This window comes from Dendrobates tinctorius, unplaced genomic scaffold, assembly GCF_039654945.1.
Source record: "Dendrobates tinctorius isolate UK_male_01 unplaced genomic scaffold, ASM3965494v1 ptg000237l, whole genome shotgun sequence".
In the NCBI taxonomy this organism is placed as follows: domain Eukaryota; kingdom Metazoa; phylum Chordata; class Amphibia; order Anura; family Dendrobatidae; genus Dendrobates; species Dendrobates tinctorius.
In genome coordinates this window covers 508,474-565,360 of record NW_027361904.1, presented here as the reverse complement: position 1 = coordinate 565,360, position 56,887 = coordinate 508,474, and the positions used below count along the sequence as shown (strand labels likewise).

The following is a 56,887-nucleotide window of genomic DNA, read 5'->3' as shown; positions in this document are numbered from 1 at the left end:
ATAGCTGTACTCCCAGAAACACCTTCCGCCTCAGCATGGGCAGCAGAACTTTACATTAATAAAATACCAGTTATTACAAACAGGCTCAGACTGGTCCATAGGGTAACAGGGGAATCCTCCGGTGGGCCCCAGTGCAGATCTCGGCCCCCCAACCCCACTCTATAGGCAGCACTTTGCATAATTCAATTGATTCACTTATAAAAGCAGCATCTCATCATTAATTAAACAAAACTACCCAGTTTATTATTATATAGACATATAGGTAAATTTGTGAACGAGGGCAGTGTAATATTTGTATGCAGGTGAAAAGTGGGCCCCCCAAAGTGAATGTTAGTGGTGGGGCCTTGGCACCCCAGTCCGACACTGATTACAAATGTTAGGCTACAAAACCATTGTGAGGGGATGACGCGCTTGGCTGCTTCTTCAGGTATACACAGAACACTTTTGTGGAGAAACACCTGCTGGTTTATTGGAGTCAGTATACATGAAGGCAGGGTTCACAAAACTAAACAGACCCTTTCTGGCTTAAGGGAGAAGAAAAACAAAGGGTAACAGAGTCCTTTCCTCTGCAGGTCTCAATGCCCTCTGCTCCTCCTTGGAGCTACGTGGGAGGGCTTCCTCTCCCGAGACACCACAGCCACTGTCTCACATGTTCAGGTATTTAACCAGGACCCCTGTGACATCACCACAGGTCCTGCCAGGGAAGATGGAGCGGGTGGGAGAAGGTCCACTTTATGAAGGTCCAAATACAGTCATCCCTTTTATGCAACTTAACCCTCACAGCACGTAGTGTGCTGGAGAAAAATGCTCTGGTGTCATATCACTGACGCCGTTAACCGCAGTGACACATATCTCCCCTCGTACACTGTGCCAGTGGCCCTGTCACACCATATATTCATCGGCTCAGCTCCTCTGGTGTAATGACATGGTTTCTACAGACAAGACGGCATTTTCAATGTGAGAAGATCACTTGAAGAATAGATTTAGGGTAGATTGGCATTGAGAAAGACTAGGTGCTTCATTTTTTCTGAGCTGATCCGGTTTCTTCTTTCTGTTATTATCTGTCCTGTTTTTGAGAAGACTCTTTCAGAAGGTACAGATGTTGCTACGATGCACAATCTTTCTGCCATCACCTTGGCAAGTCTGGGGTATATCGAAGTCTTGGCCTCCCACCAGGTCAGTGGGTCTGCAGATCGTTGTATAATTGGCTCTTCACCATAGCCTCTTACTTCAATTCTGGCATCTGCAGAGGGATTCCTTCCTGCAGTTTCTCCTGTTGCTCTCTCATCAAAGAGCCTCCATACAGAAGACGTTGCTTTGGCTTCCCTCCCTTGGTCTCCTGGTCGGATAATGTTGTAACATCTGGCTGCTGATGTTATTCTTTTGAGTGCTTCATCAACAGCTTGAGCGTCGTCAAAGGCCAACTTTTTATATCTTGGGTCCAATATGGTGGTTTCAGAAAGCAGCGTGTTGTACTCCATCCTATGGAACTTTATGTTCATGGATGCACAGAGTGCAGTCACCAACTCTGCTGCCTTTAATGTGGTTACAGCTCCTTCTGTCTGATGGTGTGTAGTCATTGTCTGCAGACCCCTGCACAAAACTAGCATTTTAGAAGAGGTTGCATAGCTGAAAGAGAGAAAACGGTGAAAATTTTATTAGAAGCAACTCTACACAAAAAGCTGCTGTATTTACCAACACAGGTTGTTGAGAAGAGCCTTAAGATCAAATACTTAACCTCAAGACGTAAGAGATTGAAAGGAACTACCCATAAAGTGTATTATTTCACCTTACATGAGCGCTTTCAGATCAAAGTGTGACACTAAAGATGGCTGCCATTTCCTGTTTCACCACACACCATGTGCTGGTATCCAAGATGACGCCCACCCTGATGACCACATGGATCCGCCCATGATGACGCCCACTCTGATGATCTCATGTACCAACCCAGCCTGATGACCTCATGGACCCGCCCACGGACTAGCTCACTGCCCAACCCACTAACCAATGGAATACATCCGATCACTCCCATTTTAGAGCTATCCAAGCCCCCTTACAGGGGATATATAAACCTATATTTGGATTAATATACGGAGCTTCGAGCTGACGATCTGGCCAATTACTTCAAAGAAAAAATTGACCAGATCCGACAGGAAATTATCTCCCAATCACCTCATACCATGCACTGTCCTCCCTCCCCCACTGCATCTAGCTCACTCTCTGATTTTGAACCAGTCACAGAAGAAGTAAGCAGGCTCCTTGCATCTTCTCGCCCAACCACTTGCACCAGTGACTCATTTCCGTTACATCTCCTCCAGTCCCTTTCCCCTGCTGTCACCCCTCACCTAACTAAAATATTTAACCTCTCTCTCTCTCTTCTGGTATCTTTCCCTCCTCATTTAAGCATGCCATCATACATCCACTACTTAAAAAACCATCCCTCGACTAAAACTGTGCCGCTAACTATAGACCTGTCTCTAATCTTCCCTTCATCTCTAAACTCCTGGAACGCCTGGTCCACACCCATCTTATCCGCTATCTCTTTTGATTCAATTTCTTCATTTTCTCCATATATCTTTTTTATTTTCCACTTTTTTATTTTTACCCTTTTTTTTTTTCAATTTTTTTTTCTATTTCACTTCCCTAAACATAATCCTTTATTTTTTCTAAAAATTTTTCTTCCTTATTTTCCGGCATTCTTTTAGTTTATAAACACCTTTATTCCCAACAGGTAAAATTACAGGTCCTTATTTATCTCACCTAAAAAACATTTCTAGAATTCGACCTTTTCTTACTTTTGACTCCGCAAAAACTCTTACTGTTTCTCTTATTCATTTTCGTCTTGACTATTGTAACTCTCTTCTAATCGGTCTCCCTCTTACCAAACTCTCCCCCCTCCAATCTGTCTTGAATGCTGCAGCCAGGATCATATTCCTCGCCAATCGTTACACCGATGCCTCTACCTTGTGCCAGTCATTACACTGGCTACCCATCCACTCCAGAGTCCAGAACAAACTTATTACCCTCACCCACAAAGCCCTTGATGGCTCAGCACCACCCTACATCTCCTCCCTTGTTTCAGTATACCATCCTACCCGTGCCCTCCGTTCTGCTGATGACCTGAGGTGAGCATCCTCAATAATCAGAACCTACCACTCCCCTCTCCAAGACTATACACGTGCTGCGCCAATTCTTTGGAATGCACTTCCCAGGTCAATACGATTAGTCCCCAATCCCCACAATTTTAAGCGTGCCCTGAAAACTCATTTATTCAGACTGGCCTATCGCCTCAACACATTAACCTAATCTATCCCTGTGTGGCACAGTCAAAAGTTTTACCATAACCAGGTTCCCTGCATCATGTTCCCACATGCTTTATGCCTCCATTAGCCCTCTGTGTCTGTACTGTTACACACTTAACATTATGGCTGGTCCATACAATGAGGGCAACTGTTACCACCCACCTTTTGTGTCTCCCCTTTTTTCCTTATAGATTGTAAGCTTGCGAGCAGGGCCCTCATTCCTCTTGGTATCTGTTATGATCTATGTGATTATTGTTATGCTGTAATGTCTATTGTCTGTACAAATCCCCTCTGAAATGTAAAGTGCTGCGGAATATGTCGGTGCTATAGAAATAAAATTTATTATTATATTATTATTAATAACGCTCCCTTGGAGCTGTGCCATAGATTGCTCAAAGAGAGGTTACATCCTACTGTGTCTGCACACTGATCAATATCCATTGGGCCAGGAGCAGGCAACTAGTGAACATTTCTTATTGTTCAACCTAACAAGGTCACAAAATTAATGCAGCATCCCCAGGATAATACCGGAGGCAGCACAATTGCAAAATACTGATGAGAACCATTCACACAGACTACTCATGGAGGGGGCTGGCTAGTAATATAAATGATAGCGCTGTTTACAGACATCTGTGGTGCACAAAGTCTGGCTAACAGCTTTGTCACGACTCACGACCATGCTTAGTGCACAAACCTTCTCCATATACGTTTATAATACTACAGTACCAACACCTCCATGAATTGTTGTTGTGCAACTGGTTGTTTCATCAGTATTTTGCAGCTGTTCGACCCCAGCCTTTATCATGGGGGGTGATGTGACCTGGGGTTGACAAATACAACAGTCTATATTCTTTGTTTTGTAGAATGTATTAAGGCCTACAAATAAGAAGTCAAAAGATCAAACAATTGTTTTGTAAAGTTGTTAACTGTTACACATTTGTTTGTCACTCCAGCCCGTGTATAATGGGAGTGCAGTGGGAAGGAGAAGGTGTTGCCAGTCTAACACATAAAATGGTTTCTAAAAGCCATCTAGTTGGAATGAAATTAGTGTCTATTGCACCAATATTATTAAGAAGTGTGTCTTCGTGTTGGTGAAACATTTGCTACGAGACTTGTGAATCCTCACAGCAGGCAGTGTGCGTGCTCTCGGGATTCTCTGGCGGCGGCATATGACCACAAGTGTGCGATTTACATACATGCGGTCACATACTGACTAGACGTGTGCTGCCTCACTCAATACAAGAGAATTGAGCAAGGCCGGACACGTCTAATTGGAATGTGGCTGGAAGTATTCAAATTGCACACTTGGGGTCACATGTCCACCCACTCCCAGCACTAGAGAATTGACAGCATGCACAATGCACGTTGTGAGTATTCACAAGTCTGCAGTCTCAGAATGACAGCAGATATAAGAACCAAGCCTGGACAACCCCTTTAACCTATAATTTGCAATGAATATACAGGGTGGGCCATTTATACGGATACACCTAAATAAAATGTGAATGGTTGGTGATATCAACTTCCTGTTTGTGGCACATTAGAATATGGGAGGGGGAAAACTTTTCAAGATTTTATTTAGGCGTATTCATATACAGTGTGTCCGTAAAGTCATGGTGCACTTTTGACCAGTCACAGGAAAGCAACAAAAGACAATAGAAATGTGAAATCTGCTCCAAATAAAAGGAAAACCCTCCCAGTTTTCAGAATTGGTGAGAAAAGTGCTACGTGAATATCGGCGTCTTTACAACCAAGCGCCACCACATAGGAATAACATTACTCGGTGGGTTAAGCAGTTGAAGGAATCCGGCAGTTTGGAGAAACCCCGTTCTGGTAGGCCATCAGTCAGTGACGAGTCTGTAGAGGCTATACGGGATAGCGACCTAAGGAGCCCTAAAAAATTTGTGCGTGCGTGTGCTCGACAATTACACCTAAGGCTACAGTTCTCATAAGGTGTTAAAGAAACGTCTCTGTTTTACGGGGTACAAATTGCGGCTGTTGCCCGCTATCAAACCGGCGGATAGACCCAAACGATGCACGTTTGTTGCAGATATGCTTCATGAGATCGACAATGATGCAAGATTTTTGCAGAAGATTGTGTTTAGCGATGAGGCGACCTTCCATATCTGTGGACATGTTCATCGCCATAACGTCCGAATATGGGCTGCTGAACACCCTCATGCCTACGTTGAGTACGAACGTAACACCCCTATAGTGAACGTGTTGTAAGGTAGCGCTGTCATTCAAGGTTGGAGACACTCGCTTGGCAGCCAAATAATCACGTCCGGCACAGGTTTTCCATAAAACACTAACAATCCAGGCGGTTTATTCTGGCATCATAAACCCACAGCAGTAACATAAAGTTCATATAAACAGCATAGCGTCCATGACAGAGCTTCACTCTGTTTATCCTGTAGTCATACAGGTTGTGCAATGTCCAGCACACAGGCTCTCGAGCCTCACATTTATATCCCCTGTCAGGGTTACCTCATGGCTGCTTCAGCTCACTGCAGGCGTTCATTCCCTCCCCTGGGGACTGTCAGATGCTTGCAGCCATTAGTCACAGCATTCACGTGCTATCAGGCAGGAAGCCCCATCTCCCAGCGGGACCTTCCACAATGGACCAACCGGGTCCAAGCATTCACTCATGTGACCTACCCTGGCCACCTTATATGGTCTGTAGCCACGCCCACCGGATCACATGGCTATGACCTCATCACAGGTTCTACAAGCACACTCACATAATCTTTACTATAGGCGTTTTTAAACACACCCCTGGGTGGATTTGTAGGTAGCTTCTCCCTAACATATTGGCACGAAAGATCAGCTCTGCTGATCAGCACATAATCAAGCCTTCATCTCAAGGCCACCTACCTTGAGATACATTACGATCATTCAGCATCCTATGTTATGATGAGTCACCGAAGGAGGAAAAAACAAAATACCAGCTAAGTCCAGAAAAACCAGAGAGGTTGGCAGCTATCGGATTGCAGAACCCTGAACCTATCCACAACAACTAGCAGTAGCCGTGGGGGGTTCCTACGGTGTCCTAGACCCCTCGATCACAGCCGGAGAGCTACATAGCCTAAAGACAGAAAGGGGAAAAACTAAACTGCCCCAGAGCAGACCCCAAAGCAATAGGCAGCCCCCAACATATAATGACGGTGAAGCAAGATGAAAACACTAACACAGATAGAAAGATAGGTTGAGCAAATGATGGGGCCCAAGCTAACTACATAGGACAGGATATGAAAGCTGCTGTCTGCCATCCGCAAAAACCCTATCAAAATGAGCCAACCGACTGATAGGAAAAACAGGCCCTGAAGTCGCTAGGCTTCAAAAGACTATATCAGCACTCAGGTATATTCTGAAGACAGAGCAAAAGATCAACAGATCAGAGACAAAAATGGAATTCAGCTCACCCCCGGCCAGGGATGGCAGAACTCCCAGAAAACAAGGCAAAACAAAAACAAAACTGAAGAGTACAAAGCAGAGCAGAAAAACTTAACTTTGAGACGCAGAAATCAGACTGGTCTCCAAGAATCCAGCAGGAAAATCACCAGCCAGGAAGAAGGGCGTCGGCAGCCTTATATCCAGTCCTCAATTCCAGCCACCCAGTCATCATCTAGCTGCCCAGGTGTTTGGTAATCAGTCTCACTACCTTCCTTCACTAGAGGAGGGAGTTCATCAGACCTCAATGGTGAAGGGAAAAATGAACTCACAACAGTACCTTCCCCTTGAGGAGGGCTCACCGAACCCTCATCCATGCCACCAGGGCGATCCGGGTGAGCCCGATGAAAGGCACGCACCAATCTTTCAGCATGAATATCAGAGGCAGAGACCCAGGAATTATCCTCCTGACCATAACCCTTCCACTTAACCAAATACTGGAGTCTCCGTCTAGCTAGACGGGAATCCAGTATCTTTTCTACCTCATATTCCATGTTACCTTCAACCAATATAGGGTCAGGAGGTGCCACCACAGGAACTACTGGTTCAACAAACCTCTTCAACAAGGACTTATGAAACACATTATGAATTTTAAATGTGACAGGAAGAGCCAACCGAAAAGAGACGGGATTAATAATCTCCAAAATCTTGTAAGTTCCAATAAATCTAGGCTTAAACTTAGGAGAAGCCACCTTCATAGCGATATTTTTTGATGACAACCAAACCATATCGCCCACCTTAAACTGGGGACCAACGGTCCTACGCCAGTTGGAAAACCGCTGGGCCTTTTCCTGGGAGACAACTTATCCACTACTTGGTCCCAGATCTGGTGCATTCTCTCCATCACAGTGTCAACACCTGGGCAGGCAGAAGGCTCCACCTGCCCTGAAGAAAATCGAGGGTGAAAACCAAAGTTACAAAAAAAAGGTGACATCAAAGTGGCAGAACTAGCTCTATTATTTAAAGCAAATTCGGCCAAGGGCAAAAATGAAACCCAATCATCCTGATCAGCAGAAATAAAACATCTCAAATACGACTCCAAGGTCTGGTTTGTTCTCTCCGTCTGCCCATTGGTCTGAGGGTGAAACGCAGAGGAGAAGGACAACTGAATTCCCAGCTTGGAACAGAAAGTCCTCCAAAATCTAGACACAAACTGAACTCCTCTGTCAGATACAATGTTCTCAGGAATCCCGTGCAAGCGAACCACCTGTTGCAAAAACAAGGGCACCAACTCAGAGGAAGATGGCAACTTAGGGAGTGGTACAACATGGACCATCTTAGAGAATCTATCACAAATCACCCAAATAACAGTCATTCTCTGAGAGACAGGCATATCAGGGATAAAATCCATTGAAATATGGGTCCATGGCCTCCTGGGCACCGGCAAAGGCATCAACTAGCCACTAGAGCGAGAACAAGGTTTAGACCGGGAGCAAGTCCCACAGGACTGCACAAAATTCCTGACATCACGAGACAAGGCGGGCCACCAAAAAGACCCGACTCACCAGATCTCTAGTACCAAAAATACCTGGATGACCAGCCAATGCAGAGCAATGAACTTCAGACATCACTCTCTTCCTCCACTGGTCAGGAACATACAACTTTCCACTGGGACAACGCTCAGGTTTGTCCTCCTGAAACTCTTCCAGAGCACGTCTCAAATCGGGCGAGATGGCAGAAAGAACTACCCCCTCGCCTAAGATGGTAGCAGGCTTAGTCACAACAGGAGAATCAGCAAGGAAACTCCTAGAGAGGGCGTCTGCCTTGACATTCTTAGTGCCTGGAAGAAAAGAGACCACAAAATCAAAACGTGTGAAAAACAAGGCCCACCTGGCCTGTCTAGGATTCAAGCGCTTGGCCGACTCCAGGTTAATCAAATTCTTGTGGTCAGTAAGGACCACGACTTGGTGTTTGGCTCCCTCCAACCAATGTCTCCACTCCTCAAATGCCCATTTCATGGCCAACAGTTCCCGATTCCCCACATCATAGTTACGTTCGGATGGGGAGAACTTTCGGGAAAAGAAAGCACGAGGATTCATTTTAGATGTCACAGGATCTTTTTGGGACAACACCGCTCCTGCACCAATCTCAGAAGCGTCCACCTCCACCTGAAACGGGAGTGACACATCAGGTTGCCGCAAAACCGGAGCAGAAGTGAATCTTCGCTTCAGCTCCTGAAAGGAAGAAACAGCCTCCGGAGACCAATTCAGCACATCAGCACCCTTCCTAGTCAAATCCGTCAATGGCTTGGCAATACCAGAAAAATTAGCTATAAATTTCCGATAAAAATTAGCAAAACCCAAAAACTTTTGGAGGGCCTTCAAAGAAGTGGGCTGAACCCAATCATAAATGGCCTGTACCTTGGCCGGGTCCATTTCAATAGTTGACGGAGACAAAATAAATCCCAAAAATGAAACCCTCTGTACCCCAAAAAGGCATTTCGATCCCTTGACATACAGGGTATTCTCCCTCAAAATCCGGAACACAGTCCGAACATGTTCCACATGAGAGTCCCAATTCTTGGAGAAGATCAAAATATCATCCAGATAGATAATCAAAAATTTATCCACCAAGTCTCAGAATATATCGTTCATTAAGCACTGGAAGACAGAAGGGGCATTAGTGAGCCCAAAAGGCATCACCAGGTACTCAAAATGTCCCTCCGGAGTATTAAACGCCGTCTTCCATTCATCCCCATGCTTAATGCGAATAAGATTATACGCCCCCCTGAGGTCAAGCTTGGTAAACCAGCAAGCACCTTTAACTCTGGAGAATAGATCGGAAATCAGGGGTAACGGATACTGATATTTAATAGTAATTTTGTTGAGGGCACGATAGTCAATACAAGGCCTTAATGAACCATCCTTTTTAGCCACAAAAAAAAACCAGCACCTAAGGGTGAAGAGGATGGTCTAATATGACCCTTCTCCAATGCCTCCTTAATATAGGATCGCATAGCCTCGTGCTCGGGTACAGATAAATTGAAAAGCCGACCCTTGGGGAATTTACACCCCGCGTTCAGCTCAATTGCACAGTCATAACTCCTATGAGGAGGCAAAGACGCAGACTCATTCTCACTAAATACATCATGAAAGTCAGCCAAATAGTCAGGAACATCATGCGACTGGGGAGAGGTGGAGAAAACAGGAGCATCACTAAGGGCACACCGACAACCTCAACTCACCACAGACAAAGATTTCCAATCCAGAACTGGATTTTGGATTTGCAACCAGGGAAACCCCAGAACAATGGTATCATGCAAATTATGCAACACCAAAAATCTGCAATTTTCTTGATGGTCTGGGGAGACCCGCATTACCACCTGGGTCCAAAACTGAGGTTTATTCTTCGCCAAAGGAGTAGCATCAATACCCCTCAAAGGGATAGGCGTCCGCAGAGGTGTCATAGGAAATCCACAACGTTTAGCAAAATCCAAGTCCATCAGGTTCAGAGCTGCTCCTGAATCCACAAAAGCCTTGGCGGAAAATGTGGACAGGGAGCAGATCAGAGTAATTGCCATAAGAAACTTAGGTTGAACACCACCCACAGAAAATGTGTGTACACAACGTTTCTCTCGTTTAGGGCAGACAGAAATAATATGCGAGGCATCTCCACAAAAAAAACACAGCTTATTACGCCTTCTGAACTGACGTTGCACCCTAGACAAAACTCTATCACATTGCATAGGTTCAGACATTTGTTCAACAGGTGGCAACATCTCTCGTGTAGTTTTGCGTTCACGTAAACGCCGATCCACCTGAATGGCTAATGACATAGAATCGTCAAGACCAGAGGGAACAGGAAATCCCACCATAGTATCTTTTACAGTTTCTGACAAACCCTTCCGAAAGAGGGCTGCCAAGGCACCATCATTCCAGGTAGTAAGGACCGCCCACTTTTGGAATTTTTGACAGTACAACTCTGCCAAATCCCGACCCTGGCTTAATGCCAACAGGGTCTTTTCAGCCTGATCAATAGCATTAGGTTCATCATACAACAACCCCAAGGCTTGAAAAAATGCGTTCACATTACTCAGAATAGGATCATCAGGTTACAAAGAAAACGCCCAATCCTGGTGATCGCCGCGCAGCAAAGAGATGACAATTTTAACCTGCTGCACGGAGTTCCCCGGCGAGTTAGGCTTCAAGGCAAAAAATAATTTACAATTATTCTTGAAATTCAAGAATTTAGACCAATCCCCAAAAAACACATCTGGAGTAGGAATCTTTGGTTCAGCAGCATGTGAATGAGCAAGATAGGCGGAAATTCCCCGCACTTCAGCAGCGAGCTGCTCCACACGATCAGACAATTGCTTCATCTCCATTGAGAGAAAAATTCCCCCTACAGCCTCAGAGATATAGAGGAAAAAATATGCACACAAAAAAAAAATTCAGACACTTTTTCCTCTTTTTTTTTTTTTTTTTTTTTTACAAATCTCTCCTGCTATGGAGTACCCTAGGATCTGCGGTATGGCTGGTGATTCTGTTATGATGAGTCACCACTGGAGGAAAAAACAAAATACCAGCTAAGTCCAGAAAAACCAGAGAGGTTGGCAGCTATCGGATTGCAGACCCCTGAACCTATCCACAACAACTAGCAGTAGCCGTGGGGGGTTCCTACGGTGCCCTAGACCCCTCGATCACAGCAGGGGAGCTACATAGCCTAAAGACAGAAAGGGGAAAAACTAAACTGCCCCAGAGCAGACCCCAAAGCAATAGGCAGCCCCCAACATATAATGACGGTGAAGCAAGATGAAAACACTAACACAGATAGAAAGATAGGTTGATGTTATGATTGAGTCACCGTAGGAGGCAAAAACAGAAATGCTAGCTAAGTCCAGAAAACCAGAGAAGTTGGCAGCTATCGGATTGCAGACCCCTGAACCTATCAACACAACTAGCAGTAGCCGTGGGGGGTTCCTACGATGCCCTAGACCCCTCGATCACAGCCGGAGAATTAAATAGGCCTAAAGAAAGAAAGGGGAAATCTAAACTGCCCCAGAGCAGACCCCAAAGCAATAGGCAGCCCCCAACATATAATGACGGTGAAGCAAGATGAAAATACTAACACAGACAGAAAGATAGACTGAGCAAAGACGGGGCCCAAGCTAACTAGATAGAAAAGGACAGGAAGGCTGCTGTCTGCAATCCGTGAAATACCCTATGAAAATAAGAGCCAACAGACTGACAGAGAAAAAGGCCCTGAAGACGCTAGGCTTCAAAAAAGCTATGTCAGTACTCAGGAATATTCTGAAGACAGAGCTACAGGCAAAAGGAGATTCAGCTCACCCCAGCAGGGAATCGCAGAATACAAAAAAGCAAGGAAAACAAAAAACAAAACAAAAATGCTAACAGGCAAAACAGAAAACTTAGCTTTAGAGGAGCAGGAATCAGACTGGTGTCCTAGAAGTCCACAGAGAAATCACCCGCAGGGCAGAAGGGCGTCGGCAGCCTTATATCCAGTCTGTGACTCCACTCAGCCAGTCATCCTCAATAGGCTCAGGTGCCTGATAATCAGGCTCATTACCTTCCTTTACCAGAATAGGGAGTTCACCAGACCTCAGTGACGAAGGGGAAAATGAACTCACAACAGGTTGAGCAAATGATGGGGCCCAAGCTAACTACATAGGACAGGATAGGAAAGCTGCTGTCTGCCATCTGCAAAAACCCTATCAAAATGAGCCAACCGACTGATAGGAAAAACAGGCCCTGAAGTCGCTAGGCTTCAAAAGACTATATCAGCACTCAGGTATATTCTGAAGACAGAGCAAAAGATCAACAGATCAGAGACAAAAATGGAATTTAGCTCACCCCCGGCCGGGGATGGCAGAACTCCCAAAAAACAAGGCAAAATAAAAACAAAATTGAAGAGTACAAAGCAGAGCAGAAAAACTTAGCTTTGAGATGCAGGAATCAGACTGGTCTCCAAGAATCCAGCAGGAAAATCACCAGCCAGGAAGAAGGGCGTCGGCAGCCTTATATCCAGTCCTCAATTCCACCCACCCAGTTATCATCTAGCTGCCCAGGTGTTTGGTAATCAGTCTCACTACCTTCCTTCATCAGAGGGAGTTCCTCAGACCTCAATGATGAAGGGAAAAATGAACTCACAACAATCCTACTCCTATCAGGACACTGGAAATGCTTATACGCCTGTCCTGGGACACCCACACAGTGCCCCCTAGTGGACACAGTGGTCACTACACCACAGTGTGGTGTGGCCTGATGCATGATAAGGTGATAGGACCTTTTTTTGTGGAGCGGTCTGTGACGGCAAACACGTATCTTGACATGTTGGAATTGTATGCAGTGCCACAATTTCCAGAAGTTGTCATTTTTCAACTGGACGGCGCTCCTCCACACTACGCCACCATTGTTCGTGAGTTTCTGGATAGAACATTGCCCCGGCGGTGGATAGGCAGGGGTTCTGTCAAGCCATGGCCACCACGATCCCCGGATCTGTCACCTTTAGACTTTTACTTTTGGGGTTATGTGAAGCAACATGTGTACATTGAATGTTTCAACGACATTAATCACTTAAAACTGAGAATCCCAGACATTATTCACTCTGTTACACCAGAAGTCCTTACCCGTGTGTGGCAAGAACTTCACTATCGTTTGGATGTGTGTAGGGCAACAAATGGAGCCCACATCGAACTGCACTGAAAAGGTATGAGACTGGGAGAGTTTTTTTTTTATCTGGAGCAGATTTCACATTTCTATTGTCTTTTGTTGCTTTCCAGTGACTGGTCAAACGTGCACCATGACTTTACGGACACAATGTAAATGGCCCACCCTGTGAAATTAAATAACGGTCTATTGTACCTTTCTGCGCTGATCTCCACAATGACCTGTTCAAATGGCTCCAACACAGTGCATGTCTCCCGCACTACTTCCCATTCTTCTTGGTTCAGAGTGTCAACAGGTGCACAGACAATGGCCAGGGTTAAAATGACTGCATTTTTCGACTCCAGGACTCGTTTAAGCATGTGGTATGTTGAATTCCATTGCGTCACACAATCTTGTTTCAGCCTCAGCTCGGGCATACCCATCTGTCGTTGTGTAGATTTCAGTTTCTCTGTGGCTATTGTATTTTTATGGAAAAATTCCACTATGGACTTCACTTTGTCCAGAGTGGGCTTAATAACCTTGAGGGCATCTCTCACAATCAGGTTGATAGTGTGTGCAAGACATGAGTGGTGGGTCCAATTTAGAAGTTTAATAGCGTTCGTTATATTGGCTGCGTCGTCACTAACACAGCAAATCACTTTGCCTTCTATGTGCCACTCTTTTACAACTCTTAGTAGTTCTACTGCCAAGTTCTCTGACGTGTGTCTTTCACTGAACTCAAAACAGTCCAGAAGGCAGGACACCTTTTTATAGTTTTCTATGAAATGGCATGTAACAGAAATAAATGCAGTGGTGGTGCTGGACGTCCAGCAGTCGACTGTCAGGCAAACTGCTGTAACTCTTGTAATCCTGTCTTGCAATTTGGCACGTTCTCTGTCATATAGTCTTGGAAGGACTGTCTGGATGATTGTTTTCTTGCTTGGAATATTATACATGGGATTCAGATAATAGGTGTATTTTCTAAATCCCTTGTCCTCCACAATTGAAAATGGTTGGAAATCTCTGGCAATCATTGCAACCAATTCCTCATCAACTGTAGCTTGCATTAAAGGCGTCATGGATTCATGTACCATTAACTGCATTATAGAGCTTTGTGTTGTTGCTACAGGTTGGGGATTAGTTAATTCATGGGGAGTGGCCGATGCTGCAGCTTCCGATGCTGCAGCTTCCGATGCAGCAGCTTCTGATGCAGCAGCTTCCAATGCTGTAGCTTCCGATGGTGCAGCTACCGATGCTATAGCCTCCAATACCTCCATACCTGAGGTAGAGGCACAGACTTCAGGTTCGGCAGCCGGCAAGATAACATGACCACTAGCTTGCCTTTTTTCATCAATCTTCACTGTAGGATGCACAGATCTCATATGTCTGTGAAGATTATTCGTAGACCCTCCTCGGTATGCCAGTTTTTTGTTACATATTTTACATTCTGCTTTTATGGTGCTGAGGATATGAAAATGAATCCAAATACTGCTTCTTTTTCGACTCTCTTTCATTTCTTTATCTTATCGGTAGACTAATTTTCTCTTCTCTCTATTCCAGCAGCCTTTCGTGTGTTCTACTGCAAGAATAAGAATTCCATAGTTATAGCACAGCATTTTATTTTGCTTGTGATTTAAAGAAGTTGAAACAGCTAACATAGAAAAAATTTTAAAAAAATTAAAAAACATGGATTTTTGTGATAAACTCACCGTAAAATCCTTTTCTCCGAGACGCTCATTGGGGGACACAGGTACTGTGGGTGTATGCTACTGCCTCCTAGAGGCTGACACTAAGTGAAAGAAAAAAAAGTTAGCTCCTTCTCCTCAGTATACACCCTCGCCTTGGTTGCAGGCGAAACCAGTTCGGTGCAAAAGCAGTAGGAGATCACAAAAAGACAATATCAACCTTAATGCAGGTGACAACATGTCTAGAAAAAAACCCACCTAGTATTATAAATACATATTAATAAACAAAGTAAACAAAGAGCCAAACCGGCTTTCAGGGTGGGTGCTGTGTCCCCCAATGAGCGTTTCGGAGAAAAGGATTTTACGGTGAGTTTATCACAAAAATCCATGTTTCTCCTTGGCCTCATTGGGGGACACAGGTACTGTGGGACGTCCTAAAGCAGTCCCTGGGTGGCGAGACGACTCACCGATCCAAGCTACATGCACCTCCTGTCTTAGAGGTGCTCCACCGCTGCTTGGAGAATCCTTCTACCCAGACTCTCATCTACCAAAGCCTGGGTATGGATATTGTAGTGCTTCGCGAATGTGTGCAGGCTGGACCAGGTTGCAGCTTTTCAAACCTGTTCCGCCGATGCCTGGTGCCGAAGAGCCCAAGAGGCGCCCACTGCCCGAGTAGAGTGCACTGTGATCCCTGCTGGAACTGGTGTGCCATTGATGCAATAAGACTCCTGAATAGTCAAACGAATCCACCTGGCTATGGTCGATTTTGAGGCAGCGAATCCCTTCCTGCGCCCCTCGGGAAGCACGAACAGCGTGTCTGTCTGACGGAAGGGTGCCGTCCGTGACACGTACCTCCTGAGAGCTCTCACCAGGTCCAACGTATGAAGAGCCTTTTCCACACGGTATACCGATGCTGGACAAAAAGAGGGCAAGACAATATCCTCATTGATGTGGAACGAGGAAACGACCTTTGGTAAAAAAGGAGGAGCTGGTCTGAGAACCACCTTATCCTTGTGGAAGCTGAGAAACGGGGCTCGGCAGGATAGAGCTGCCAGCTCTGAGACCTGCCTGTCGATGTTATTGCCACAAGAAACACTACCTTCCAGGAAAGGTAGGATAAGGAGACATCCTGTAACGGCTCAAATGGAGCTTCCTGCAGAACACTTAGGACCAGGTTAAGGTCCCAGGCGTCCAGGGGCGCCCTATAGGGAGGTACCAAGTGGGAGACTCCCTGAATGAAAGTCTTTACCTGCAGATTGGTTGCAATCCTGCACTGGAACAGGACAGATAAGGCCGATATCAGTCTCCTAAGAGAACTGGGGGTCAAGCCTGAGTCTAGGCCAGACTGGAGAAAAGCCAAGATATTGGGAATAGAAAATCTCAGTAGAGAACAACCATGGTCCCGACACCATGTGAAGAAAACCTTCCAGGTGTGGTGATAAATACGTGCCGAGGCAGGCTTCCGGGTGCTAACCATTGTAGCCACTACCTTGCGGCCGAACCCAGCCTGAATTAGAATCCAAGATTCAACAGCCAAGCCGTCAAACACAGGGCCCCTGAGTTTGGGTGGTAGATCGGGCCCTGGGAAAGTAGATCTGGGCACTCTGGCTGGCGCCAAGGAACGTCGGCGAGTAGCTGTACCAGGTCTGCGTACCATGCTCAACGAGGTCAATCTGGGGCCAGCAGAATTACTGGAACCTCTTCTGCCTTGATCTTCTTGATGACCCTCGGGAGTAGTGGCAGTGGGGGAAATAAGTATGGGAGGCGAAACTGGTTCCATGACAGAACCAGCGAATCCACGGCAATTGCCTGCGGGTCCCGAGACAGAGCGACAAACGCAGGCACCTTAGCGTTCACTCTGGAGGCCATCACGTTCACATCCGGCGTCCCCCATCGTTGGCAAATATGCTGGAAAATCTCGGGGTGTAGTGACCATTCCCCGGATGCGACACCCTGCCGGCTGAGGAAGTCTGCCGCCCAGTTCTCTACGCCCGGGATGTGGACTGCCGATATCGCTGATTTCTCTCGGCCCAATGAAGCACATGCCTTACCTCGCGCATGGCTGCCCTGCTGCGGGCGCCCCCTTATTGATTTATGTAAGCCACAGCCGTGGCGTTGTCTGACTGAATCGGAACGGGCCGGCCTGCTAGAAGGTGATGAAACTGTCGCAGAGCTAGCCGGATTGCCCGTATTTCCAACAAGTTGATCGGGAGGCGTGCCTCCTGCGGCGACCAACGTCCCTGGATCGTGTGGTGGCGAAAAACCGCTCCCCAGCCGAGGACGCTGGCATCGGTTGTGACCACCAGCCAATGGTCTGGGGGAAAGGGCTTGCCCTGGAGAAGCGAGGTACTGGTTGTCCACCACCCTAGTGGCTGTCTGACCCGCGCGGACAACTGGCACCGGCGAATGGGTTTCTGTCACAGACTGACAGGAGGGCGTGCTGCAAGGGACGAAGATGGAGCTGGGCAAACGGAATTGCCTCCATTGCCGCCACCATTTTTCCTAGGATCCTCGTGCAGAACCGAATGGTATGCGGGACTGGTTGACGAAGTTTCCAGACTCTCTGTCGGAGAGCTAGGGCCTTGTCCCGAGGGAGAATTACCAACCCTGGGAAGTGTAGAAGATCATTCCTAAGAAAGAAATCCTCTGGGCTGGAACAGGGGATGACTTTTTCAGATTGACCAACCATCCTAAGTGGAAAAGAGTATCTATCGTGATGCTGACACTCTCCTCGCATGCCCGAAATGAAGGGCCCTTGATCAATAGGTCGTCTAAATAAGGAAAGACGACTATGCCCCGGGAGTGAAGGGTGGCCATAACGACCGCCATGACCTTTGTGAATACCCAGGGAGCGGTGGCCAGCCCGAAGGGCAGTGCTGCGAACAGGAAATGCAGGCCATTGATTGTGAAGCACAGAAACCTTTGGTGCCGGGGAAAAAATGGGGATGTGCAAGTAGGCGTCTTGGATTCTCCCCACCCCATGGCCAATATGACTGAACGGAGAGACTCCATCCGGAAATGCCTGATCCTGATAAACTTGTTCGGGAGCTTTAGGTCCAGAATGGGCCTGATGGCCCCATTTTTTTTGGGCACCGTGAACAGGTTGGAGTAGAACCCCTGAAATTTTTAATTCTCCGGTACAGGAACAATGACTCCATTGTGCTGGAGTAATTTGAAGGCCTTGAGTAAAGCCCTTGCTCGGGCAATCACTTTGGGAGGACAGGAAAGAAAAAAACGTCTTGGGGGTATTTGATGAATTCTATCTTGTACCCCGAGGACACCAGTTCTCTTACCCATGTGTTGTGAGTGACAGAGAGCAGGCGGCCACCTACCCTGCCGGTGTTGCATTGAGATTGCCTCGGGTCATTTGGCTGAAGATCTCTGGGACCTAGGTCCCCTTAATCTGGACTGATGGGTACGCATTCTCCCCAACGGGTTTGTTCTATATGAAACCTGCCAATCCCTGTCCTGGCTGGGACGACCTGAAGCTGTGGGATTAGTTGCTGCAGCCCACCCGGGGTTGCGAAAAGACCGAAACCGTGTCGGAGGTTGGTGACGAAAGAGCTGTTTGACCCTTTGCTGAGGGAGAAAACTGCTCTTTCCGCCCGTAGAGTCAGAGATGAGCCGATCTAATTTCTCTCCGAACAGATGACCGCTCTGATAAGGCAAGGAAGTCAGGGATTTCTTGGAGGTTGAGTCTGCCCGCCGTGTCCTCAACCATAAAGCCCTCCTAATGGAGATCGCATTTGCCGCAGCGAATGCCGCGCAGTTGGCCGCATCCAAAGATGCATTAATTAAGTATTCTCCGGCCAAAGTGATTTGACTTGCGATCTCTGATACCTCTGCTGGTAGGTCCATACCTTGCACGGCCCTGCTCAATGATTCTGACCAAGCCATCATGGCCTTTGCTACCCAAGTTGCCGCAAATGAGGGGGAGAGTGCCGAACCTGATGCCTCAAATACTGAGCGGGCCAAGCTCTCTATGAGACGGTCGGTGTGATCCTTGATAGAGGATCCACTAGGTATGGATAACAGGGTTTTAGAGGCCAAGCGTGACACGGGTGGATCTACCGTTGGGGACTCTGCGCATTTCTTACGGAGATCAGGGACGAACAGGTATCTCGCCTCGAGCGCCTTTTGACCTGAGAAACGCCTGTCTGGCCGCTCCCTGTGTTGTTGCACTATGTCCTCAAACTCGGGGTGAGAGCTAAAAACTAATAATAAAAAAGTTTCCAGCTTCCAAATATACAAAAATTTATTCAAGGGATAAGAACAAGGATAAACTGACATGCCCCATCATAGTGGAAAGACACAGCAACGCGTATCGAACAATATGTTCTCTTTCAAGCTTGAAAAAGAACATATTGTTCGATACGCGTTGCTGTGTCTTTCCACTATGATGAGGCATGTCAGTTTATCTTTGTTCTTATGCCTTGAATAAATAAATTTTTGTATATTTGGAAGCTGGAAACTTTTTCATTATTGATTTACTCCACGTGTGGCTTCACGAAATATCCGAGCTTCTACGCACCACTACTAGCCAAGAAAGCAGGTGAGCTGTTTACCTTTATTTTTTGCACATAATGTAGAGCTAAAAACTCTATGCGGCCGCTTTACTCGATTAAATGACACCTTGTGACCCGAGGCCAAGGTGAAATCATCCTCAATCCCTAGAGTCTGGTTGACGGCCTCAATGAGACTGTCGACTGTTTCTCGGTACTCTGGAGTACCTGAATCAAGCGGTTCATCCGAGTCGTAATCTGAGCCTTGCTCGTTAACTGGTGAAGGCGAGCAAGAGACAGAGCTTAAAGATGCCAAAGCACCAGATGGCCCGGGAGACGCTGTGTGGGTTCGTTTCCCCTGCGTCTGCCTAGAGGGAGAGCGGCCCCTGCAGGCCGGAGACTCCTGTGAGGTGGAGGACCCCTCTAAGACAGGCGAGCCGCTATCCCTGCCCCTATCTGGGGCTCGAAGGGACTCGATTGCTCTCGTAAGTGATCCCATGGATTGCAACAGAGAGCCCATTCCGGGGGACTAGGTGCACTGGGCTCAGTCGCAAGGGAGGGCTCCTGGGCACGTTTGGAATCGCAAGCTTCACAAATCCGTTTAGTTTGCTCATGTGGGAAGGCGGACTGATAGGAGGTGCACGCAACGTATAGGAACGTGTGCGCTTTAGCATTTCTGGACATGGTGGCAATGCTAAGTGATATGCAGAGGGCAAAAAAATTGCTTAGCCTCTGGTAAGAAACAGAGGGTGGCCTTCCTCCAGGGGTAGCACTTACCCCAGTCCTGTGTCCCCAGTGTCCAGCCTGCCGACCAGCTGCTCCTTTTTCAAAAAAAGCGCGCCTCGTCGTGTGGGTGGGCCCTCTAAAGGAGAGAGGGCCGCTGGGACGTCATTGTGGTGGAGCTTCTGTCCGTGGCCTAGCTCCAGCAAATGCCGGGGACTAAATTTTTGGCGTCCGCCCGAGGTCCCGGGTCCGCCGGAAGTGGCGTCACGGGGGGCGGGACTTCCGCCCGCAGCCTAGCTCTGGCAGAAGCCAGGGACTAAATTTTAGGCGTGCGCCTGGACCCGGGGCATGACCGCTGGGAGCAGGGGCCTGGGCAGGAAAAAAATGCGCCGCCTGCCACACTGTGTGGCGCACCCCGCGGAAGCCAGAGGGTGGGGGCCGAAAACTAAGTGCTGACTCGGGGGTCTACAGGAGCCCTCCCAGCCCACCTCCTTCCACGCCTCACCCCTAGACGTCCGGATGATCCTCAGGTTGGGGGGGGAAGGGGGGCTGCAAAAAACATACGAAGGACGGTGCAGGCACCCTAACTCCATCTTTTCTTTATGGGATGAGGAGAGGGACCGTCCGCCACCTTCCATCACCGCTGTCTGGCATTGGTGATACAGTGGGGCAGCACGGACTATTCGTAGGCCTCTGTACAGCCTAGGGTTTCACTACCTTAGGGTGGTCAGGGCTCAGTCCGGCATCATGTCCCACGTCGCGGGAGAGGATACGTGGAGGCGACACTCGCACGTTCTCGCCCGTTGTTGGTTTGTTGAGCTCGGACGCTTTCAATAGGGTCCGTCGCCCCGGTCTCATCTTCATAGAAAAAAGGAAAAAAAAAAATGACAGTGTCTCGAAAAAAGACCAGACGTGTGCCTCCAACGGACACTAAGCAAGAACTGGTTTCGCCTGCAACCAAGGCAAGGGTGTATACTGCGGAGGAGGAGCTAACCTTTTTTTTTTCATTCACTTAGTGTCAGCCTCCAGGCGGCAGTAACATACACCTACAGTACCTGTGTCCCCCAATGAGGCGAAGGAGAAAAAATCATACCACAAGATATGGCCTTCCCAAAACCCTGTCTGATGACAAATGCACATATAACAGGATGCAGCAGGCCTCCACTAACAAGGGCAAGGAGCAGCATAGGTGCACACTACTGATAAAAACAACCACCCCACACCTACCAGACCATGGAGGGGTTAGCTGCCTAGTAGAAAAAATGCAGATAGATAAAGCTTGCATAGGACTATTCTTATTGATTATTATTATTGTTATGCTGTAATGTCGTCTGTACAAGTCCCCTCTGAAATGTAAAGTGCTGCGGAATATGTCGGCGCTATAGAAATAAAATTTATTATTATTATTATTATAGGACGCCAGTCACACAGGCAAGTGTGATGCAAAGTGTCTGGCTTGCAACCTATTAATGATGTTAGCTGCTTTGGTGTTAGTGTTAGAGACTCGCAAATATGAGGAGCCGTGACGTGGCTTGCGGGCTTAATCTATTTTGGCCAAAATACTAACCAATACCTCATTTAATGTACTCATTGTATGCATTAATTTTTTGCACTTATATCAGTTTTCGCAGGATGCAGCCGGGCCTCTTTCTGTTGGCTTGGTCTATTCGGGCGTCTGTCACTCTGTGTTGCATACTATAGTGCTGGAGCAGCCCGCCTGATAATACTATTGCGTCATTAACCCCTTTCTGACATGAGACATACTATCCCGTCCATGGGACCCGGGCCCCGATGCCCATGGACGGGATAGTACGTCTAGCGAGATGAGCGGCGCTGATCGCGGCCAGGTTTCAGCTGATTATCACAGCTGACAGCCGGCACTATGTGTCAGGGGTGGTCACGGACCGCAGTGTACCGGGGGTTTAGGGAAGCATCTGCAGGGAGGGGGCTCCTTCCGTGCTTCCCTGAGCCCCACGGAGCAGCGTGATGTGCAGCGCTGCTCCGGGGGCCTCCTTCCCTGAAGGTCTCCAGATCCAATATGGTGGCGGGGACCTTCGGGGGCCTGCAGGGATCCGGCTTCCTCATGCCTGCAAAGCGCCGGCATTAGAAAGCCTCCAGCCGTGCCTGTGTCAGATCTCTGATCTGTCACAGCGATCTGTGATGTGACAGATCAGCGATCTGTCACATGACAGTGATGTCCCCCCTGGGACAGTATAATAAAGTTTAAAAAAAAAAAGTGTAAAAATAATTTATTAAAAAAAAAACCGCTAAATAAATGTAAAAAAAAAATATTCCCTAATAAATTCATTTTTTGGAAATAAAAAAAACCCCAAAACAATAAAAGTACACATATTTAGTATCGCCGCGTTCGAAACGACCCGCCCTATAAAACTGTCCCATTAGTTAACCCCTTTAGCGAACCCCTTAAAAAATAAAAATAAAAAACGAAGCAAAAAATAATGCTTTATTATTATACCGCCGGACAAAAAGTGCTATAACGCGCAATCAAAAGACGGATATAAATATCCATGGTACCGCTGAAAACGTTATCTTGTCCCGCAAAAAACGAGCCACCACACAGCATCATCAGCGAAAAAATAAAAAAGTTATAGCTCGCAGAATAAAGCGATGCAAAAATAATTATTTTTTATATAAAATTGTTTTCAGTGCATAAAACTGACAAAACATAAAAAAAGACATAAATGTTTTTATTTCCATTTTCCCATTAGGGTTAGGGCTGAGGTCAGGGGTGTGTTAGGGTTAGAGTTGGAGTTATAATTGGGGGTTTCCACTGTTTGGGCACATCAGGTGCTCTCCAACTGCAACATGGCGTCTGATCTCAATTCCAGCCAATTCTGCGTTCAAAAAGTCTAATGGTGCTCCTTCCCTTCCAAGCTCTGCCATGCGCCCAAACAGTGTTTTACCCCCAAATATGGGGTATCAGCCTACTCAGGACAAATTGCAAAACAACTTCTCCTGTTACCCTTAGGAAAATAAAAAATTGGGGGCAAAAATATCATTTTTGTGGAAAAAAATATGATTTTTTTATTTTCGCGCCCGGCCGTTATAAACTTCTGTGAAGCACTTGGGGGTTCAAAGTGCTCACCACACACCTAGATAAGTTCCATGGGGGTCTAGTTTCCAAAATGGGGTCCCTTGTGGGGACTTTCAATAGTTTAGGTACATCAGAGGCTCTCCAAACGCGACATGACACCCGCAGACCATTCCATCAAAGTCTGCATTCCAAAACGTCACTACTTCCCTTCCAAGCCCCGACGTGTGCCCATACAGTAGTTTTCTCCCACATATGGGGTATCAGCGTACTCAGGACAAATTGGACAACAATTTTTGGGGACCAATTTCTCCTGTTACCCTTGGGAAAATAAAAAAATTAGGGACTAAAAGATCATGTTTGTGGAAAAAATGTGATTTTTTTTTTTTAATTTTACGACTGTACGTTATAAACTTCTGTGAAGCCCTGGGAGGTTCAAAGTTCTCACCACAAATCTAGATAAGTTCCTTAGGGGGTCTATTTTCCAAATTGGTGTCATTTGTGGTTTCTTTCCACTGTTTTGGCACATCAGGGGCTTTCCAAACGCGACATGGAGTCCAATCTCAATTCCAGCCATAAAAGTCAAATGGCGCTGCTTCCCGTCCGAGCTCTGCCATGCGCCCATATAGTGGTTTATCCCCACATGTGGGGTATCAGCGTACTCAGGACAAATTGCACAATAACTTTTAGGGTCCTGTTACCCTTGGGAAAATAAAAATTGGGGGTGAAAAGATCATTCTTGTGGAAAAAATATGATTTTATAATTGTACGGCTGTAAGTTATAAACTTCTGTGAAGCCCTTGTGGGTTCAAAGTTCTCACCACATATCTAGATAAGTTCCTTGGGGGGGGGTCTAGTTTCCAAAATGGGGTCACTTGTGGGGGCTTTGCACTGTTTAGGCACATCAGGGGCTCTCCAAACGTGACATGGTGACCGATCTGAATTCCAGCCAATTTTGCATTGAAAAAGTCAAACGGCGCTCCTTCACTTCTGAGCTCTGCCATGCGCCCAAACAGTGGTTTCCCCCCCTCATGTCAGGTATCAGCGTACTCAGGAGAAATTGCACAATAACTTTTGCAGTCCAATTTCTCCTGTTACCCTTGGTAAAATAAAAAAATTGGACCTGAAGTAATTCTTTTGTGAAAAAAAGTTAAATGTTCATTTTTTTAAAACATTCAAAAAATTCCTGTGAAGCACCTGAAGGGTTAATAAACTTCTTGGATGTGGTTTTGAGCACCTTGAGGGGTGCAGTTTTTAGAATGGTGTCACTTTTGGGTATTTTCTATCATATAGACCCCTCAAAGTGGCTTCAAATGTGATGTGGTCCTAAAAATAAAATGGTGTTGCAAAAATGAGAAATCGCTGGTCTACTTTTAACCCTTATAACTTCCTAACAAAAAAATTTTGGTTCCAAAATTGTGCTGATGTAAAGTAAACATGTGGGAAATGTTATTTATTAAGTTTTTTGTGTGCCGTATCTCTGTGATTTAAGGGCATAAAAGTTCAAAGTTGGAAATTGTGAAATTTTCAAAATTTTTGCCAAATTTCTGTTTTTTTTCACAAATAAACGCAAGATATATGAATAAAATTTTACCACTAACATGAAGGACAATATGTCACGAGAAAACAATGTCAGAATCACCGGGATCCATGGAAGCGTTCCAGAGTTATTACCTCATAAAGGGACAGTGGTCAGAATTGTAAAAATTGGCCCGGTCATGAACGTGCAAACCACCCTTGGGGGTAAAGGGATTAATAGATTGCACGCCAATCACTTTGCATCCCACTTGCCTGTGTGACTGGCGTCTTATGCAAGCCTTATCTATGTGCATTTTTTCTACTAGGAAGCCAACCCCTCCATGGTCTGGTAGGTGTGGGGTGGTTGTTTTTATCAGTAGTGTGCACCTTTGCTGCTCCTTGCCTCTATTAGTGGAGGCCTGCTGCATCCCGCTATATGTGCATTTGTCATCAGACAGGGTTTTGGGAAGGCCATATCTTGTGGTATGATTTAAAGAAGTTGGCCATGGCTTTAATGTTGATGGCCTATTCTTATGATAGGTCTTTAATTTTTGATTGGTGTGTGCGCGTGACACCCAGGATCCCGACCGATCAGCTGTTCTGTGTCAGTTGGAACTTCCAACTACAGTTACGGAGCTGCTCAGTCTACTCTATAGTGGCCTCGCACTGCGCATATACAGTAGATGGAGCAGCTCCAAAGCCGAGCAGTTCTCACTGCGGCAGACACAGAACAGCTGTTCAGTAGGGCTGTCGTGTCACAATCCAGCCATTGATCACCTATTATAAGGATAGACCAATGTTAAAAGTCTTGGACAACCATCTAAAGCCAGCACATGATGTGGAGTTGGAAAGTCCTCCCTGCTTTAAAAAGTTTCTTGCTACATACAGCAAAGTTTTTGTTTTTTTTTAATTTTCAAACTCAAACTTAATGCAATACATAATATTAATTCAAATATCGTTAACATTAAAAATAAATGAAATACAGATCCAGCTAAGGGCAAGAAGAAAGCGACCACAATCTTTATAAACATATAGTTTTCAGGTTCCTGACCAATCTGCGAGAATAGTAAGGCGTGTGATCTGAAACCACATCAATAAATGTTCCCCAGTTAGCAGGCTCTGTGTGTGATGCCCGCAGCCGGCAGGCATAAATAATTGTTGGTGTGCATACCGCCAATCTGTGACATGTAATATAAACCAGGGAAACCTGCATTCCTGTTTTGAGACATGTCCAAGGCGCATGCATGAACAAAACATTTATCCTGCTCACTTTAGTGGTATCAAATGTGCTAGATCTTAACAATTTCAAAACTAATATTAAGATTTTCCCTAAATACCCCTACCCCCCACACTCCCTCCGTACCATTGAGTATTCTCAAACTGAGCACAAAACTTATTTTTAATCCCCGAAGGAAGAGATGGAATAAATAGAGACCATGTTTTCAAGATTTCCCTGTCATTTTCTCCTTACTAGTTAATGGATTTGGGAATGTTTAGTTTGCAAAAGAGAAGACTGAGAGGAGACTTAATAGCTGTCTACAAATATCTAAAGGGCTGTCACATTGTAGAAGGATCAACTTTATTCTCATTTGCACAAGGAAAGACTAGAAGCAATGGGATGAAACTGAATGGGAGGAGACACAGATTAGATATTAGAAAAAATGTCTTGACAGTTAGAGTGATCAATGAGTGGAACAAGCTGCCACGAAAAGTGGCGAGTTCTCCTTCAATGGAAGTCTTCAAACAGAGGCTGGACAGACATCTGACTGGGATGATTTAGCGAATCCTGCTTTGAGCAGGGGGTTGGACCAGATGGCCCAGGAGGTCCCTTCCAACTCTGCGATTCTATGATTCTATGATTAATGCATCCAGGCAGTCCATTTTGAAAAGGAACATAACCTTAGTGTGAATGAGGGATTGTGGTGGCACTGTCGGGCTCAACCAATGATGCATTATGCTTTTCCTGGTGGCTGAGGCCCAAATCGTTAGTTTCTTTAACCCCTTTCTGCCATATGACGTACTATCTCGTCCATATGCCCTGCGACTTAATTCCCACGGGACGGGATAGTATGTCATATGCGATGAGTGGCGCTCACGGGGGGAGCGCCGCTGATCGCGGCCAGGTGTCAGCTGATTATCACAGCTGACACCCGGCACTATGTGCCAGGGGCGCCCCCGGCACATTAACCCCTGGTTCACTGTGATCAAACATGATCGCAGTGTACCGGGGGCAAAGGGAAGCATCACGCAGGGAGGGGGCTCCCTGTGTGCTTCCCTGAGACCCTCGAAACAGCGCTGAGAAAGCCTCCTCAGTTCCTGTCAGATCGCTGATCTGACACAGTGCACTGCAGATTGTCAGATCAGCGATCTGACACCATATAGTAATGTCCCCACCGGGACAATATAATAAAGTATAAAAAAAAAATCATGTGTAAAAATGTTTAAAAAAATCCCAAATAAATAAATAAAAAAATTCCCTAATAAATTATTTTTTTTTTTGTAAATAAAAAAAACAATAAAAATACACATTTAGTATCGCCGTGTCCGTAACAACATTCCCTATAAAACTGTCCCACTAGTTAACCCCTTTAGTGAACTCCTTCAAAAAAAGGCAAAAAACAATGCTTTATCATCATTCTGCCGAACAAAAACTGCAATAATGCGCGATCAAAAAGACGGATATAAATAAATATGGTACCGCTGGAAACATCATCTTGTCCTGCCAAAAACGAGCCGCCATACAGTGTCATCAGCAAAAAGATATAAAAGTTATAGCTCGCAGAATAAAGTGATGCAAAAATAATTATTTTTTATATAAAATTGTTTTTATTGTATAAAAGCGCCAAAACATAAAAAAAATATAAATGAGGTATCACTGTAATTGTACTGACCCGAAGAATAAAACCGCCTTATCAATTTTACCGGACGCGGAACGGTGTAAACGCACCCCCCCAAAAAAAAGAAATTCATGAAACGCTGTTTTTTGTTCATTCTGTGTCCCAAAAATCGGAATAAAAAGCGATCAAAAAATGTCACGCGACCGAAAATGGTACCAATAAAAATGTCAACTCGGCCCGCAAAAAATAAGACCTCACATGACTCGGTGGGTCAAAATATGGAAAAATTATAGCTCTCAATATGTGGTGATGCAAAAACTATTTTTACAATAAAAAGCGTCTTTTAGCGTGTGACAGCCGCCAAACATAAAAACCGCCACAAATAGTAAATCAAACCCCCCGTTATCACCCCCTTAGTTAGGGAAAAATAATAAAATTAAAAGAAAATGTATTTATTTCCATTTTCCGATTAGGGTCAGGGCTGAGATTAGGGATAGGAATTGGGGGGGGGTTCCACTGTTTGGGCACATCAGGTGCTCTCCAAACACAACATGGCATCTGATCTCAATTCCAGCCAATTCTGTGTTGAAAAAGTCAAACGGTGCTCCTTTCCTTCCAAGCTCTGCCATGCGCCCAAACAGTGGTTTACCCCCACATATGGGGTATCAGCCTACTCAGGACAAATTGCAGAACAACTTTTGGGGTCCAATTTCTCCTGTTACCCTTAGGAAAATAAAAAAATTAGGGGCAAAAATATGATTTTTGTGGAAAAAATATGATTTTTTAATTTTACGGCTGTACTTTATAAACTTCTGTCAAGCACTTGGGGGTTCAAAGTGCTCACCACACATCTAGATAAGTTCCTTGGGGGTCTAGTTTCCAAAATGGGGTCACATGTGTCGGATTTCCACTGTTTAGGCACACCAGGGGCTCTCCAAACGTGACATGGCGTCCGATCTCAATTCCAATTTTGCGTTGAAAAAGTCAAACAGCGCTCCTTCTCTTCTGAGCTCTGCCATGCGCTAAAACAGTGGTTCCCCCCCACATATCAGGTATCAGCGTACTCAGGACAAATTGCACAATAACTTTTATGGTCCAATTTTTCCTATTACCCTTGGTAAAATAAAAAAAATATTTTTTTTGTGAAAAAAGTTAGTTTTTTTAAATATTCAAAAAATTCCTGAGAAGCACCTGAAAGGTTAATAAACTTCTTGAATGTGGTTTTGAGTACCGTCAGGGGTGCAGTTTTTAGAATTGTGTCACTTTTGGGTATTTTCTATCATATAGACACCTCAAAGTGACTTCAAATGTGATGTGGTCCCTAGAAAAACATGGTATTGCAAAAAATGATAAATCGCTGGTCAACTTTTAACCCTTATAACTTCCTAACAAAAAAAAAAATTTGGTTCCAAATTTGTGCTGATGTAAAGTAAACATGTGGGAAATGTTATTTATTAAGTTTTTTGAGTGCCATATCTCTGATTTAAGGGCAAAAAAATTCAAAAGTTAGAAAATTGCGAAATTTTCTAAATTTTCACCAAATTTCCGTTTTTTTCACAAAATAAACGCAAGTTATATCAATGAAATTTTACCACTAACATGCTGTCCATATCCTCCTTCTTCTCTTCTCGCTTGCTCAAACTGAATGTAGACACATCTGAACTGATCATCTTTACTCCATCTCACAGATCCTTCTTACCCGACTTATCTATAACAATTGACAGCATCACACTTTACCCCGTACCAGAGGTCCGCTGCCTCGGAGTAACCCTTGACTCTGCCCTGTCCTTCAAACCGCACATCCAAGCTCTCTCCACCTCCTGTCGCCTCCAGCTAAAAAATATTTCCAGAATCCATCCCTTCCTGAAACCTCATTCTACTAAAATGCTTGTACATGCCCTCATCATATCCCACCTCGACTATTGCAACATCCTTTTCTGTGGCCTCCCTGCTAACACCCTCGCACCTCTCCAGTCCGTCCTTAACTCTGCCGCCCAACTAATTCATCTCTCTCCTCGCTACTCCTCCGCTTCTCCCCTCTGCAAATCTCTTCACTGGCTCCCATTCCCTCAGCGTATCCAATTCAAATTACTAATGATGACCTAGAAGGCCATCTATAACCTGTCTCCCCCATATGTCTCTGAGCTAATTTCTCGATACCTTCCCTCGCGTAATCTCCGGTCATCTCAAGACCTCCTTCTCTCCTCCACACTTATTCGCTCCTCACCCAACCGCCTCCAAAACTTCTCCCGAATAGCCCCCCATCCTCTGGAACTCTTTGCCCCAACATGTCCGACTATCAACCACAATCGGATCCTTCAGACGGAACCTGAAAACCCATCTCTTCAGGAAAACCTACAGCCTGCAATGACCCCGCTACCACCTCCTCTCTCACCACTACCGGTGATATCACCTCAACCATCACTGGAACTGCTGCAACCCCCCAACCTACTGTCTCCTTCCCACTAGCCTGTAGAATGTAAGCCCGAAAGGGCAGGGTCCTCTCTCCCCTCTATATCAGTCTGTGATTGTTAGTGTATTTACTGTAAGTGATATCTGTACTTTGTATGTAACCCCTTCTCATGTACAGCACCATGGAATCAATGGTGCTATAGAAATAAATAATAACATGAAGTACAATATGTCACGAGAAAAACAATGTCAGAATCACGGGATCCATGGAAGCGTTCCAGAGTTATTACCTCATAAAGGGACAGTGGTTAGAATTGTAAAAATTGGACCGGTCATTAATGTGCAAACCACCCTTGGGGGTAAAAGGGGTTAATATGTTTGGGTAGTTTACCCTGGGCTTCCTCCAGTATATTAAAGACAGCTCATTGTGGTGTAAGCAGAAACGAGACCTCCTGCAGTTTCTCATGTAATGTTCCCCACAGCCCCTGTATTTTTGTACAACTCCACAGATGGTGGTAGATGTTGGTGTTTCGTGCTTTGCATTTAGAGCATGAATAAGATGTTGAGAGAGACATCCTAGACTGGATATAAGGGGTGATGTATGCCCTGTGTAGGATCAGTAGAGCCATATCAGTATAACCACTGTACGCTGAGATCTTCCTTTGTGCTATCGTGGCCTCCAGGAAGTCGCCCGCCTCTAAACCCGGCATATCTTTTGACCATCTCGTTGGTCCAGTGTTTCGCCCCTCCCATGACAAACTTTTGTGTAGTAGCGAGTATATACTACTTGAGGATTCCCCTTGTAATCTCTCATTCCTGAGAAACCCATCCATGCCGTCCCCCCCATAGCCTATGCCTCCACCAGAGACACATTTTTGGACCAAACTTCGTGCCTGAAGAATTAGAAAAGGGTTATTATTAAACAGCGGACAACTTTGTGACGCTGAATCAAAAGAGAGCATGGAGAATCTGAGGTCAATTAAGTCTATTGCCAGAATGCATCCCTGATCTGCGAGAATTCTATAAGACAAAGGTGGAAAGCCCTTAAGAAACCAGTTACCTAAAAATGGTTGAAATGGGGATAGTCTAGTGTAGTATTTAATTTGCAAAGCCTCCTGCATTGCCTCCACGCCACCACTGTCTGCCATAATGTTGGGTGTTCCTGAATGATATACGGAATTTCCTCATTGCTCAGATGCAATAAGGCGGTCAGCGAAACATGCGGGCATAATTGTTGGTCTAGATTAGTGAAATAAGAGACTCCCCGTATCCAGTCTATAGTGTACCGAAAATTAGCTGCCAAGTTATATTTGCCTATATCTGGAAAATTGATTCCCCCTTCTGCCCTCAATGCCTGTAGCTTTCATAGCCCTATACGTGTCCTACACGATTCTCCTCATATAAATTTCCGGAAAGCCGTATTTAACACATTTGAGGTCTGCTTTAGATAATAGAATTTTTAGTGTTTGAAAAGTGTACATTAGTTTAGGGCGTGCTACCATTTTGATAAGGTGGCAACGACCTGGAAAGAATAATGTGAAATGCTTCCAAGAATTTAAGAGGCTTGTTATTGATGAAATTAGTGGTCTGTAATTAATCCTGTATAAAATTGATGGGTCGCAGGGAGCTGAATAACCAAGTATTTAATAGACTCCTGGCTCCAGTGAAATGGGAACAAAGGGTCAGACAACCTACCAGACCTGAAAAGTGCCTCAGATTTATTGTAATTAATTTTGAAGCCCGAACATCTGCCAAAATCCCCCAGGACCTCCATTATAACTGAAACTGCTTGGGCTGGATTGGCGATGAACAAAAGTATGTCATCAGCAAAAGCTGAAATTTTGACTGAGGTATTTGCAACCCCTATGCCTTCAAACACTGACAGATCCTGAAGGGTTTTCAGCAGTGGGTCCAACGCCACATTAAATAACAGGGGAGACAACGGGCAACCCTGGCGTCTACCCCACTGAATCCCAAAGGGCCTCGATAGAGTGTTATTTATGGACAGCCTGGACACCTGATCTCTATAGATTGCTTTAACAGCATCACAGAACCATGAGCCAAACCCTCTGAATGCCAGTATGTCATGCAGATAGTCCCAGGCCACCCTATCGAATGCCTTAAGGCTAGGGTCACACTGCGTTAACGCTGTAGCATAGCGCAGACGTTTCAACTGCGCTAGCGGTGACGGAGCCTCAGACACTGCAGCCCACGTCCGAGGCTCCGTCACTGAATGACGGCACATCGCGAGCGCACGCCGCTTTACGGCTCCCAAAATTTTATAATGTTCATTGCTGAACCCGTCTGGGCCAGGGGCCTTAGCTATTTTTAATGTATTGATAACCTGAAGAATTTCGGCAGTAGTAATAGGAGAATTAAGAATTTTTCTTTGATCCTCAGTGAGTTTTGGTGCCTCGTTATTTTGTAGGAATTTCGTGCGCTCGCCACCCCACCCTCTGGTTCTGATTTATATAGCTCCCCAAAGAAAGATCTGAACGCATTCACTACCTCCTCGTTTTTGATCAGAATAGGGCCATTATGTTGTTGTATTTTGTGTATCCTCGTAGCTGTTCTGTATGGCCTCGTGAGGAAGGCGAGTACCTTCCCTGGTTTGTTACCCCACTTGAAATATTTATGTTTCTGGTAATGTGGATTGTACAGGGCCAGCTCGTGCGCCAATGCATCTGCTTCCTCTTTGGCCTCTAGAAAATTCTGTTTTGTTAGTGATGCATTGTTGGACTTAAATTCTTTGTACGCTCGGGTTAGTGTTTTCTGCGCTACCAATGTTCGTTCCGATAATCTTTTCTTTTTGTGGCTGACGTAGGAAATAACTTCACCCCTTAATACAGCCTTAGAGGCTGCCCAGTATAGATCTACCTCGTCACAGTGATCCCGATTGTCATTCTTGTAGGCGTCCCAGGAGAGCTGAAGGTATTTTTTGATGTCATCTGACTGATAGAGATACGAGGGGAACCGCCACTTTTTCTCACAATATATCGGGTTCGTTAGACTAGATTTAAATGTTACAGGAGCATGGTCTGATATGTGAATATTTAGAATATCCGACTGCAGTACTGATGATGATGACGAGAGTAATAGTAATCTCGCTCTAATGGGTGCTGTACTCTCCAAATGTCAATCAGACCTAAATGATCTACCAGTGATTGTCTACAGCTCCCGTGTTGTTTCTTGTTGTGTTTGAGTGTTGGACCGGTCCATAGAAGCGTCATGAGCCTCGTTGAAGTCACTACCCACAATTATCTGAGAGGTGTCCCAGCCTGCTATGCTTTCCAATATTTTGGCTCTATTGTAATTTTAACAATGAGAAACCTCCTCATTGGGTCCTCCAGCACCTCTCCGATGTCATAGTGCATTTATTGATCAGTATGGCTACTCCTCGCTGGTTTTTTTTTTTTGAGTATGATCCCTCAGCACACAAAGTATATTTCCTACTATAAAAGGATGGGGGATTATCCTTTATCCAATGTGTTTCTTGTAGGAAAATAATATGAAAATTTGCCCTGTGTAGATAATTCAAAACTTTTTTTTTTTCGCTTAATCTGTAAATTTAACCCATTAACATTTCACGAGCACCAGTGGAGAGAGCGACTCGCGGACCCTTCTAAAATTGTTTGGTTAGCAAAAAGTTTTATATTATTATGCATTTATATAGCGCCATTTATTCCATGGCGCTTTACATGTGAAAAGGGGAAATATAGACAAGTATAGTAAACATGTGTAAGACAAGGGACACACAAGTACAGAAGAAGAGGGGACCCTGCCCGCGAGGGCTCACGGTCTACAGGGATGGGTGAGGATACAGTAGGAGAGGGTAGAGCAGGTCGTGCGGTGGTTCAGTAGACCGAGGATCATTGCAGGCTGTAGGCTTGTCGGAACAGGTGGGTCTTCAGGTTCTTCTTGAAGGTTTCCGTTGATGGTGAGAGTCTGATGTGTTGCGGCAGGGAGTTCCAGAGTATGGGGGAAGCACGGGAGAAGTCTTGTATGCGGTTGTGGGAAGAAGAGATAAGGGGGGAGTAGAGAAGGAGATCTTGAGATGATCGAAGGTTGCGTGCGGGTAGGTACCTAGAGACCATGTCACAGATGTATGGAGGAGACAGGTTGTGGATGGCTTTGTATGTCATGGTTAGGGTTTTGAATTGGAGCCTCTGGGCGATAGGAAGCCGGTGAAGGGCCTGGCATAGGGGGGAGGCTGGGGAATAGCGGGGAGACAGGTGGATTAGTTGGGCAGCAGAGTGTAGGATGGAGTGGAGCGGAGCCAGAGTGCTAGAGGGGAGGCCAGAGAGTAGGAGGTTGCAGTAGTCGAGGCGGGAGATAAGAGCGTGCACTAGTGTTTTTGTGGTTTCATGGTTGAGGAATATTGGGTGCAATTAGACCCAACTAGAAAAAAAAACACCTAAAAAAATTAATGCAAGTCACATAAAAGTATATGTTAGTATACTGTATATGAAACCCTTTAAAAAAAAGGGACTATAAATGGGTTAATTGTAATATTAGGAACAATACACAATAGCTGAAAGCTAGGTGAACAGGGCCTATTACGGTCTTTCAGCTTTTGTGTATTATTGTTCCAGATATTACAATTAACCCGTTTATGGTCCCCTTTTTAAAGGATTTTGTATATACTAACATATACTTTTAAGTTAATTGCAGAAAAAGATATTTTTTAGGTTTTTTCTCTAGTTGGTTCTCATTAATATTTGACCCCATTTGGCTTATCAAAAAAAGTTTTTCCTACAAGAGTGTCATTACAGCAGAAGAGGCTAATTTGCCTATTAAACATCACTAAAAAAAGACCCACCCACTATATACACACACAACAGCTTTAATTTACAAATAATTAAAAAGGGGGGGGCTTCTAAATGATAGAGCAGAGAGGAGACACACGTGAGCAATAGTGATACCTAGTGGTTACACTACCTTGCCGTGATATGGCACCCCCACGAGATGTCTGCTTGCCCTCACTGACCCCAATAGACCCTGCAAAAATAAAGAAAGCACCACTGTGACAAAAAAAAACTTATATGTGACAGTAAAAAGCCATAATGATGGAAACACTGAATGAATGTAAATCTTATCTAGTAAGGTACTCAATTCACAAATATTTTGAATAGTGGGGATCAGGGGTATTGGCTGCTAAGAACAAGCCGTAATCGGGTCTAGTTTGTCAAATAGACATATAGTGGGGAAAAAAAGTATTTAGTCAGCCACCAGTTGTGCAAGTTCTCCCACTTATAAAGATGAGAGAGGCCTGTAATTGACATCATAGACCACAACTATGAGAGTCAAAATGAGAAAACAAATCCAGAAAATCACCGTGTCTGATTTGGTAAGATTTATTTTTCAGATTATGGTGGAATATAAGTATGTGGTCAGTCACAAAAGTTCATCTCTATATTTTGTTATATATCCTTTGTTGGCAATGACAGAGGTCAAACGTTTTCTGTAAGTCTTCACAAGGTTGGCACACACTGTTGGTTGTAGGTTGGCCCATTCCTCCATGCAGATCTCCTCTAGAGCAGTGAGGTTTTGGGCCTGTCGCTGGGCAACACGGACTTTCTAATCCCTCGAAAGGTTTTCTATGGGGTGGCGATCTGGAGACTGGCTAGGCCACTCCAGGACCTTCATATGCTTCTTATGAAGCCACTCCTACGTTGCCCTGGTGGTGTGCTTGGGATCATTATCATGCTGAAAGGCCCATCCACATTTCATCTTCAATGCTGATTGAATGAGGTTTGCACTCAAAATCAATCTCGCCATACATGGCCCTATTCATTCTTTCTTGCACATGGATCCGTCGTCCTGGTACCTTTGCAGAGAAACAGACCCAAAGCATGATGTTGCCACCCCCTTGCTTCACAGTAGGTATGGTGTTCTTTGGATGCAACTCAACATTCTGTCTCCTCCAAACACGACAAGTTTTGTTTCTACCAAACAGATCTACTTTGGTTTCATCAGACCATATGACATTCTCCCAATACTCTTCTGGATAATATAAATGCTCCCTAGCAAACTTCAGACAGTCACGGACATGTACTGGCTTAAGTAGGGGGACACGTCTGGCACTGCAGGATCTGAGTCCCTGGCGGCGTAGTTATTACTGATGGTAGCCTTTGTTATGGTGGTCCCAGCTTTATGCAGGTCATTCACTAGGTCCCCTCGTGGAGCCCCAGATCGAGGGAGATTATCAGTGGTCTTGTATGTCTTCCATTTTCTTATTATTGCTCCCACAGTTGAGTTCATCACACCAAGCTGCTTGCCTAATGCAGATTCAGTCTTCCCAGCCTGGTGCAGGGGTACAATTTTGTTTCTGGTGTCCTTCGACAGCTCTTTGGTCTTCACCATAGTGGAGTTTGGAGTGTGACTGTTTGAGGTTGTGGACAGGTGACTTTTATACTGATAACAAGGTCACACAGGAGCCATTACTACAGGTAATGAGTGGAGGACAGAGGAGCCTCTTACAGAAGAAATTACAGGTCTGTGAGAGCCAGTAATCTTCCATGTTTTTAGGTGACCAAATACTTATATTCCACCATAATTTGCAAAATAAATCTTACCAAATCAGACAAGGTGATTTTCTGGATTTTATTTCTTATTTTGACTGTCATAGTTGTGGTCTATAATGTCAGTTACAAGCGTCTCTCATCTTTCTAAGTGGGAGAACTTACACAATTGGTGGCTGACTAAATACTTTTTCCCCACTGTATCACATACAAGGACACCTGGGATACTGACCCTATTTTTGGCCTGGTAGCATCCCTACCTTGCCGCGGAGGTTGGAGGTTGCTGCGATCAGCACCAGCAGGAGACCATTATGAGAGTAGTGTCTCCTTCCACAGTGGCCAACTGTAAAAATAAGAAAAATAAATTAAAAAAAAATCCATGTACTTACCTGTCCTCATCATCCTGCCCCTGTAATGCTCTTGACCACTCATGCAGAGGAGCCGGGGAGAATAAGGCTAAGTGCACACGTACCGGAACTCTCGCGGAAATTACCGCGAGAATTCCGGAATTCCAGTCCGCGGGAAAATCGCATTTTAAATTCCCGCGATTTTCCCGCGGAAAAACTAGCATTTTGCAAGCGTAATTAGCTTGCAAAATGCTAGCGTTCTCCAAGCGATCTGTAGCATCGCTTGGAGAACTGATTGACAGGTTGGTCACACTCGTCAAACACAGTGTTTGACAAGTGTGACCAACTTTTTACTACTGAGGCCGCCTATGCAGCATCAGTAGTAAAAGATAAAATGTAAGAAAAAATAAAAAATGGTGTTATTCTTACCCTCCGACGTCCCGCGCATCCGTTCCCAGTAATCCTTTGCGAAAATGCCCGCGATGACGTCAGTTCTCGCGGGATCGCGACGTCTCGCGGTAATTCGCGATGACGTCGCGTGAATGACCGCGAGACTTCGCGATCCCGCGAGATCGGACGCCATCGCGAGCATTTTCGCAAAGGACTACTGGGAACGGGAGCGTGAAGAGAAGCGGAAAGACTGCGCGGGACGCCGGAGGGTGAGAATAACAATATTTTTTATTTTTAAATTCTTTTTTTTACAGGGATATGGTACCCAAAGCCCGGAGGACAGTCTCCTCTCCTCCGGACCGTGGGAACCATCCGCAAATGTTCTGCTTACTTTCCGCATGGTGGGCACAGCCACATGCAGGAAGTAAGCGGAACAATGCATTCCTATGGGTGCGGGATCGCCGCGATTCCGCAAATTAATGAGCATGCTGCGGTTTTTACCGCGAAGCGATTCCGCCGCGGTAAAAACCGCAGCATTAGCACAGCATTGCGGAATCCCATAGGAATGCATGGGATGCTTATTTTTTGCGTTTTCGCGGCAAAATCGCGCGGTTAAAACAGCCGCGGAAACGCGAAAAAAACGCCACGTGTGAACTCAGCCTAACGCCTGCAGCGAGCGGACCTCAGTGAGTGATAGTGCCATAAAAGTACAATCTCTATTTAAATCTAAAATTAACATGATCTGTAAAAACTATACAAGAAAAAAAAAAAATTTAATGCCAGAATTGTGGGGTTCTGGTCACAAAGCCACAAAAAAAATGCATCATATGTACCCCTACATTTATATATATATATCTCTACTATATAAAGCTCAAAGTGTGTGTGTGTGTATGTGTGTATGTCCGGGATTGGCATCCGCACCGTCACAGCTACAGCCACAAAATTTGGCACAGTCACACGTCTAGACCCCGAGAGCGTCCTAGGCTTTGTTGTGAGGCGAAATTTTAACCCCGCACGTTCCAATTCACCAATTTTGCCCCTATCTACATAATGGGGAAACAGTGTGTGTGTGTATCAAGCCCCGCCCCTCATTATGATGTCATAATGATTGACTATGGGATGGAGGATATGTATGATGGGTATATGGGCACTGGACTATGGGATGGTGGATATGTATGATGGGTATATGGACACTCGACTATGGGATGGAGAATACGTATGATGGGTATATGGGCATGGGACTATGGGATGGAGGATATGTATGATGAGTATATGGGCCCGGGACTATGGGATGGAGGATGTGTGATGGGTATATGGGCATGGGACTATGGGATGGAGGATGTGTGATGGGTATATGGGCCCGGGACTATGGGATGGAGGATATGTATGATGGGTGTATGGGCATGGGACTATGGGATGGAGGATATGTATGATGGGTATATGGACATGGGACTATGGGAGGGAGGATATGTATGATGGGTATATGGACATGGGACTATGGGATGGAGGATATGTATGATGAGTATATGGGCATGGGACTATGGGATGGAGGATGTGTGATGGGTATATGGGCATGGGACTATGGGAGGGAGGATATGTATGATGGGTATATGGACATGGGACTATGGGATGGAGAATATGTATGATGGGTATATTGGCATGGGACTATGGGATGGAGGATGTGTGATGGGTATATGGGCATGGGACTATGGGAGGGAGGATATGTATGATGGGTATATGGACATGGGACTATGGGAGGGAGGATATGTATGATGGGTATATGGACATGGGACTATGGGATGGAGAATATGTATGATGGGTATATGGGCATGGGACTATGGGATGGAGGATGTGTGATGGGTATATGGGCATGGGACTATGGGAGGGAGGATATGTATGATGGGTATATGGGCACTCGACTATGGGATGGAGGATATGTATGATGGGTATATGGGCACGGGACTATGGGATGGAGGATAATTATAATTTGCTATAACCACAGTTAGTTACTATGCCCGGGCTCTTCAGCTAGTATATATATATCTCCCAGGTGCTTTGGAAAAATGCAACTTAAGTATTTTTTTTTTTTGTTATGAATTTATCATTTTTTTTTCACTACAATAAAGTTAAAAAAAAAACCACCACAAGCCCACACAAATTTTTTATTTTCCTACTGACAAAGTCAAAGTTGCAGCTCTTAGGCTGTGTTCACACGTAGCGTTTTTTTTTTGCGTTTTCGCGGCGATTTTAAACGCGTGATTTTGCACGAAAGGGAAAATCTGCAGCCATAGGAATGCATTGTTCCGCTTACTGTGTGTGTGGCTGTGCCCACCATGTGAAAAGTAAGCAGAACATGTGCGGATGGTTCCCACGGTCCGGAGGAGAGGAGACTGTCTTCCGGGCACCAGATCCCTGTAAAAAATAGAATTAAAATAAAAAATCGCCATCTTCTCACCTCCCGCCATCCCGCGCAGCGTCCCCAGGCCTCAGCGATGCTCCCGGCAGGTCCCGCTCCCAGGGAGGCCGTGCAGGAATGACCCCAGGTGACATCGCGGTCTCGCGATACTGAGACGTCAGAGGTCATTGTGGCAATGCATCCCTGGGAACGGGAGCTGCCGGGAGCACCGCGAGGATCGGGAACGCTGCGCGGGACGGCGGAAGGGGAGAAAAACACCATCCTTTTATTATGTTTAACATTAGATCTTTTTCCTACTGATGCCGCAGCCTCAATAGTGAAGAGTTGGTCACACACGAGGTCTGACGAGTGTCAGCGACCCGTCCGTCAGTTCTCCAGGCGACGCTACAGATCGCTGGGAAAACGCTAATTACTCCGCAAATTGCTCGTTTCTCCGCAGGAAATAGGTGGAATTAACATGCGGCTTCCTCCCATATTTCCCGCGGAATGGAATTCCGGAACATAGAAGAAGGGGACGGAAAAATGAAAGAGGAGCAACAACAAAAAAAAGGAGCCTCCATGATCGCAGCCGTCCCGGGTCCTAGAGGCCGGTGTGGGGTCGCTGCTTCTCCTACTATTCCCTCACAGACGGCGGCTCTCCATACACCGGGCTCCGGCCGCAGCTTCTCGGCCTCAGATTCCTATTATTACTTTCCCACTGGAGCCACAGAAATGAATGAGGCAGAAATCCTCCTCCTCCTCCTCCCTAACCTGAGCTCAGCGCCTCACCTCAGCCTCCACTGCCGGCAACCACCACTGTCCACCGCTGCCAGTTATGGGTCCTCCCCGAACGATCCGAGGCGATGAGCCGGCTCCTGGTGAACGACAAGGCCCGACTCCCCACCTGCAGCGGAGCGCTGTGTGCTTCTTCCTGCCGGGCTGGGGGCGGGGAGGAGTCGGGGAGGAGACTTAGTAGTGATGGGAAGTTCGGCTCTTTTTGGTGATCCGGCTCTTTTGGCTCTTTAAACGACTCTTTTTTAAAATAGAAATCCGTTTTCCACAGTCATCGTTCTAAGTCTTTGCCTGTACAGTGAGGCCTCATTATACCCCTGTATAAGGATCTAGTGACGCAGTGTAGACTGTTATTCAGCATTGCTGTGTCCTCAGATTGTCAGCTCTTGTGATCAGGCCCCTGCTCCTCGCTCCGGTCTCTCCTGTACAGTGAGGCCTCATTATACCCCTGTATAAGGATCTAGTGACGCAGTGTAGACAGTTATTCAGCATTGCTGTCTCCTCAGATTGTCAGCTCTTGTGATCAGGCCCCTGTTCCTCGCTCCGATCTCTCCTGTACAATGAGTCCTCATTATACCCCTGTATAAGGATCTAGTGACGCAGTGTAGACTGTTATTCAGCATTGCTGTCTCCTCAGATTGTCAGCTCTTGTGATCAGGCCCCGGCTCCTCGCTCCGGTCTCTCCTGTACAGTGAGGCCTCATTATACCCCTGTATAAGGATCTAGTGACGTAGTGTAGACTGTTATTCAGCATTGCTGTCTCCTCAGATTGTCAGCTCTTGTGATCAGGCCCCGGCTCCTCGCTCCGGTCTCTCCTGTACAGTGAGGCCTCATTATACTCCTGTATAAGGATCTAGTGACGCAGTGTAGACTGTTATTCAGCATTGCTGTTTCCTCAGATTGTCAGCTCTTTTGATCAGGCCCCTGCTCCTCGCTCCGGTCTCTCCTGTACAGTGAGGCCTCATTATACCCCTGTATAAGGATCTAGTGACACAGTGTAGACTCTTATTCAGCATTGCTGTGTCCTCAGATTGTCAGCTCTTGTGATCAGGCCTCTGCTCCTCGCTCCGGTCTCTCCTGTACAGTGAGGCCTCATTATACCCCTGTATAAGGATCTAGTGACGCAGTGTAGACAGTTATTCAGCATTGCTGTCTCCTCAGATTGTCAGCTCTTGTGATCAGGCCCCTGCTCCTCGCTCCAGTCTCTCCTGTACAGTGAGGCCTCATTATACCCCTGTATAAGGATCTAGTGACACAGTGTAGACTGTTATTCAGCATTGCTGTGTCCTCAGATTGTCAGCTCTTGTGATCAGGCCCCTGCTCCTCGCTCCGGTCTCTCCTGTACAGTGAGGCCTCATTATACCCCTGTATAAGGATCTAGTGACACAGTGTAGACTGTTATTCAGCATTGCTGTCTCCTCAGATTGTCAGCTCTTGTGATCAGGCCCCTGCTCCTCGCTCCGGTCTCTCCTGTACAGTGAGGCCTCATTATACCCCTGTATAAGGATCTAGTGACGCAGTGTAGACAGTTATTCAGCATTGCTGTCTCCTCAGATTGTCAGCTCTTGTGATCAGGCCCCAGCTCCTCGCTCCGGTCTCTCCTGTACAGTGAGGTCTCATTATACTCCTGTATAAGGACCTAGTGACGCTGTGTAGACTGTTATTCAGCATTGCTGTCTCCTCAGATTGTCAGCTCTTGTGATCAGGCCCCGGCTCCTCGCTCCGATCTCTCCTGTACAGTGAGGCCTCATTGTACCCCTGTATAAGGATCTAGTGATGCAGTGTAGACTGTTATTCAGCATTGCTGTCTCCTCAGATTGTCAGCTCTTGTGATCAGGCCACTGCTCCTCGCTCCGGTCTCTCCTGTACAGTGAGGCCTCATTATACCCCTGTATAAGGATCTAGTGACGCAGTGTAGACTGTTATTCAGCATTGCTGTTTCCTCAGATTGCCAGCTCTTGTGATCAGGCCCCTGCTCCTCGCTCCAGTCTCTCCTGTACAGTGAGGCCTCATTATACTCCTGTATAAGGATCTAGTGACGCAGTGTAGACTGTTATTCAGCATTGCTGTCTCCTCAGATTGTCAGCTCTTGTGATCAGGCCACTGCTCCTCGCTCCGCTCTCTCCTGTACAGTGAGGCCTCATTATACTCCTGTATAAGGCTCTAGTGACGCAGTGTAGACTGTTATTCAGCATTGCTGTCTCCTCAGATTGTCAGCTCTTGTGATCAGGCCACTGCTCCTCGCTCCGGTCTCTCCTGTACAGTGAGGCCTCATTATACCCCTGTATAAGGATCTAGTGACGCAGTGTAGACTGTTATTCAGCATTGCTGTTTCCTCAGATTGCCAGCTCTTGTGATCAGGCCCCTGCTCCTCGCTCCAGTCTCTCCTGTACAGTGAGGCCTCATTATACACCTGTATAAGGATCTAGTGACGCAGTGTAGACTGTTATTCAGCATTGCTGTGTCCTCAGATTGTCAGCTCTTGTGATCAGGCCCCTGCTCCTCGCTCCGGTCTCTCCTGTACAGTGAGGCCTCATTATACTCCTGTATAAGGATCTAGTGACGCAGTGTAGACTGTTATTCAGCATTGCTGTCTCCTCAGATTGTCAGCTCTTGTGATCAGGCCACTGCTCCTCGCTCCGGTCTCTCCTGTACAGTGAGGCCTCATTATATCCCTGTATAAGGATCTAGTGACGCAGTGTAGACTGTTATTCAGCATTGCTGTCTCCTCAGATTGTCAGCTCTTGTGATCAGGCCTCTGCTCCTCGCTCCGGTCTCTCCTGTACAGTGAGGCCTCATTTTACCCCTGTAGAAGGATCTAGTGACGCAGTGTAGACTGTTATTCAGCATTGCTGTGTCCTCAGATTGTCAGCTCTTGTGATCCGGCCCCTGCTCCTCGCTCCGGTCTCTCCTGTACAGTGAGGCCTTATTATACCCCTGTATAAGGATCTAGTGACGCAGTGTAGACTGTTATTCAGCATTGCTGTTTCCTCAGATTGTCAGCTCTTGTGATCCGGCCCCTGCTCCTCGCTCCGGTCTCTCCTGTACAGTGAGGCCTTATTATACCCCTGTATAAGGATCTAGTGACGCAGTGTAGACTGTTATTCAGCATTGCTGTGTCCTCAGATTGTCAGCTCTTGTGATCCGGCCCCTGCTCCTCGCTCCGGTCTCTCCTGTACAGTGAGGCCTTATTATACCCCTGTATAAGGATCTAGTGACGCAGTGTAGACTGTTATTCAGCATTGCTGTGTCCTCAGATTGTCAGCTCTTGTGATCAGGCCCCGGCTCCTCGCTCCGGTCTCTCCTGTACAGTGAGGCCTCATTATACCCCTGTATAAGGATCTACTGACACAGTGTAGACTGTTATTCAGCATTGCTGTCTCCTCAGATTGTAAGCTCTTGTGATCAGGCCCCTGCTCCTTGCTCCGGTCTCTCCTGTACAGTGAGGCCTCATTATACCCCTGTATAAGGATCTAGTGACGCAGTGTAGACTGTTATTCAGCATTGCTGTGTCCTCAGATTGTCAGCTCTTGTGACCAGGCCCCTACTCCTCGCTCCGGTCTCTCCTGTACAGTGAGGCCTCATTATACCCCTGTATAAGGATCTAGTGACGCAGTGTAGACTGTTATTCAGCATTGCTGTGTCCTCAGATTGTCAGCTCTTGTGACCAGGCCCCTGCTCCTCGCTCCGGGCTCTCCTGTACAGTGAGGCCTCATTATACCCCTGTATAAGGATCTAGTGACGCAGTGTAGACTGTTATTCAGCATTGCTGTGTCCTCAGATTGTCAGCTCTTGTGATCAGGCCTCTGCTCCTCGCTCCGGTCTCTCCTGTACAGTGAGGCCTCATTATACCCCTGTATAAGGATCTAGTGACGCAGTGTAGACTGTTATTCAGCATTGCTGTGTCCTCAGATTGTCAGCTCTTGTGATCCGGCCCCTGCTCCTCGCTCCGGTCTCTCCTGTACAGTGAGGCCTCATTATACCCCTGTATAAGGATGTAGTGACGCAGTGTAGACTGTTATTCAGCATTGCTGTCTCCTCAGATTGTCAGCTCTTGTGATCAGGCCCCTGCTCCTTGCTCCGGTCTCTCCTGTACAGTGAGGCCTCATTATACCCCTGTATAAGGATCTAGTGACGCAGTGTAGACTGTTATTTAGCATTGCTGTGTCCTCAGATTGTCAGCTCTTGTGATCAGGCCCCTGCTCCTTGCTCCGGTCTCTCCTGTACAGTGAGGCCTCATTATACACCTGTATAAGGATCTAGTGACGCAGTGTAGACTGTTATTCAGCAGTGCTGTGTCTTCAGATTGTCAGCTCTTGTGATCAGGCCTCTGCTCCTCGCTCCGGTCTCTCCTGTACAGTGAGGCCTCATTATACCCCTGTATAAGGATCTAGTGACGCAGTGTAGACAGTTATTCAGCATTGCTGTTTCCTCAGATTGTCAGCTCTTGTGATCAGGCCTCTGCTCCTCGCTCCGGTCTCTCCTGTACAGTGAGGCCTCATTATACCCCTGTATAAGGATCTATTGACGCAGTGTAGACTGTTATTCAGCATTGCTGTGTCTTCAGATTGTCAGCTCTTGTGATCAGGCCTCTGCTCCTCGCTCCGGTCTCTCCTGTACAGTGAGGCCTCATTATACCCCTGTATAAGGATCTAGTGACGCAGTGTAGACTGTTATTCAGCATTGCTGTTTCCTCAGATTGTCAGCTCTTGTGATCAGGCCCCTGCTCCTCGCTCCGGTCTCTCCTGTACAGTGAGGCCTCATTATACCCCTGTATAAGGATCTAGTGACGCAGTGTAGACTGTTATTCAGCATTGCTGTGTCCTCAGATTCTCAGCTCTTGTGATCAGGCCTCTGCTCCTCGCTCCGGTCTCTCCTGTACAGTGAGGTCTCATTATACCCCTGTATAAGGATCTAGTGACGCAGTGTAGACTGTTATTCAGCATTGCTGTGTCCTCAGATTCTCAGCTCTTGTGATCAGGCCTCTGCTCCTCGCTCCGGTCTCTCCTGTACAGTGAGGTCTCATTATACCCCTGTATAACGATCTAGTGACGCAGTGTAGACTGTTATTCAGCATTGCTGTGTCCTCAGATTGTCAGCTCTTGTGATCAGGCCCCCGCTCCTCGCTCCGGTCTCTCCTGTACAGTGAGGCCTCATTATATCCCTGTATAAGGATCTAGTGACGCAGTGTAGACTGTTATTCAGCATTGCTGTCTCCTCAGATTGTCAGCTCTTGTGATCAGGCCCCTGCTCCTCGCTCCGGTCTCTCCTGTACAGTGAGGCCTCATTATACCACTGTATAAGGATCTAGTGACGCAGTGTAGACTGTTATTCAGCATTGCTGTCTCCTCAGATTGTCAGCTCTTGTGATCAGGCCCCTGCTCCTCGCTCCGGTCTCTCCTGTACAGTGAGGCCTCATTATACCACTGTATAAGGATCTAGTGACGCAGTGTAGACTGTTATTCAGCATTGCTGTGTCCTCAAATTGTCAGCTCTTGTGATCAGGCCCCTGATCCTCGCTCCGGTCTCTCCTGTACAGTGAGGCCTCATTATACCCCTGTATAAGGATCTAGTGACACAGTGTAGACAGTTATTCAGCATTGCTGTCTCCTCAGATTCTCAGCTCTTGTGATCAGGCCCCGGCTCCTCGCTCCGATCTCTCCTGTACAGTGAGGCCTCATTATACCACTGTATAAGGATCTAGTGACACAGTGTAGACAGTTATTCAGCATTGCTGTCTCCTCAGATTGTCAGCTCTTGTGATCAGGCCCCGGCTCCTCGCTCCGATCTCTCCTGTACAGTGAGGCCTCATTATACTCCTGTATAAGGATCTAGTGACGCAGTGTAGACTGTTATTCAGCATTGCTGTCTCCTCAGATTGTCAGCTCTTGTGATCAGGCCACTGCTCCTCGCTCCGGTCTCTCCTGTACAGTGAGGCCTCATTATACCCCTGTATAAGGATCTAGTGACGCAGTGTAGACTGTTATTCAGCATTGCTGTTTCCTCAGATTGCCAGCTCTTGTGATCAGGCCCCTGCTCCTCGCTCCAGTCTCTCCTGTACAGTGAGGCCTCATTATACCCCTGTATAAGGATCTAGTGACGCAGTGTAGACTGTTATTCAGCATTGCTGTTTCCTCAGATTGCCAGCTCTTGTGATCAGGCCTCTGCTCCTCGCTCCGGTCTCTCCTGTACAGTGAGGCCTCATTATACCCCTGTATAAGGATCTAGTGACGCAGTGTAGACTGTTATTCAGCATTGCTGTCTCCTCAGATTGTCAGCTCTTGTGATCAGGCCCCTGCTCCTCGCTCCGGTCTCTCCTGTACAGTGAGGCCTCATTATACCCCTGTATAAGGATCTAGTGACGCAGTGTAGACTGTTATTCAGCATTGCTGTCTCCTCAGATTGTCAGCTCTTGTGATCAGGCCCCGGCTCCTCGCTCCGGTCTCTCCTGTACAGTGAGGCCTCATTATACCCCTGTATAAGGATCTAGTGACGTAGTGTAGACTGTTATTCAGCATTGCTGTCTCCTCAGATTGTCAGCTCTTGTGATCAGGCCCCGGCTCCTCGCTCCGGTCTCTCCTGTACAGTGAGGCCTCATTATACTCCTGTATAAGGATCTAGTGACGCAGTGTAGACTGTTATTCAGCATTGCTGTTTCCTCAGATTGTCAGCTCTTTTGATCAGGCCCCTGCTCCTCGCTCCGGTCTCTCCTGTACAGTGAGGCCTCATTATACCCCTGTATAAGGATCTAGTGACACAGTGTAGACTGTTATTCAGCATTGCTGTGTCCTCAGATTGTCAGCTCTTGTGATCAGGCCTCTGCTCCTCGCTCCGGTCTCTCCTGTACAGTAAGGCCTCATTATACCCCTGTATAAGGATCTAGTGACGCAGTGTAGACTGTTATTCAGCATTGCTGTCTCCTCAGATTGTCAGCTCTTGTGATCAGGCCCCTGCTCCTCGCTCCAGTCTCTCCTGTACAGTGAGGCCTCATTATACCCCTGTATAAGGATCTAGTGATGCAGTGTAGACAGTTATTCAGCATTGCTGTCTCCTCAGATTGTCAGCTCTTGTGATCAGGCCCCTGCTCCTCGCTCCAGTCTCTCCTGTACAGTGAGGCCTCATTATACCCCTGTATAAGGATCTAGTGACACAGTGTAGACTGTTATTCAGCATTGCTGTGTCCTCAGATTGTCAGCTCTTGTGATCAGGCCCCTGCTCCTCGCTCCGGTCTCTCCTGTACAGTGAGGCCTCATTATACACCTGTATAAGGATCTAGTGACACAGTGTAGACTGTTATTCAGCATTGCTGTCTCCTCAGATTGTCAGCTCTTGTGATCAGGCCCCAGCTCCTCGCTCCGGTCTCTCCTGTACAGTGAGGCCTCATTATACCCCTGTATAAGGATCTAGTGACGCAGTGTAGACTGTTATTCAGCATTGCTGTCTCCTCAGATTGTCAGCTCTTGTGATCAGGCCCCTGCTCCTCGCTCCGGTCTCTCCTGTACAGTGAGGCCTCATTATACCCCTGTATAAGGATCTAGTGACGCAGTGTAGACTATTATTCAGCATTGCTGTCTCCTCAGATTGTCAGCTCTTGTGATCAGGCCCCTGTTCCTCGCTCCGATCTCTCCTGTACAATGAGTCCTCATTATACCCCTGTATAAGGATCTAGTGACGTAGTGTAGACTGTTATTCAGCATTGCTGTCTCCTCAGATTGTCAGCTCTTGTGATCAGGCCCCGGCTCCTCGCTCCGGTCTCTCCTGTACAGTGAGGCCTCATTATACTCCTGTATAAGGATCTAGTGACGCAGTGTAGACTGTTATTCAGCATTGCTGTTTCCTCAGATTGTCAGCTCTTTTGATCAGGCCCCTGCTCCTCGCTCCGGTCTCTCCTGTACAGTGAGGCCTCATTATACCCCTGTATAAGGATCTAGTGACACAGTGTAGACTCTTATTCAGCATTGCTGTGTCCTCAGATTGTCAGCTCTTGTGATCAGGCCTCTGCTCCTCGCTCCGGTCTCTCCTGTACAGTAAGGCCTCATTATACCCCTGTATAAGGATCTAGTGACGCAGTGTAGACAGTTATTCAGCATTGCTGTCTCCTCAGATTGTCAGCTCTTGTGATCAGGCCCCTGCTCCTCGCTCCAGTCTCTCCTGTACAGTGAGGCCTCATTATACCCCTGTATAAGGATCTAGTGACACAGTGTAGACTGTTATTCAGCATTGCTGTGTCCTCAGATTGTCAGCTCTTGTGATCAGGCCCCTGCTCCTCGCTCCGGTCTCTCCTGTACAGTGAGGCCTCATTATACCCCTGTATAAGGATCTAGTGACACAGTGTAGACTGTTATTCAGCATTGCTGTCTCCTCAGATTGTCAGCTCTTGTGATCAGGCCCCTGCTCCTCGCTCCGGTCTCTCCTGTACAGTGAGGCCTCATTATACCCCTGTATAAGGATCTAGTGACGCAGTGTAGACAGTTATTCAGCATTGCTGTCTCCTCAGATTGTCAGCTCTTGTGATCAGGCCCCAGCTCCTCGCTCCGGTCTCTCCTGTACAGTGAGGTCTCATTATACTCCTGTATAAGGACCTAGTGACGCTGTGTAGACTGTTATTCAGCATTGCTGTCTCCTCAGATTGTCAGCTCTTGTGATCAGGCCCCGGCTCCTCGCTCCGATCTCTCCTGTACAGTGAGGCCTCATTATACTCCTGTATAAGGCTCTAGTGACGCAGTGTAGACTGTTATTCAGCATTGCTGTCTCCTCAGATTGTCAGCTCTTGTGATCAGGCCACTGCTCCTCGCTCCGGTCTCTCCTGTACAGTGAGGCCTCATTATACCCCTGTATAAGTATCTAGTGACGCAGTGTAGACTGTTATTCAGCATTGCTGTTTCCTCAGATTGCCAGCTCTTGTGATCAGGCCCCTGCTCCTCGCTCCAGTCTCTCCTGTACAGTGAGGCCTCATTATACACCTGTATAAGGATCTAGTGACGCAGTGTAGACTGTTATTCAGCATTGCTGTGTCCTCAGATTGTCAGCTCTTGTGATCAGGCCCCTGCTCCTCGCTCCGGTCTCTCCTGTACAGTGAGGCCTCATTATACTCCTGTATAAGGATCTAGTGACGCAGTGTAGACTGTTATTCAGCATTGCTGTCTCCTCAGATTGTCAGCTCTTGTGATCAGGCCACTGCTCCTCGCTCCGGTCTCTCCTGTACAGTGAGGCCTCATTATACCCCTGTATAAGGATCTAGTGACGCAGTGTAGACTGTTATTCAGCATTGCTGTCTCCTCAGATTGTCAGCTCTTGTGATCAGGCCCCTGCTCCTCGCTCCGGTCTCTCCTGTACAGTGAGGCCTCATTATACTCCTGTATAAGGATCTAGTGACGCAGTGTAGACTGTTATTCAGCATTGCTGTCTCCTCAGATTGTCAGCTCTTGTGATCAGGCCCCTGCTCCTCGCTCCGGTCTCTCCTGTACAGTGAGGCCTCATTATACTCCTGTATAAGGATCTAGTGACGCAGTGTAGACTGTTATTCAGCATTGCTGTCTCCTCAGATTGTCAGCTCTTGTGATCAGGCCACTGCTCCTCGCTCCGGTCTCTCCTGTACAGTGAGGCCTCATTATATCCCTGTATAAGGATCTAGTGACGCAGTGTAGACTGTTATTCAGCATTGCTGTCTCCTCAGATTGTCAGCTCTTGTGATCAGGCCTCTGCTCCTCGCTCCGGTCTCTCCTGTACAGTGAGGCCTCATTTTACCCCTGTAGAAGGATCTAGTGACGCAGTGTAGACTGTTATTCAGCATTGCTGTGTCCTCAGATTGTCAGCTCTTGTGATCCGGCCCCTGCTCCTCGCTCCGGTCTCTCCTGTACAATGAGGCCTTATTATACCCCTGTATAAGGATCTAGTGACGCAGTGTAGACTGTTATTCAGCATTGCTGTTTCCTCAGATTGTCAGCTCTTGTGATCCGGCCCCTGCTCCTCGCTCCGGTCTCTCCTGTACAGTGAGGCCTTATTATACCCCTGTATAAGGATCTAGTGACGCAGTGTAGACTGTTATTCAGCATTGCTGTGTCCTCAGATTGTCAGCTCTTGTGATCCGGCCCCTGCTCCTCGCTCCGGTCTCTCCTGTACAGTGAGGCCTTATTATACCCCTGTATAAGGATCTAGTGACGCAGTGTAGACTGTTATTCAGCATTGCTGTGTCCTCAGATTGTCAGCTCTTGTGATCCGGCCCCTGCTCCTCGCTCCGGTCTCTCCTGTACAGTGAGGCCTTATTATACCCCTGTATAAGGATCTAGTGACGCAGTGTAGACTGTTATTCAGCATTGCTGTGTCCTCAGATTGTCAGCTCTTGTGATCAGGCCCCCGCTCCTCGCTCCGGTCTCTCCTGTACAGTGAGGCCTCATTATACCCCTGTATAAGGATCTACTGACACAGTGTAGACTGTTATTCAGCATTGCTGTCTCCTCAGATTGTAAGCTCTTGTGATCAGGCCCCTGCTCCTTGCTCCGGTCTCTCCTGTACAGTGAGGCCTCATTATACACCTGTATAAGGATCTAGTGACGCAGTGTAGACTGTTATTCAGCATTGCTGTGTCCTCAGATTGTCAGCTCTTGTGACCAGGCCCCTACTCCTCGCTCCGGTCTCTCCTGTACAGTGAGGCCTCATTATACCCCTGTATAAGGATCTAGTGACGCAGTGTAGACTGTTATTCAGCATTGCTGTGTCCTCAGATTGTCAGCTCTTGTGACCAGGCCCCTGCTCCTCGCTCCGGGCTCTCCTGTACAGTGAGGCCTCATTATACCCCTGTATAAGGATCTAGTGACGCAGTGTAGACTGTTATTCAGCATTGCTGTGTCCTCAGATTGTCAGCTCTTGTGATCAGGCCTCTGCTCCTCGCTCCGGTCTCTCCTGTACAGTGAGGCCTCATTATACCCCTGTATAAGGATCTAGTGACGCAGTGTAGACTGTTATTCAGCATTGCTGTGTCCTCAGATTGTCAGCTCTTGTGATCAGGCCTCTGCTCCTCGCTCCGGTCTCTCCTGTACAGTGAGGCCTCATTATACCCCTGTATAAGGATCTAGTGACGCAGTGTAGACTGTTATTCAGCATTGCTGTGTCCTCAGATTGTCAGCTCTTGTGATCAGGCCCCTGCTCCTCGCTCCGGTCTCTCCTGTACAGTGAGGCCTCATTATACCCCTGTATAAGGATCTAGTGACGCAGTGTAGACTGTTATTCAGCATTGCTGTGTCCTCAGATTGTCAGCTCTTGTGATCAGGCCCCTGCTCCTTGCTCCGGTCTCTCCTGTACAGTGAGGCCTCATTATACACCTGTATAAGGATCTAGTGACGCAGTGTAGACTGTTATTCAGCAGTGCTGTGTCTTCAGATTGTCAGCTCTTGTGATCAGGCCTCTGCTCCTCGCTCCGGTCTCTCCTGTACAGTGAGGCCTCATTATACCCCTGTATAAGGATCTAGTGACGCAGTGTAGACAGTTATTCAGCATTGCTGTTTCCTCAGATTGTCAGCTCTTGTGATCAGGCCTCTGCTCCTCGCTCCGGTCTCTCCTGTACAGTGAGGCCTCATTATACCCCTGTATAAGGATCTAGTGACGCAGTGTAGACTGTTATTCAGCATTGCTGTGTCTTCAGATTGTCAGCTCTTGTGATCAGGCCTCTGCTCCTCGCTCCGGTCTCTCCTGTACAGTGAGGCCTCATTATACCCCTGTATAAGGATCTAGTGACGCAGTGTAGACTGTTATTCAGCATTGCTGTTTCCTCAGATTGTCAGCTCTTGTGATCAGGCCCCTGCTCCTCGCTCCGGTCTCTCCTGTACAGTGAGGCCTCATTATACCCCTGTATAAGGATCTAGTGACGCAGTGTAGACTGTTATTCAGCATTGCTGTGTCCTCAGATTCTCAGCTCTTGTGATCAGGCCTCTGCTCCTCGCTCCGGTCTCTCCTGTACAGTGAGGTCTCATTATACCCCTGTATAAGGATCTAGTGACGCAGTGTAGACTGTTATTCAGCATTGCTGTGTCCTCAGATTCTCAGCTCTTGTGATCAGGCCTCTGCTCCTCGCTCCGGTCTCTCCTGTACAGTGAGGTCTCATTATACCCCTGTATAACGATCTAGTGACGCAGTGTAGACTGTTATTCAGCATTGCTGTGTCCTCAGATTGTCAGCTCTTGTGATCAGGCCCCCGCTCCTCGCTCCGGTCTCTCCTGTACAGTGAGGCCTCATTATATCCCTGTATAAGGATCTAGTGACGCAGTGTAGACTGTTATTCAGCATTGCTGTCTCCTCAGATTGTCAGCTCTTGTGATCAGGCCCCTGCTCCTCGCTCCGGTCTCTCCTGTACAGTGAGGCCTCATTATACCACTGTATAAGGATCTAGTGACGCAGTGTAGACTGTTATTCAGCATTGCTGTGTCCTCAAATTGTCAGCTCTTGTGATCAGGCCCCTGATCCTCGCTCCGGTCTCTCCTGTACAGTGAGGCCTCATTATACCCCTGTATAAGGATCTAGTGACACAGTGTAGACAGTTATTCAGCATTGCTGTCTCCTCAGATTCTCAGCTCTTGTGATCAGGCCTCTGCTCCTCGCTCCGGTCTCTCCTGTACAGTGAGGCCTCATTATACTCCTGTATAAGGATCTAGTGACGCAGTGTAGACTGTTATTCAGCATTGCTGTGTCCTCAAATTGTCAGCTCTTGTGATCAGGCCCCTGATCCTCGCTCCGGTCTCTCCTGTACAGTGAGGCCTCATTATACCCCTGTATAAGGATCTAGTGACACAGTGTAGACAGTTATTCAGCATTGCTGTCTCCTCAGATTCTCAGCTCTTGTGATCAGGCCTCTGCTCCTCGCTCCGGTCTCTCCTGTACAGTGAGGTCTCATTATACCCCTGTATAACGATCTAGTGACGCAGTGTAGACTGTTATTCAGCATTGCTGTGTCCTCAGATTGTCAGCTCTTGTGATCAGGCCCCTGCTCCTCGCTTCGGTCTCTCCTGTACAGTGAGGTCTCATTATACCCCTGTATAAGGATCTAGTGACGCAGTGTAGACAGTTATTCAGCATTGCTGTCTCCTCAGATTGTCAGCTCTTGTGATCAGGCCCCCGCTCCTCGCTCCGGTCTCTCCTGTACAGTGAGGCCTCATTATACCCCTGTATAAGGATCTAGTGACGCAGTGTAGACAGTTATTCAGCATTGCTGTCTCCTCAGATTGTCAGCTCTTGTGATCAGGCCCTTGCTCCTCGCTCCGGTCTCTCCTGTACAGTGAGGCCTCATTATACCCCTGTATAAGGATCTAGTGACGCAGTGTAGACTGTTATTCAGCATTGCTGTTTCCTCAGATTGTCAGCTCTTGTGATCAGGCCCCCGCTCCTCGCTCCCGTCTCTCCTGTACAGTGAGGCCTCATTATACCCCTGTATAAGGATCTAGTGACGCAGTGTAGACTTTTATTCAGCATTGCTGTGTCCTCAGATTCTCAGATCTTGTGATCAGGCCTCTGCTCCTCGCTCCGGTCTCTCCTGTACAGTGAGGTCTCATTATACCCCTGTATAAGGATCTAGTGACGCAGTGTAGACTGTTATTCAGCATTGCTGTGTCCTCAGATTGTCAGCTCTTGTGATCAGGCCCCTGCTCCTCGCTCCGGTCTCTCCTGTACAATGAGGCCTCATTATACCCCTGTATAAGGATCTAGTGACGCAGTGTAGACAGTTATTCAGCATTGCTGTCTCCTCAGATTGTCAGCTCTTGTGATCAGGCCTCTGCTCCTCGCTTCGGTCTCTCCTGTACAGTGAGGCCTCATTATACCCCTGTATAAGGATCTAGTGACACAGTGTAGACTGTTATTCAGCATTGCTGTCTCCTCAGATTGTCAGCTCTTGTGATCAGGCCTCTGCTCCTCGCTTCGGTCTCTCCTGTACAGTGAGGCCTCATTATACCCCTGTATAAGGATCTAGTGACACAGTGTAGACTGTTATTCAGCATTGCTGTCTCCTCAGATTGTCAGCTCTTGTGATCAGGCCTCTGCTCCTCGCTCCGGTCTGTCCTGTACAGTGAGGTCTCATTATACCCCTGTATAAGGATCTAGTGATGCAGTGTAGACAGTTATTCAGCATTGCTGTCTCCTCAGATTGTCAGCTCTTGTGATCAGGCCCCTGCTCCTCGCTCCGGTCTCTCCTGTACAGTGAGGCCTCATTATACCCCTGTATAAGGATCTAGTGACACAGTGTAGACAGTTATTCAGCATTGCTGTCTCCTCAGATTGTCAGCTCTTGTGATCAGGCCCCTGCTCCTCGCTCCGGTCTCTCCTGTACAGTGAGGCCTCATTATACCCCTGTATAAGGATCTAGTGACGCAGTGTAGACTGTTACTCAGCATTGCTGTCTCCTCAGATTGTCAGCTCTTGTGATCAGGCCCCCGCTCCTCGCTCCCGTCTCTCCTGTACAGTGAGGCCTCATTATACCCCTGTATAAGGATCTAGTGACGCAGTGTAGACTGTTATTCAGCATTGCTGTTTCCTCAGATTGTCAGCTCTTGTGATCAGGCCCCCGCTCCTCGCTCCCGTCTCTCCTGTACAGTGAGGCCTCATTATACCCCTGTATAAGGATCTAGTGACGCAGTGTAGACTGTTACTCAGCATTGCTGTCTCCTCAGATTGTCAGCTCTTGTGATCAGTCCCCTGCTCCTCGCTCCGGTCTCTCCTGTACAGTGAGGCCTCATTATACCCCTGTATAAGGATCTAGTGACGCAGTGTAGACTGTTATTCAGCATTGCTGTTTCCTCAGATTGTCAGCTCTTGTGATCAGGCCCCCGCTCCTCGCTCCCGTCTCTCCTGTACAGTGAGGCCTCATTATACCCCTGTATAAGGATCTAGTGACGCAGTGTAGACTGTTACTCAGCATTGCTGTCTCCTCAGATTGTCAGCTCTTGTGATCAGTCCCCTGCTCCTCGCTCCGGTCTCTCCTGTACAGTGAGGCCTCATTATACTCCTGTATAAGGATCTAGTGACGCAGTGTAGACTGTTATTCAGCATTGCTGTGTCCTCAGATTGTCAGCTCTTGTGATCAGGCCCCTGCTCCTCGCTCCGGTCTCTCCTGTACAGTGAGGCCTCATTATACCCCTGTATAAGGATCTAGTGACGCAGTGTAGACTGTTATTCAGCATTGCTGTGTCCTCAGATTGTCAGCTCTTGTGATCCGGCCCCTGCTCCTCGCTCCGGTCTCTCCTGTACAGTGAGGCCTCATTATACCCCTGTATAAGGATCTAGTGACGCAGTGTAGACTGTTATTCAGCATTGCTGTGTCCTCAGATTGTCAGCTCTTGTGATCAGGCCTCTGCTACTCGCTCCGTTCTCTCCTGTACAGTGAGGCCTCATTATACCCCTGTATAAGGATCTAGTGACGCAGTGTAGACTGTTATTCAGCATTGCTGTTTCCTCAGATTGTCAGCTCTTGTGATCAGGCCTCTGCTCCTCGCTCCCGTCTCTCCTGTACAGTGAGGTCTCATTATACCCCTGTATAAGGATCTAGTGACGCAGTGTAGACTGTTATTCAGCATTGCTGTGTCCTCAGATTCTCAGCTCTTGTGATCAGGACTCTGCTCCTCGCTCCGGTCTCTCCTGTACAGTGAGGTCTCATTATACCCCTGTATAAGGATCTAGTGACACAGTGTAGACTGTTATTCAGCATTGCTGTGTCCTCAGATTGTCAGCTCTTGTGATCAGGCCTCTGCTCCTTGCTCCGGTCTCTCCTGTACAGTGAGGTCTCATTATACCCCTGTATAAGGATCTAGTGACGCAGTGTAGACTGTTATTCAGCATTGCTGTGTCCTCAGATTCTCAGCTCTTGTGATCAGGCCTCTGCTCCTCGCTCCGGTCTGTCCTGTACAGTGAGGTCTCATTATACCCCTGTATAAGGATCTAGTGATGCAGTGTAGACAGTTATTCAGCATTGCTGTCTCCTCAGATTGTCAGCTCTTGTGATCAGGCCCCTGCTCCTCGCTCCGGTCTCTCCTGTACAGTGAGGCCTCATTATACCCCTGTATAAGGATCTAGTGATGCAGTGTAGACAGTTATTCAGCATTGCTGTCTCCTCAGATTGTCAGCTCTTGTGATCAGGCCTCTGCTCCTCGCTCCGGTCTCTCCTGTACAGTGAGGCCTCATTATACCCCTGTATAAGGATCTAGTGACACAGTGTAGACTGTTATTCAGCATTGCTGTGTCCTCAGATTGTCAGCTCTTGTGATCAGGCCCCTGCTCCTCGCTCCGGTCTCTCCTGTACAGTGAGGCCTCATTATACCCCTGTATAAGGATCTAGTGACGCAGTGTAGACTGTTATTCAGCACTGCTGTTTCCTCAGAT

General features: G+C 46.9%; 1 protein-coding gene across 3 annotated transcripts; it reads right to left on the bottom strand.

Moving 5' to 3' along the window:
- Positions 1-221: 221 nt before the first annotated feature.
- Positions 222-40,683, bottom strand: LOC141060414 (zinc finger BED domain-containing protein 4-like). Of its 3 annotated transcripts, XM_073556658.1 has the most exons (5): positions 40,526-40,683; positions 36,865-36,947; positions 35,022-35,081; positions 13,571-14,933; positions 222-1,629 (listed from the first exon to the last, which is right to left on the bottom strand). In XM_073556658.1, the coding sequence occupies exons 4-5, from the start codon at positions 14,866-14,868 to the stop codon at positions 984-986; spliced, it is 1,944 nt and encodes a 647-aa protein (XP_073412759.1). In that variant the 5' UTR covers positions 14,869-14,933; positions 35,022-35,081; positions 36,865-36,947; positions 40,526-40,683; the 3' UTR covers positions 222-983. The 3 variants fall into 3 exon arrangements, with proteins under 3 accessions (XP_073412759.1, XP_073412760.1, XP_073412761.1); XM_073556659.1 differs by lacking the exon at positions 36,865-36,947; XM_073556660.1 differs by lacking the exons at positions 35,022-35,081; positions 36,865-36,947.
- Between the last annotated feature and the right edge of the window lie 16,204 nt (positions 40,684-56,887).

Bases quoted from the DNA above. Each gene is read 5' to 3' on its own strand.
- LOC141060414 (XM_073556658.1), bottom strand. From the start codon at position 14,868: ATGAAAGAGAGTCGAAAAAGAAGCAGTATTTGGATTCATTTTCATATC. The intron at 1,630-13,570 runs GTACAATAGACC...TCTCTCTTTCAG, and splicing joins GTGGAGATCAGCGCAGAAAG to CTATGCAACCTCTTCTAAAA.